Raw genomic sequence first — 72089 nt, 5'->3', positions numbered from 1 at the left:
AACTAACAGTGCACCTTCATGCATTCATAGAACATTGTGTGTAAGATACATCTTCTAGATGCCCTAGGACGCATCTTCAGTGATGTTCCTGGGGTCATGGGGTGTTTTGGGTCTTTCAACATCACACCCTCTCACCCCGGTGACTCAGCCAAGGGTGAAAAAGCCCCGGCTTGCATCCTAGCAGCAGCCACCCACGGATCAGCCCTGTTAATCCATAGCCACCTGATGGCTTTTTCTGTGACTTCACTCATGGATTTAATGGCCTCTCCTGTAATGCCCAGTTGATTGAGGACTTCGCAGAGTGAACGTCCTGCAAAACCTCTATATCAGACCTTTATGGGCTCACAGAGCATTTTCCAGCCTCTGTCTCGGCACTTCCCCACCAGTTCCTGGTATTTTGCATGCTTTTTCTCGTTTGCTTCTTCCATATGCTCTTCCCAAGGGCACTGTGACTTCCTTCATGGTCAGTTGTTTTGTCACTTCAGAGATGATGATCGTGTCTGGCTGGAGTGATGTCATGACAAAATGTTTCAGAAATGTTTCAGTTGTTTATCCAGGTTAACATGCAGCTGCCAGTCGAGGGCCACATAAAGGAGCCCCGACCTCATTGGTTGTGGGCAGGGTTTCTCTTCAGCTTTCACAAAGGAGATCTTCTTTATGGTGTGATGATACTTGCTGGACCATAGAGCAGTGGCTATACTCTCGGCAAGTGCCCTAAGCACCTGGTCTTGGGACCAGCGGTAGCAACCTTCTCCAGGGACCTTCAGGCAGCTGCTGAGGAGATGTTTTATGGATCCTATTCCAAACCACAGAGGACAGGAAGGTATCTCACTGTTACCCCAGACATGTTGGTTGGTTAGGCTAGATAAGGCATCGTAGACAACTTGCACAAGGAACCGGACATGATGGAAGTCTTCCCACATTACGTTAGACCAGGTAATTCTGCACTGCAGTATACTCTCCCACCACTTCCACACTCCCTGCTGTCTGAGCCCCATTGTCCTCTTCATCCGCTCTTCTTCCATGCCTGCTCATACCTCTTCTTTGATAAGAAGGTGTCTCTCCTTGCCCTGGGCCTGTCAACCTGCATCTTTGGGAAGTATCCAATGGTCACTCTACCAGCTGCTATGCTGCCCACCAGCATTTTTTGGTGTGATTCTGACATTTATAAGCTGCAGGTAACTATACTTTAACATCCTAACATGCGTTAACAGTTTTAATATACATTCATAAGAAATGATATGATTATACAGTCATAATGCTTGTTACTAATGTATATCACAGCTGTCATGTCTTGCTCATTGAACACATTGCAGTGTTTTAAGACGTTAAGGTATACTGCTTGTGAATGTCCTATGAATGCATTACAAATGCATTATGACAGTGCACTGAATGTTCTATGAATGCACAATGAATGCATTATGACAGTGCACTGAATGTTCTATGAATGCATAATGAATGAATTATGACGGTACACTGAATGTTCTACGAATGCAGACAGTGCATTCCGAATGTTCTATGAATGCATAATAAAAGCATTATGACAGTGCACTGAATGTTCTATGAATGCATAATGAATGCATTATGACGGTGCACTGAATGTTCTATGAATGCATAATGAATGCATTATGACGGTGCACTGAATGTTCTATGAATGCATAATGAAAGCATTACAAAGATGCACTGAATGTTCTATGATGATGACATAATGAATTCATTATGACGATGCAGTTAATGTAAAACGTCATCGAATGTTCATGGAGAGACAAGAACAGGCCAGGCAAACAATTACTTGGAGCTAGAATAAAATAATTTTTCCATTTTTCTTGTGGGGGGGATAATAAACAAGTGTGTCTTGTTCCAGGTCAAAACTGTAGTTGAGGTTATATAACTAGCAACTTTAATGACCACTAAACACTACGAAGAAGGACAGGTGAAACAAATCAGCGGATTACCATGGTGACCTCTGCCATTAGGCATACTACAGCCCTACCCCCTCCACCCACGCTGTATAGGTAACTTTCCACAGTAGATAGAGGCTGGACAAAAAAAGGTAATATAAGATAGAAATGTGCAAAATGTTCACCTTCCTGAGCTGGTGAGGAAACGTCGCTCACATCGTTGTGAGTCAACCAGAACGATGTAAGACAGGTCCACTTTGCAACACACTCTAATCAAACGTCATTGTGGCGTCCGGCCTAATTTCACTGGAAGGAGAATCTACTCTGGGGCCATCAATATCCACACTGAGACAATAAAATCCCAACTCCTCTCCTCCGTTCTTTAACAAGGCCTCAGCCAAAGAGCTGCATGACTCCTTTAAAAGCCCCCCTGAGAAGGAAAATTGCAGTGTTAATTTCTTGATGTGTAATTTGGGACGCAGCGAATAATACCAATAAATCTTGCATGGTGTCCATAAATTACAGGGAAAGGGCTCTTTTGCCAGCCCTGATCTCTTGCCTAGATATATTATTGAGAGTGTGTGAGTTGGCCCTCTGCATGGCAGAAGCAGCCTTGCTAATTTAGCGCATGTTCCTGGGGTTATTTAGCTCCTTAAATTATTAAGAGGTCACTTAAAGCAAACTTTCTTTTGGAGAATATGTAAGTGGGGGGAGATGGTAGGACAGAGATGAAGGCCTTGCCTGCAGAGATGCAAGAAGGCAGATCAATGCAGATTAAGAGGCTTTATTCATCCTGAAACATGACTGATACACTTACTAAATACACAATAAGTGTCCGTCAGGAGCACAGTGAAATACTGGTTCTCTTGACAGCTTAAAGAGTGTGTAGCATTTTGAGATATAGGCAAACACTTCAGTCATAGTCAGACAATGATTCATTCCATAAACAAAGGACAGATTAACATATTATACATTATTATATATTCCTCATTGCATCATTAAGACTCACAGAGAAACACAGAGTATTTAGATAAAACTAACACAGTATGCAACTTCTCTGTGCTGTGTGCAGTAATTTAATTTTCAATATATATTTCACTTTTTAAATATTTAAAGTATTAAATAGTACTGATTTAACATAAGATTATAGTCTATTGAACCAAGTCGTTATGCTGAAATTTTAAAATAATACTTCATGCCTCATTCACCAAAGTCTCCGGTTTTATCCCTTCGTGCCTTTCGGTTATAAGTCGTGCAGCATTTTTATAAGGATGCTCAGTTAAAAGTTAATCCCTGGATTTGTAGTTTTCTTAATCAATAAATATTGTATCTTGCACAGACTGAGATTTGTACTCTAGATTTTAGCTTTAAAATCATAGCATATAATTTACAGCATTAAAAAAGAGCAAAGAATCTGTGTGACATATATTGTGTGAGATATCACACAACAAAATATACAAATAGCACAAAAATCCCTATAATAGAAGACAAGACAATGGGTAGAGAACATATATAAAACACATTCATTTTATGGTTTTTCTCAGTTGCTTTTGTGCATTTCTCAGATCAGAATTGAAATTCTCAAAACTCTTTTCCCAACCTCCACATCATCAAGTCCCTTGTGTGCATGTTAAATACGATTCTCACTCTTTTGGACAAATTGCAGCTACTCTGGCACATTCAAGTAAATGATTACAATTGTCTGCTGTTTCTTACATTATCAATTGCTTATGTCATGCTGATCAAAATGTATTATACCGGTTCTCTGTTGAATAGTCTTACCCTCCAAAACATCTAGCCATTAGTTCATAGTATAAGTCATTATACAGTATACAAAATGGTTGCACCAGTTGTCATAATCTGTCAAGCATGTTCTCTATACATTTCTATGCATTTCTATGTTTTTTTTATGTAAATGTTTCCTGAATTGATGAATTCCTGTCAGATGAATTTTCACTTTCACCAAGGGGCATGGTTGAAGAATTCGATCGACCAATGATCAACCAGTTCTCTAAAACAGCTCAGAGGTGCATCTCGTGAACCTTCAGCTGGCAAGCATGTAGTGACTGAGCACAACACAGTGTTACAATTTTGGCAATGGAAGAACAACAAGGAAGTGAACAGGACCAACAGCCGGTAAGAAGAAGAGGAGTAAGGCTGCATGGTGGAAGGGTAGTCAAAACAGAGGAAGAGGAGGAAGAGGCACATTCCTGATAAGGACCACAACTGTGGACCATAGCCTCAATCATAGCCTTACAGTGGCTGAGGCTGGAGGAAGGGTACAGCCGAATGTTCAGACCAGGATGTAATGTTCAGACCATGCCCTCAATAATTCAGGAGTTTCATAGGGACAACAGATATGTAATTCAACAATTTGCCCTGTACTGTAACATTGTATATTGTAATACTGTAATGCTTCATAGTACAGTATTCCTCTTGCATTTTACTGTATACTTTGTACAGATACATACTGTACATATACTGTAACACACACTGTGTATACATATATACACACAAACACACACTGTGTATATGTTTACATATGTGTGTGTTTGTATGTTTCAGTACATTAGGTGTATATTTGTACAGTTGAAACTGATATATGCCATGCAGGAAGTATAGCCTGGTGCATTTTCAATCATTGTTATCAATACCTTCGCCATAGTTTACACCAGATAATACTTACTGAGTGCATTGTTACACTGACAAGTGACTAAGCATTTTGACTGTCATGTTTGTAAACAAAGACTTGTGTCACTCGAAGGCACTGACATGTTGTTATGTTTGAGAGGTAAGCTATTGTGTGGTGCTGTTTGTACAATTTGTTTAAAAAAAACTGTTAACAATTGTAAATGATGAATTGAGAAATGTACCAAAGTGTATGACAAAAACTGTAAAACTTGTTATTAATTATTATTAATTATTAATATTTATTATATATATTTATTACACACCCACACACAGAGATTAGGTATTAATTTCTTTGGGCATAACCCTAATCCCAACTAGGACAACCCTAACCCTAATCCTAATCTTAACCCTAACCCTAACCCTTATCTAACCCTAACCTTAGTTATAAGTAACCAAACAAAATACAACACTTAGGTCGTTTTCGATTTTAGGCTTTTTTTTTTTAAAATTTTTATTAAAATTGAGTTTCCCTTTGTGGGAACATTTGGTACCCGCAGTGTAATATATACACACCCACACACACTTGCACACACACTGTATTGGATGGTGTGAGTCCCTTTTTTTAATGCTGCCAAACAGTTTGTTCCTGCTCCTATTAAAAAACATGGAAAAAGATCAATGATTTACTCCGTCAATTCTCTGTCAATAACATTTGAATAAATCATGGTCTCCAGTGATACATAAAATTAAGGGGACCAACGGCTCTTTGTACAAGCCGCCCCTAAAGTATGCCCGGAGTTTCTATCCCTAACGACAATTAGAAATGCAATTAAGTGAAAGTGTCACCAGGTCAATGCCCATCTCTTTTTAAATGCTTGTTCTGTATGCCTTCATAGCTGGATAAATCCGCTTTCTATTTAAATCTTTGCTAATCGTGATGCTAGCATACTGCCAAATGAAAGAGGAAGCTTATTGCCCTTCATCAAATATATCCCGTAGTTGCTTAACAGAACTGGATGCTCTTCCATTGCTTTTCCTTACAGAATTTGTGCATTTTTGGTTTATTTCACTTTCAGTGACATGCATCTCAAACTAAGTGATAATCTTTCCAAAGTTAGAACAACACCTATAGTCTAATTACAGATTTTATTATAAAAGCAAAATATTTTTCACATAAAAAACAAACATTTCACATGGGTTCATAAATGCAAACTTCTACTCTGATTTTTTTGCGTGCCATAATACAATCACGCAGAGTAGAGAAGCAGAATTATTGAGCACTATATGAACCTTTCTTCCTTTGTACATTCAATTATTTATGCATATTAACACTGAACTGAAGATCAGAAGTAAACCACTGCAGGAAAATTATATATTGAAAAAATATATTTAGCTTAATATTTTTTCATCTTCTGTCTCTAAATAAATAAATCAATTAAAAATAAAGGTTGCAAACTTTGCTTTGGTTCAAAAACTTGGATGGTTACTCAGAAGGTTACGCTCCCTTAGACAGATCCTACGAGACCAGCGGGTGTCACTTAAAAGCTGTCCACATCTCCTTTCTGAAATTATGGTCTGCATATCTGAAAGGGTCTGGGATGCACTGAGGTTCAGTTTTTTTCCTCTCAAACAAAGAAAACACTCAAGGAATACAGAGAATATAGAAAAGCCGTGTTTCTACAAAAGTGAGGTTCCTCAGTTAACATTTCATCACAGAATTGCAGGACATTGGTTTGGCTACTATCACTACTAGAGATGATCGCAGTGGAAACTGGTAGAAGTGGAAAGTTCATGTACAGAAAGTACAAATCCAGACCAAGATTATGTGTCAACCAACCAGTTAAGTACTCCATGACTAACTCTTTATACTCAACCGGTTAGTTGAAACAAAGTCTTGGTCTGGTTTTGTACTTTCTGTACATGAACTTTCCACTTCTACCAGTTTCCACTGAGATCATCCCTTGAACTTTCCACCTCTAAGAAATGGGCACAATTGGCAAGAGCTACATTATTATTAAGTTCAGCTTTACTAATTTATGAAAAATAGGGGCTAAGATGATGCAAATATGGAAGAATAAGGGAATGACATCATCAATTAGGGGCAGCTGTGGAGGAAATTGCATTGTCCTTAAGCAGCATTCCCGCACGTCGATTTGATATGCAAGACTAAACAGAGAAAGAGCTTCCATTGCAGATTCCATTGTGAGGCATGAGGAGGTAATCTCACAGAGTACAGTTCATGAGGAGGTAATCTCACAGAGTACAGTTCATGAGGAGGTAATCTCACAGAGTACAGTTCATGAGGAAGGGCTGATGGGTTCCGGTGCTTCTATTATGATTTAAGGTGCGTTTCTCCACCACTATCAGCAAAACAATATATGAGAAGAACGGGTTGAAAACTGTAGCTACTGACAGTATTGAGTTATGAAAGGGACAATAATAATTGTAAGCAACAGCATTAACAACAGCAATATGCAGAATATTTAAGCACTGAGAAATGTATTTTCATATTTGTTTTACTTTCATGACCAAACCGTAGGATGTGTTGCCATCAATTGCCACATTTGTCCTACTGTAAGTACCACTTAAAGGATTGTGAACATCCATAGCCTCTTTCAGCAATTCTACACTGTAAGAGCAGATACACGTTGGAAGTTAAACAGCTAATTTCAGGAAACTCACCAAAGTATTTGCACGGCACAGATTCAGTTCAATTTAAAGTGACTGTAATGGGATGATTTGGGTCTCTCCGGGTTCTTAGAAGGATCCCATTTGAGTAAAAGGTAGGCTTTCTACAAGCAGGACTAGATCCTAACTCCCAACACTGATGGCTGATATTATCATCAGCTGCTATAAGGGGAAAAAAAATCATATGGACTAAATGTAAGAAGCAAATTTGTATGAAAGAGCAAACTTAGAAATGCACTCTCTATTTCGGGCAGGTTTAATAGAGATCTCCTCGCTCCGTGACAAACTTCACTAATGGCTTTTTAATTAATTATCAACCAGCTGACAAGCTGCACGGAGTTAAAGAGTAATGAGGTCCAGCACTACAGCCAGAGGGGTCTCTGTATATTTCACTCACAGCAGCAGGCTCCAGATAGAGTGTCAGCTGGCGATGACAGCAACACCCATCACAGGACTGATGCACACATTACCATTATTCATAGTTCTCGCAAAATGCCCATTTATCTTCTTCCAGCATCAACAAAAGACTGAAGTTCACAGCTGCCAGCAGGAGTTTTGATGACTCTGACACTCCTGAAACCTGCAGACTGGCCTAAAGTGCACCTTTCACCTCACTAACACAGCGGCCCTTAGACAAGAGCTGGATTTCTCTTCCAGAGGGTAAGACTGAGGGAAAAAGTCTTAGACAGCAATATAAATCTGTCCACCTTCCAACCTTGTACCATGAGTGGGGTCTTGAGGGGGCCTACCCTGGACAGCACAAGGCAGAAGGCTGGGGTACATCCTGGATGGGATGCCAGTCTATTATAGGGCACAAGGCTGGGAAACACCCTGGATGGGATGCCACTCTATTATAGGGCCTAAGACTGGGGTACACCCTGGATGGGATGCCAGTCCATCTCAGGGCACAAGGCTGGGAAACACCCTGGATGGGATGCCAGTCCATCACAGGGTACAAGGCTGGGAAACACCCTGGATGGGATGCCAGTCTATTATAGGGCACAAGTCTGGGGTACACCCTGGATGGGATGCCAGTCCATCTCAGGGCATAAGGCTGGAAAACACCCTGGATGAGATGCCAGTCCATCACAGGGCACAAGGCTGGGAAACACCCTGGATGGGATGCCAGTCTATCACAGGGCACAAGGCTGGGAAACACCCTGGATGGGATGCCAGTCCATCACAGGGCACAAGGCTGGGAAACACCCTGGATGGGATGCCAGTCTATTATAGGGCACAAGTCTGGGGTACACCCTGGATGGGATGCCAGTCCATCACAGGGCATAAGGCTGGAAAACACCCTGGATGAGATGCCAGTCCATCACAGGGCACAAGGCTGGGGTACACCCTGGATGAGATGCCAGTCCATCACAGGGCACAAGGCTGGGGTACACCCTGGATGGGATGCCAGTCCATCACAGTTAATAAGGTTTCCATTATTCATTCCTTAAGTTGACCGCATCCTAATTCTTCAAAGTTAAAGTTAAAAACAAGTAAGCAGCTTCACCATTGCTAGTGTGAATCAAGTCAAAGAGCAGAATTCAGCCACACAGCACCTACCCAAGATCTCATTTAATAAATACTGTACTTTTCAGCATTAAACACCAAATTTGAATAGCCTCATTTAGGACATTTGACAGAAAGCTCCACATAAACCCATAAAGCAAGCACTGTGTCTGTAACTGCCTGTTTGTAACAGCAATTAAGCAACGCAATAAACATCAAGAAACTACTTAATTAAAAACTCGGCTATACTGATATCTACAGGACCTTTATGAAATTTATACTGTATAGAGTCAAACCTTATGATGAGTGTAAAGCTACACAACAGTTAGTATTTGATGCTACAGTATTTAACAACACTTAGCTAAAAGCAGAGCTTCCTTTATTACACCCTCTGTAATTGTCGCTATAAAGCGTGACAAACATCTTCCCAAAAGTGACTTAGTCATTCCCTGTAGTCATATTTTACTTGGACAAAACTGGTGCAAAGGCTTAAAAACCCCAAGACAAACATAAAAGCCAAAGTCTTTCAGTGCATTGCGTGGCCCAACAGTGGCGCAATACATCCACCAACACTGTGCATTATTAATAAGCTCAAGGCAGCAGTCTTTTGCATTTGAGGTATGTTGCAAAGCACGTCCCATTCAAAGTAAGAGTGGAGCGGCGTAGCACAGACTCATCGGGCAGGCTGAGCACCAAATCCCCAAATGCACTAATACCATGAAGTCTTTTAGCCAATAATGTCTCACATACTGTAAACGGTTCAAGTGTAAATAGCTAAATTATGCAAGACTCTCTAGATAGGCCATTAACTAAGTTGGTAAATTGTAATTACAGCCTGGCCAGCAGGGAAGCATGAGGAATTATGCTGTGCAAACGCTCATGGAGCCACTGACTGCTCCCATCTTGCAAGATGTTTCTTGAAAAACTCGTTCGTTCCAGTGGTGCAGCTACAGATTTGGGGCCCCATGAAAGCATTAAATATTGGGGCCCTTGGAATGATCCTTTCTCCCCCGCCTTTAAGGTGCACCTGTGTTCACATAGCAGGAAGAAGCAGAATCTCACAGAGAAGCTATTCTCATCATGACCCTGAGGCTGCACATTCGCATTCTGAAGATGGTCATAAATTACGCTGCATTGGAGGAGTTACTGCAGGTGAAGAGTGGAAGGTGGACCGGTTAGTGTGCAGCTCAGCACACCACCAGCATACCTCGTTTTCTTGACGCCCTGGGGTTCATATACACTCCTGCCATTTCAGAACAGCCGAATGTAAAACTGAGTGCTTGGACTGATGGTCTTCTCTTGTCCTTTGCTGGCCCTACAGTGGACGCTGTTGCATTAACAGCACTTTAATCTAACCTCATCCAAGCAAGTCCTCATAAGATACAAATGAAGCCTCTGGCATATACATTCTAATGCTTTATTTAATTCTTTATTTTTTAAGAACAATAAACCAATGTTGTGAGAAGATATGAGGTTATAGATGATACAATGCTGCTACAGTAAAGTGACAATATTGGTTCTGGAGGGAAAAGTAACACGATATGAATGCTTCTTGTCTGCACCATAATGGCAAAAAAAAAAAAAGTGTTTCCTGTTTCTGACCAGAGTGGCAGTGTCCGCCCAGTGCAGCCCCGAACAAGGCCGAGGGAGAAGCAAGGAAGTACATCAGCTGGTCTTGAATTATCGGGGTGGGGGGAGGTGCATTTGGTCCACAGCCGAACTCAGCTGCAGGGACTGTTAGTGGTTTGTTTAATTGTTACTTTCGGTCTCCCTTGGACAGAAAGCAAGGTATTTTCTGTACAGAAACATCAGGCTGAGCAAAGGGGGGTGGCAGGCAGTAGACAGAGTGTTGGACTGTAATCCATTACGGTGACACTCCTGAAGATCAAAAACAATGGGGCTGCCGACTGTGTAATAAACCGCAAGCTTACGCCGCAGTATCGTTTAAACTAAGATTCATTATCCTTGCTGAATCCTGTATAAGACTCAGGCAACGAAAAGTAATCAGAGGACATTTGTAAATGGAAAATTCCACCACCTCAAAATGTCTAAAATTAAGCTGTACTCAAGCTTCAAGCAGACTATTGATAAGATTAAAAAAAATGTAAATACTGAAAAATAAGAACATTTAAAAACACTTGTAACTACAGTGTCTTAAATTGTCCACAATCCATCTCGATGCATTATTTATATGTTTTGCTTTTATATCCAAGGACACACGCATACAAAGATAGTTCACCCACAGTTAAGGTCAGTGTAAACGAAGTCTGCAGTTTGCCTTCTTCGTTTGTTCAGAAAGTTTCCCACTGGCTAAATTGCCAAAAGATATCACTGAAATTTAGCACCAGATAAGCATTCCACGACTTCACAATGATGTAATCGTAGTTACCTGAAAAAATAATACTGACATTTGAAATCATTTGGTAATAAAAAGATACTACGATGTCTGAGATGCTAAAAGCAACCTTTAAAATGATAACTTAAGTCATACCTGGCCTAGGGTAAATTTACAGTGTTATACAGTACTAGACATCGATTACAAAACAGATATAATAAACTAAAATTAGGAGAGAACTTTGACCCTTCGTCCGTCACCTTGGTTTGAGACTTGAGATGATTAAAATACCCTGAAAAGTTAGTTCCACATAAGGCCTTATATAAATCAATTAGTTGAAAGTCTTCCAATAAAATCTACATTATTCAGTGACTCATATGAAGAAAATATCATTGACAGGGATGTGGTTTTGCATTTTAATCTCCAGCATTTCCATGTCGAAAAATGTTGCTTTCTCACATTCTGAAATGGGGACAGCTGGAAAGCGACTGCGGTGGTGTGGTGGTTTGCCGTGAGGAGGGGGGGGGTGTCTAGTTGGAGCTGCCACACGATCGTCTCGGCAGCCTCCGTATGCAGTTCCCGCTCTCCTCCAGGCCAACACTGCAAAGGTTTCTCGTCTACAGCGCCGGGCTGGACCGATGAAGCCTCTTCGAGAAGCCAACCCACCCCCAACCCAATAAGGGACTAGCATGGGTATAATTATTTGTCTTGACGCGGAGGATCTTTAAACTCATAACACAATGCAGAGCGAAGGGAAAGATACTTCAAACATGAATTAGCCAGGCTTGTATTCACCATTTCCCCTGTAGTACAAACTGTGAGTTGATTCCCCTGGTAAAAGAACTGGACTGTCTTCTGTGATATATATATCTTGATAAGCACACCCTAAGGGCATTGCTGGGTAAACGTCAATGAAAATCTCATGCCCTCTGATAAAGCACATTATTAGGTAGGGGTGTGTTGCCTGCAGATGCATTTTAAGGTTACGTTTCCTCTCTCTAGGCAGTAGTAAATGGCACAGAGGTGGGATGGCAACAAGGAACGATACACCCATAGCAGCTGTATATCAGAAACAAGCAACGCGTTATGCTGCTGTCCACCATTTGCCCTTAGTCCAAAGGTCACATCTGAGGTCCCTTATCGGCAGTCTGCAGACAGACACCTACATGTCTTCTGCTATTGTTGGAACTAGCCCACTTTTGATTTAAGGCCACTGAACAAACAGAAAGCAGCACTCGGGGCAGGGGGGGGGGGCAGTTATTCCATTGGGAGAAGCCAGATACTGGCCAGAGTAGATAATGGCAGGGGAGGGAAACATAGGATGGGAGCAGAGCGTCATTAGAGCAGCCCGTCTCCACCGCAGAGGGGCCGCATGGTGTAATATCCGCACCACGGCTAGTTATGCACCAAAGCGTCCGGGCTGCCCTCAGCCTAATGAGAGTCGGGCCCCGGGACAGCGGCCCCGCAGCAGCCGCTGGGAAAGAGGGATGGAGGACTTCCTGTCCACACTGGCGGTGCCCCGTCATTCATCTTCGGCTGTTTTCAGACAAGCATCTGCAAAATAAAGAGAAATAGACACAGAGAGGGAGAGGATAGAAGGAAGAGGTGAGACGAGGTGCGACCACCTCGATACACAGGAGGTTACTCACCGCTTCTGGTTCAAATGTAGGGACGACTGACATTTTATGTGGTCAATTAAAGAAGAAATATCAGCGATCGTACCTGGCTCGGCTTTGCCGAGACAGACAGGAGTTTTATGTTGCCGTAAATCGCTCACTCTATCTGGATAAGGATCGATACATACAGAACTTAAGAGGGGAATTAATGATTGCGAGAAACTTTTTAAATAATTTCAGCAGATGCGTTCTTTGGGGAGCGCTGCTGTCAAGACGTAAAACCACATATTCATTCTGTTAAAGCATTGCCTCTCACATTAGCTGGCGAATCAGTTTGTACCACACAGCGCAGGATACTCACAGCTGTTACAAGTGATTTATGACACGAATGTGCTGGTGATGTCTCTCTGGTATTTAACAAGGAGAAAGGCGGGTTTTGCACATCGAGTGTTTAAGCCAGACATTTCAGAGTGATAGACTGTCGGCCGAACAATCCTTCGCTTCTCCCCTTCACTGGAGGTACTGGAGGAAGCCCTCACATATAACGGCGTCAACTGGTAGAGACAATGTGCTTAAACGTCAAGCTGGAACCTTCAATGCACATACCCAGCTGCAGCTGGCAAAGGTGTCACATCTAAGGTTCAAAGACAGGTAATATTCATAAAAAAAACTATATTTATAGAGCTTCATAACATCCCTGATTTCATTTGTCAGTGTGCAGAAGGTTAGGATCCATGAACCAAGAGGGATCGGGGGCAGCATATACCCCAATACTTAATTTGGCTTCATTCATTCCTCAATAAATAGACTTTTGTATTTAAATTATTGAATTGGGTTCCCCCCAATATCAAACTCTCCAAACGTCATTGCTAATGTCCCTGGGTCACACTGAAAGTGTTTGAAATCCTGATTAATGTTTTTGTTTTTAAAAGCCTCACAGTTTAACCAGTTTAACCATTGCAGAATGCATGTGTGAAAGTGGAGTGAAATAAAATATATCCTTCAATTCCATCAGACTCTTCAAGAACAGAAGAGCATTTTAATCCTGCCTTTCTCCTCCCATTCAATCTAGCTTTGATAAATTAGACATGCTAACTCAAATTAGATGATCCCTTATCATTCCTCATCAAAGCCATTGGCCAGTGACCTTGAAAGCACAACGGTAACACTGTATTTTAGTACATGTTGAATATTAAGCTGGTTTTAAACACATCAACACGTGACCCAAGTAGCAGCTAGTTAACGGTGTTTTTTTGCTCACAAGACAAGGGAGAGTCCTTAATTTGGACACTTCAGAGTCACAGCCTGAGTCGATACTAGCAGGTATTTGAGGAACTCATGCAAAGTACTGTTAATTAGTCAGCTGCTAGCCGCAGCATAACTAGCCACCGTCTTGAAAGTGAACTGCTTTGTGTCATTAAAGGCCATTAAGTGAAGGGAGGCGCAGGGCTGCTCTCCCTCTCTCTCTCTCTCTCTCTCTCTCTCTCCCCAGCAGCTCAAAGCCCCGCGGGCTCCATCCACAGCACCCCCACCAGCCACCATTAAGCAATGTGCCATGGCAAATGCAGGAAGACAAAAATAGTTAAAAGAAAGCCAAAAGCTAAAATAAAACACCTATTTTATATGCAGTTTTACTGCAGGTTTCCCGGGGAAAAACAGACCTTTTGTGAAATCTCATGAAACTATTCAAGAAATAAAATTATGATGCTGATAATGATGATGATGATGATGTTTTATTATTAATAAGAAGAATCTTTACAAATGAACTGTGGAAAGTTATCAAGCAGCTTTTATGACCAGAGTTTTTTTTTTTTCTTTTAATGAAAAACGTTTTTTTGGTATCATTTTCAGAGACTGTGATTTAGGATACTGCATATTTGAAAAGTGACTGGTAAATCATGGGAATTATATCTTGCATGTAATTAATTAAAGGAACATATACAAATACCACTATACTCATTGTCAGCGTATTATCTCCCAAAATCCAATTTGATCCAGAATTCAAATTTGAGTCAAAAATTATAACTCTAAATGGTAAAACAGACAGGAGTAACACGAAAAACTCAGGAGTGAAACACATCTGAGCGATATGGTGGAAGACTGAGAGGTTTGCTCCTGGGTAATTAAAGCTTCTAAAAATCTGTACAGGACCAGCAGGAGCATTAGTAATTGAATCTTATTCGAAAGATCTGCTAATTGGATGATGAGGTTTATGAGATTTGAAACAAGTCAAATGTTACTGACAATGTATGCATGTTCCAATTACTACACTGCCTACCATAGCCGTTAGACGATTTTAACAGCACTGACTGTAGGTATGGGTGACAAATACAGATCAGGTTACATTCCGATGAACCCATTGAAAGTCGAAAATATCATAAACGGAAAATTAAAAGCATATGCTAAATAAATAAGTAACTATACCATACGTTGTTAAACACTGTATGAGATGTTTATGCTCACAATCGCTTCAGAGACTGGAAACGTGGCCGGTGTAGATGCCGTCATCACCTGGCATCGTACGGCATATTGTGAGCCCGGAAACAGATCAAAATTCAAAAAGGTCAAACCATGGTAAAGCAAGGAGCATCTGCATTGCAAATCTAATTTTTTTTTTTTTTTTAAAAAAAGCATCGGTCTGTAGTTAATAAGCGCTGGATCAACAACAATCTGTTCTGGCCTACAGAGGGACCTTTATATAACAAGCCTGATATCAATAATTACTTAGCCTCAGTCTAGCTCTCAACTAAGCATGCATGTTACATCACCCATTAGCCAAAGTCAGAAATTGAAATGGACAGCTTCGCTAACAGGGAATGACACTGTCAGCACACACTATGACAAGCTGTGGTTACAAGTTCCATTAGGCAGTTCTGGTGTAGTGCAACAGAAGAGCTCAAGAGCAGTAGCAAAGGCATCGGGCCGGAGGACCAAGCAGGAACTGTCCAGTGCTGAACACACCAGGCAACATGTAAAATCATCTGACTGCAATGAGTCTATTACTGCATTCTTCTGGGGCTTCCCCTTAAAATGGATTGACTATTAGAAATTGTAACCCCACCCCCCCCACCCCACACACACACACACACACACACACACACACACACACAAAGATCTGTATTTGTATCTTTGTGGGGACCGTCCATCCATTTCTATGGGCAAAACACTAATTCCACAACCTTAACCCCTACCCAGCCCTAACCTTAACCATAAGTAACCAAACATATTACAAGTCTTTTGGCGTTTTTTATCCTTTTCATTGCAGTCACTGATTTTTATAGAATTGATTTTCCCCCTTGTGAAAACAAAAAAAGTCCCATCAAAATAACAGGTTTTTATCACATTGTGCGGACCAAATGTTTGGACATTTTGGGCAAACGTTCATCGTTATATTGAGTTGAATTTTTTTTGATTGAATTATTCCAAGGACCAGCAAGGTATCGCGCCATGCCAGACATTACAAGTCAATAGTCTTTTCTGGTAATTATAAAAAGCCAGATAAATAATTATTTTCATAAAACAGAGGGAAGCATGTTGATAATTCAGAAAAAGACCCATGATGATCATACCATCATAAAAATGACATGGTGAGCTCTCTAACAGGGAACACACTGCAATCCCTGTCTGAGCCCACAGCAGGCACATCGCTGTACTGTCTCAGCTCTGAAACTGAAATGCACCCTTATCCCTGAAATACCTTAGTCCTGCTGTCAATCATTCTCCAATTAATTCGTACGAGGTTACACAATCTGAAATAAAACCAAGGAAAATGGGTCAAATGAACAAATAATATCTTTGAATACAGTCCTCATCCTTTATAATTTTGACCAAGTACAAATGTTAGGTCAATAAATTACCAAAAGTTGCCTCAGGGGACAGGCAAGAAGATCAGTAACAAAAGATAATCTGCTGATGTCTAAAGGCCAATAAGCAATGAAAAGCCCAGCTGATAATGGGAGGAGATGTGGAAAGTCTCCGGATGAAAGACAAAAAGACCTGCCATGTAATTGAAACAGGTGTAAAAAAAATTCAATTAAGTCCCTTTTCCGCTCTAACTACACCACTTCTCCTTGACATATACGATTTCCTAAAACAAGGACCTGGGCAGAAGGACAGCTGCATTAAAATACAGCAGACTTTAATGCACCGTTCAATTAAGGCAACTCCACATTAACACATTCAAAAATATTGAAATACACACTGGACTGAAATGAGTCGACTAGGTTTCGAGTAGAAATGCACATCGATCGCCTCATGTCTGATAAATTTGGCATTGTGGCGAATTAAGATTTTTTTTAAATCAGAAATAGCTATTTCAAGTTCACTGGTCAACCAAAAGAAATGCAGACGCAAAAGACTGTAGGAAACATGGCTGCGGTCTGCAGGAAAAGCCATGCGGTCGAGCAAAAAACATCTCCGGGAATAAAATGGTGCAATACAAAAAGATCCCGTACAGACCATTCATCAAATGCATAAGAACAAAAAAAAAATTGGCAAACTTTCACCTTTGGAGGATATTGGCAAATTATTCAAGTGAACATCGCGCCATAATCTGATTGGCCAGAAGGTGAAAAACAACAGAATCAGATTATACCTGTCCCTGATCCTCCATTAAGTGGACTGACCTCTTCTCTTACTGGCCTTTTGTGTCACATACCAGAGCAGTGCGTATCCAGGAAGTCAAAAGGCAAAGAAATGGACTGGGAGAAAGATAAAAACCGATTTCATGAAAGATTTAACCTTATCATAGGCAACGGTAGAAAAAAAGAGAAGGAAGAAAAATCATATTAACTCATAATTCTTCTCAGCCCTGGGCGATATTAATATTACTTTAATACAATCATCCATAAATAAATGATGGCCCGATAGTTTAATAAGGCACATGCCATCTCCCTTCTATATTAGCATCAGGTCTGACAGGACCATACATCACCACGAGAACTCACACAATGCCAGCGTCACATTTACACAAGCGTTATATAGCCACTTTTTAAATATCGCCTCCATTTATTTGAAATATGAACAGGAAAAAAAAACACCTGTGATAATTGTACCTTTGACCTGGAGATCATATTACATAGATATATTACAGGCTTTTCTTCACAGTGACATACTGAAGATGTGTCTGCCAAACGGGTCACGCCGAAAAGGCAGCATGAAATTCATTAACACACCTATTTTCACAACACGGTGCCCCTCAGACAGTCCATTTGCAGGATGAATTATGTCTCTCCATTACAAGCGCACGATAACCGAACCGAACAGTGGACGTTTCTTAAGGTTCGACGACAGCATCTGATTCTGCTCGAACGTCGAGCCATTAGGCGCGGTAATTGTTTTTGTGTTCGGGGAACTAAGCATTCAGAGGCTGGTGATTAGAGACAAGCTATGGGCAAGTGGCTGGAGAACTCCCTGAAGGAACCAGCTAACTCTGATTTGCTCATATAATATATTGCATCATCAGCGAATCAACTGATTGGCCGTTCTTTCAATGCTTTTCCAGAGGCTACACCATTACAGAAAAGGCAAAAAAGAGTCACCTCCCATTGCAAGCTCGTACCACACTGACAGATGGATGAAATTTCCCCCACGTCGGATACTGTTTAATTGTCAGTAGTGCAAACATGAAAGGGATGGTGTTAGACAGTTCAGTGCCCAGAGTGCTAGCAGGTAGCATGAAAGTGCAGATGAACAAAGCTTCACTGACAATCCAGTGCCCAGCAAAGCAGCCCAACCAGAAGATAAGGGAATCTGCTATCACACTTTCATACAAAACTTCGTATTCTGAGTAGACAGGAACCAAACTTAAATGGAGCACTTTTAATCTATTAACGGTGCTACGTATTTGATACGCCCTTCAAAAGTATAAGGGTAGACTTGTATACCAGGCCTTCATCCACTTTAGAGAAGAGTGGAAAATCTACATCAAATAGTAACAATAAAAACAGCATTTTTTTTAATTAAAAGGCTGCTTTAGATGGAGAGAGCTGGAACCTGAGAACAATTTATTATATTTGACAGGCAAGTTTTTTTTTTTTTTTTATAAAAAAAGCAAAGTTTCACCTTAAGCCATCAAAAGAGAAAATAAAATCCCTTTCATTTGCCAGAACTATCTTCACCACCAGCAAAGCTTGGTTTTATGAGGACAGCAGCCTCCCAGGGACTGTCAGCGGGGCCTAGTCAGCATGCTGATGCCACCGTGACAGAGCGTCACCCTGCCGACAGCTTCGCACCTATGCAGCCCGAGAGACAGCTACACAAATCAAGTGTCAGGTTGGCAAAGCTGCCACTGCCCAGAAAATGAAAATTATGCGGCCTGAACGCAGAAGCGAGTCAAAATCCTCAGTTCCTATTACAGAAGGCTGCATTACTCAGCCGGTCGGGTGTGAACGGCGCCCGCAGAAACACATGCACAAGTTTGAGAAGAGGAGCTTTTGTGGAGAGTAAACAGCAGTCTCACAAAAGCAATAAACGGAGCTCCTTGTGACCGGCGGTGGATGACAACTTTGATCTTCCATCCCCTCGGGGTTGCCAGACTATTCCACCATACAAATGACCAGGCTCCGGGGCTGAGCACACAGCCGGCTTTGATTACTGATCAGAGAGCCTCGGCCTTGTTAAGCTTGGCGGGGAAGACGCTGAACTAAGCACTGCTGTCCCACAGTTGGGTTTCAGGTGGCCAGTTTCTAAAGCCGCTCGGAATTCTTCACCTTCCCCTGCCAAGAGGAGATCCGTAAAGTTGCGACGGTAAACGAAAGTCCGCATAATGCACTGCAGAGGCAGGAAAACTGCTCAAGCTGCGTGAGATGATATAAACCCTGATCAGCACTGTTCTGCTTCACTCCACTGCTTTCTGGGCACAGGTACTTTCACCTGTCTGCACATCGCTGTCGGAATCCATGCAGAAATCAACAACAAACACTGGTTTTCTCATACAGGTGCCATCCAGCTGCCCGGCCTTGGCTTCAGTTTACCACTTGCAGATAACAAGGAAGCAATTTTTGTCTTGTAGAACATTGTAAAACCTCTGCTGGATGATGGACGGGGTTGTTAGTGAGCCCAAAAAAATTAAATGAGGCAGAATCAAATGTTTTTCTTTTGCCGTGGGTGACGACAACCATGTGCAGTTCCCCTGTGAATATCAGCCTTGCTTCATGAAGGTAGCATGCCAGGCCTGTGATGTGGGTGTGGCCTGCAACAAAATGGACATCATCAGAAGAAATCCAGACAGAAAGGATGTGGAGAGGAACCTACATTAATTCCGGAGAGCTGAACTGCTGACACAAGGCAAGAAATAACATATCCTCAGTCAACAGTAGCGCTCTCTGAAGATCGAGGATTACAAACGATTGTCATATTAGGAATGATTTTTTTCTCATTTGTTCCATCACTCTGAAATCTAGCATTCTGAATACATGCCAATAAATCACAGTTAATGGAACAGACAAAAAAAATGCCTTGGTCTTGCATGGGAATATCTCACAAACGGCACACTATAACAATTTTCTAGCCCTTTTGAATTATTAATTTATACGTCTATAGTTACTGAATACCAGATAAATCATTCACTCGTGTTCAGTCCCTCAAAACTGCACAAGAAATATATGATTTGTTTACTATGAACTATAAAAGAATATCAGCAACAGACCACAAGGTACTCCATGAAAACCGGCAATATAATATCCACTTGCAACCAGAGAGTTTCCCCGAAAAAACAGCAGACTGGCTTACACTGAGAATCTGAAATCAGAAAGTGAGGCTGGATTCCATGCAGGGCCCCTCAGAGCAGATCCTGACCCTGTCATTGCGATGAAAAGACCAGAAATGTATAACGTTCCAGGAAGACTAGTGAAGCAACTATATTTAGTTAAAATAACGGAGCTCAGGACTCTTCCGGCCTTCGGGAAAAAAAAGTGAATGAAGAAATAGAATCTTCTGAATGACAAGCAATTGGTGCCCAAAAATGAAGAAGGGGGGGGGGGGTCCTTTTAAACAACAGACTACAGGACAGCAAAAAAAAAAAAAAACAAATCAGGATGAGATGGCAGGTGTGAAGGTCATGTGACGAGAGCGTCAAAGACAAGCATGTAGATAAGCTGGATAGGTGTGGGAGCAGTGGAAGAAGACAAGGAGCCCAGCGCAGACAGCAGCGCTCACCGTGGCAACCACCCAGCCAGCAAAGTCAAGCGAGGATTATTAGAATATAGCACTGCACCGCAGGCCAGAGGAAGCTGCTGCGATTCATCACCCCTGGAAGTGCTATGTAGCGCTACGTCTGGCCAGCTCTGTCCTCGGCTTCTGAAATCTGGATGACAGCTCCTATCAGGCGGTGATGCAAAGGATTGCGTGGCAAGATATCAGGCGGGCGGGTGCATTCCTGGCCATTGCACACTGCCTTGAAACACGACGACAAGTCGATGTCACTTTCAGCACTTTTGGGTTTCTGATCGAGAAATTAACATTAGCACCTCAAAGGACAGTATTCTAAGCAGAATTTGTGGCTACAGTACAGGACACATTGCTGACATTTAGCTGCTCTGCACCTACTGCATGCATACAAAGCATAAGCCAAGAGACCTATGACTGTAACTGCCTTGGACTGTCAGGCTGAAGGTCTTCCAACGTAGTGCTAAATTAGATTGTTAAAAAGGCTCCTTTACCCCAGCCTTGAGGAATCAATTACTATTGATTTTGTTATAAAGTTTCCCCTCGGTACTCTCAGGTGGTGTCAAATAGGGGAATACAAAGCAGATAAACCTACAGGAACATTACGTATATTTCCCCCCCCTATTTTATTGCAAGGCTCGAAATTATCGAACACGGAGAATAAAATCAGAGCGTATTTTCGCGGACAAGGGAAAATTAATACAGCAATAACCCGGCACGTGTAGCTGGCCGTGTAGCGACAAATCCTGGAAAATGCAGGAATAGCTACAGGGTAATCAATGCGGATTTATATGTGACCGCTGTGGTCGCAGATACTGTGCTAGTCACATGCCGGCGTAGAGCGCTGCTGGGAAATGCTAATGCTGCTCACAAGATAAGACGTAACACATCGCATCTGTATTTATCAGTGATTTATTAACTAAAATGCTAATGCCGTTTCACCCCTATAAATAAGGTCCGTGTTTTAGTTCTTCTGGCCCCTCGAAGTCCCCCCCGCCCCCACCCAAACATAATTAGAAAACCTGCATTTTCTGTATTTCTGAGAATTTGATTAATCTAACAATCTAACAGCAAAAATCCTAAAAGAGCATGTTTGCTCAAGCGAGAATTAAATATAATTAAATTCAATAACTGGTGCTGTGAACAGTAATCAAGAAAGGCTAAAAGTTTACCAATTTTGCAAACTTAATCGCACGCACACAGAGGACGTGATCCAAAGCATGCAGACTATAACTAATCTAATATCTTCTCCCACAGAATAAATAAATGGGCATTTGCATGTGTGCAAGAGCCAACTCACTCTATCACTTCTGTTATTCGTCCTGCCAGCAAGCGTACATCACATCGTTATTGTAACAACATGCGCCATGCCGGAGTGCCATCTAGTGGTAGAACGATGTAAAACAAGTTACCAATAAAATCCAGACTGTTACCCAGCGAAGTTACTTCATGATTTTGGATATTTCACTGGAGTTAAATATATAACTAAATAGCTAAAAACTTTCAGTATTATCCCTTTACAAGACATCAATCAATGTAGGAACAAACACTGACACAGACAATATGTCACATTTTTTTTGTAGAGTAGTAAGGGTCAAGCTTATCAATAGCGAAAAGCCGCAACAAGCTGCTTCGATGAAGACTGACACTTCCATTAGGAGCCCCTGGCTAAGCCCAAGTTTGGTAGAACCTAAAAGAGCGGACTGACGGAGTCACTGATGCCATGTGACACATGACCTCTTATTTCTCATGGATAAAAGTACAAGGGATCCTGCCTTGTTTTTCCAAAGCAAACTGCTCTATCTGTTAACGTCCTACCACATGCCGACCAAACCTTCAATCTGCAAAAGGCATCTCAGACCAAAGCAAAAAAATCATTCATTTTCAACCATGCATGTAACAAGTAAGTCGCAAGCAATGCGACACTGTAACAGTAATAAGAAAATAGTAGTATTTACAGAGGGACACACTGACATGGCACAGCGACAAAGGTGAAGACCTTCATATAAAACCCAGAATTCTGTTCACGAACACCAAAGCTAGCAATCGAAACGCGAAAGACAGAAAGGCAGAACGAAAGAAAGAACGAACGAAAGAAAAGACCAAACATCCTCCACACTGTTGTGAATCATCGTGAAAATGTCGCAATACATTTCCCATAATAATCCCCGTGGGCTAGTGCGTAACAAACTGAGGCTTAACCCCGCTTGAATCGCGGTGCCGCATTTCTTTTGAATAAAAATGCAAATTTGTGGAGCCGCGTGCTGCTTCTGGCCTCTGAATGATTAGGTGAATGGAGCCGCCCCAATTATCACAGCAACGGGAGGCTACAGCTGTTGAGAGACGCGCCGAAAGGGAGACGACTGAACACAAAGGATGATTACAGCCCAGAGTGGGCGGTTTGGCACCTTTTCCTGAGGAGCCTCGAGTGCTGCTGGACTGAACGCCGGAGAGAATGAGCGTGAGCAATGAAGGATGAGGCCCCGCGCAGAACAGCACTTAACCCCAAATCCGTCTCCAGCACTTCACGCTAAACACAAACAATCATACTGATATTCAAATAGCTTTATTTCACCTTGGGGGATACAGAAAGGTAGTGTTCTGTAGCTGTTTTCCTGAAGTCACAACTACAAGCAAGTCCCTCTACTTCACTAAAATACAGGGCCCCCTAATTAGGAAGTTCGGACAACTATATTCAACGTGACACTTAATTGGAATTACTAGTAAATTAGTAAATATCTAGCTGTATAATGTAATAGCCTGGCAAAATGTCCTACATTTAAGCCAATAACAACACAGCACATAAATGAAGGCTTACATAGACCTAAGTGAACATTCGAGAAATATGGTACTCACCCATCCATCCATTCATTTTCCAAACCGCTTATCCTACTGGGTCTCGGAGGGTCTGGAGCCTATCTCAGAAGCAATGGGCATGAGGCAGGGAACAACCCAGGATGGGGGGCCAGCCCATCGCAGGGCACACTCACATACCATTCACTCACACATGCACACCTATGGGCAATTTAGCAAGTCCAATCAGCATCAGCATTGTTTGGGAAACCGGAGTACCTGGAGGAAACCCCACGACAACATGGGGAGAACATGGGGAGAACATGCAAACTCCACACACATGTGAACCAGGCGGAGACTTGAACCCGGGTCCCAGAGGTGTGAGGCAACAGTGCTAACCACTGCACCACCATGCCGCCCCCTATGGTACTCACAACAATCCTAATAATACTCATTACATTCATTAAACCCTGTGACAAATATACTGCCTGCTGCTCACATTACATATTTATCCACTGATTTGGGTTATAAGTATTATTAGAACAGTGACCAAGTACGCAGATATAGGACGGACATTAATCCTGCATTGAAACAACTCTGCCGCACATCGTGTTGAAAATGGTCAGATATGTTAGAAAGGCCCAAAGAGAGAAGTGCAAATGCTGCTGTTTGTGCCCTGCTGGTGCCACGTTTGGTACCGCAACAAGAGGCTGGGGCATTAGCTTTTTCAGTTCTGTTCCCATATACCTGGAGCGGGGGCAGGTGAGTCGGGGGGAAAGGCATAGTCTGTACCAAAAGGCAGAATCGTCCAGGCCTTCAATTTAAAAAAATTGCATTTTTTTATTATTATTATTGCTCTGTTGTTGAAAATGTCAATGCTAAAATTACAAACCTTAAAAAAATTGCAAAAATGTAATTCACTCAATATGAAAAAGCAAAACGGGGAAGACAAAAGCTTTCCTTATGAAACCTTATTTTGAGGTGAGGTAAAGAAAACTTTATGGCAAACTTAAATTTAAAATTAACCAGGCACGGTACATTGTTGTGAAATTAGATTCCGAATCTTTATCCCCTTATGGAAAGCGTAGCTGTTTACTGGAGAAGTAAATGGCTGTCAGAAAGCGCCACCCAGTGGATGTAAAGAAAAGTTCTCAAAACTAGCCTTCAAAACGCAGAACCAAAAAAATACACAATAAAAAAAACTTTACAAAAGAAAACCAAAAAAAAAACTGACTTTTTATTACTTAACATCTTGTTGTCGTTTCATTGGTAAACAAATTGATGAACATGTTCCCCTTCAAAAAAATCATTGTTGAAAAAGGTAAATATTTCATATACAAAAGTGCAAACGTACTGAAACACAAATTAAACCGCAATTATGTGTTGTCAGACAGTATAAATTATGTTGCATATGTTAAGTTATTCTCGTTTTTGATTAATGAAAATTCTCATACAATTATTTTACACAGTTTCTGAATGCCTATTTTTTCTGCTGTACAGGCAAATGACATCAAAACAGATTCTACAATACTCTAAAATACTATGGTAGCCAATTTCATAGTGCATACTGAACATAAAGTGCTTTTAAGATGCTTTTAATGTTGTAATGGGCCAAAAAAGATGGGGGAAACAATAGCAAACACTGAAATTCGGAACATAAGCAGAAATATTTCTTTAAATAACCAAACATTGTAAACAAATGTCACATGGAAACAAAAACATACAATAAATGCATGTTGATGAAACAGACAAAATAAAGGTGTGATTCATTCGTTGAGTCCTACGGGAAACTGCGAACACTAGGCCTACTCACAACGTCCCGGATTAAAGCCAAATGTCTGCAGCGTTTCTGCAATCCACATATTAACCGAAAAATTAGGAATCCTCTGAAATGCAGAGCTTTGGGTTTGTTGCATGTTTGTTCACACTGAATCAATATTTGATTCTAAACCAAAGCTGGACCAATATCTTTTCTTTTTTTGGCAGAACTGAAAGCACAAATATTCGGGCACATCTGTAATACGTATTAGCCTTCAAAAAAAAAACCTGCCACAAGAAATGGATGCGGGGGGGAGAAAAAAACTTCTAGTTATGTAAGAGACTTGGAGTAACTTGTTTAATGCAAATTAGCAATACCCACCGTTCACACAAGTTCCAAGAGCAATTCAATAATGTGCAAATAAAACATTTAAGAGGACCATTCATGCTCTCCGTTGCTGGCATTTAAAAAATACAATACAAATATATATGTATATATATAATCCTACATGTTAGCATTTTAACTTCAGTGCAGCCATTACCAACAGTCGCTTGCATAGTTTGGTGCATGCATCAGCAGTATCATGCAAAATTGCTTCCATAAATCTTTAAACTGCATTTCTTTTCTGTATTAGTCAGTGCATTGACAAGCTGTTTGCTCCTCCTAAACATGAAAGCCAACAAAAAGGGGGCACAATAGCTGTAATGGTATTTTCATCCAACTCGACAAAATGGACAATGGCAGAAAGCGCTTGCAAAAGCTGTCCACGGTGCAAAGGCGCACCAGAGTCGGCACGGAGGTGCCGTAACGCAGCGTCCGGTCCGCTACCTTGAGCTGAAGCATGTAGATGCCTTTTGTAGGAAATCGGTCCGATGCAGAAAGCCACTGGCAGCATTGACAGCGAACGCAAAGCGAGAAGTGATCGTGGGTAAAAGGGCAACATTTCACAGTACCGCTCATTCACACACAAAAAAAGTAAATCGATGTTTCAAGCCAATCAGTCTTTGTAAGTGCTGCACTCAAAAAAAAGAACACTGACGAAACTTAATTATGACTAACAATTATATACATCGATCAAAAGACAGAATGCATTGTCTTTTTTTTGGAAATTGGGTTTTTGATTATTAGAAAACTTGAGATATTGTACACCTGTGTGAGAACTATAAACCAGGATTAGCGTTACTGGGATTAAAAGAAAAAGGAAAATAAACGGAAATAAGGCATGGCAGACAAGAGCAGCGCCGGCTGAATGTGAGGAGTCACGCAAAGTTGAAACACGTCCATCCCTCCTGCCTCTCTCAATAATTCCCAAGGGATTCTGGCCATAACTACAGTACTGCCAGGAGGTCATTATAATGGTGCCCAGCTCGCGAACTTTACGCACCCCCACTCGGGCCCTGATAGAAGAAAACAGATTCAGCCGACGGCATCCTGAGTTCCTGCCCTTTCGGCTCCACTGGCAGAATAAAGATCGCTATGAGCTCACGCCTGTCAAAACTTTGAGGGTGGGGGGGTCACGCCTAACATGTCAGAACATATACCGCCCCCCCCGTTATCCTTCCTCAACAGCCAATCGAGAGGATGGATGAGATGGGCTGCCCTGATTAAGCCAATTGCCACTGAGCAACTCACCCGCACGTCGGCAAAAAGCATCACATGCATCAGATATATACATATTACATACATATATATATCTGCATGAACATACAAGAACTGCAAGGAGAGTTTACCCACCTGATTTAGAGTAACAGGAGGTGGGAGATCGTAAAAAAACAAAATCGAGGATTAAAAAAGCATTAATATCTTATTAGTTTTATTACAATCCTTATAAATTCAGTTAAATATAAAGTGTAAGCATAGAATTTCTTTACAGCTGCGGGTATATAAACTGAAAATTTAGCATATATAACCATTATAAACAATACCGCAACAATCTGAAACAGATTAAGGGACAACGTCCTGACAGGTAATCATAAATTAAATTATGTTCTCCCATTCAAACATCCCACACAGTACGTCTGATTAATTAAAGACTGACTGTGTTATTCATAAAAATTCTTTTGGACCTGCAGTCAACAGCAGAACTTTCCGGAAAGGCCGTGTCTCGTCCACACGTATGGATTGCGCGATATGGATATCAGCTAAATGCCACACTAATAAACGGAATAAGGGACTTCCAACAGGCCCAATTAATTGGAATGAAAGGTCATTCTACTGTCAGGAAAATTATTCTCATTTTTCCAGTAAGATAAGTCATGGAGGATGGCTCAAACCCGCCTGTTTATTAACAGCGGTTATCCTGTCGACAATAAAAATATAAAATTCAGTAGCTGCTCAGTGCATACAGTCCCTCATACAATCTGAGCCAATTTCCTTTTATAGACGACGCTATTTTTTATAAAACACTTGGTTTTTAGGCAATACAGTGTTTAGCCAATAATTACAGTTTTGATGAAATTACGTAACGTTTCTAAAGTGCACTGAAAAGCCTCACCAATAACAAAATAAGTCACTGTGAAATATTGCCCTTGAAACAGCACAAGGTTTCACTTTCTCCAGCCTCTGTAAAACCCTCACGATCAACTGATGCAGATGTCACCTGAAATCACCTCTTAAATGCTTTATGTATATTACAGTTACTGTGCCGTTATGCACACATGCCATTCAACACCAACCAGAAGTTAGTACCGGTGAATCTTTAGTATTTAGTTCTGTTTACAATAATATACCCTTTGCACCAGATCTATTATAACCAGATCAATTCTTTTGGTTTGTTTAATTAATAGAAAGGCGCTTTAATAATTTATATGTTATCTCTAGGAAAGAAAAATATACTGTGTATATATTAGGCACAACAAAAAATGTTTTATCACAGGGGAGAAAAAAATTAACCGCAAATCAAAATTTTAGTGAGGTTTCTGTGTTGCTCGTGCTGGAGATTGTGTGCTGGAAGAAAGATTTCTGGAGGATCCTGTCTTATCGGCTGGCTTTCTGCCACTTCCAAGAGACTGAGTCGTCTCGGACATGGAAGACTTCGATTTGCCAGCAGATAGTACAGAGTTTCTGACAGGTGTGCAAGTCTTAAATGACTCCTTGCCCGGCTGGGGCTCTGGCGCCATCTGCTGGCCAGTCTTACCTGACCCCTCTCCCGCCCCTGCTGTACCGTTCTTAATCTCAGGACTCGACTTAGCCGTCCCGTCAGAGACCTTCTTGGCCAGGATGGCGGTCTTGCCGAAATCTGCCGATCGGCGGGTTTCCTTTTGCCGCAGGGCTGACTTGAAGAAGGACAGGCCCTTATCCTCCGACTTACTGTTCCTGCGAAGGTCCCTGGAGGAGACGCTGGAGGATCGGAGGCTGGTAACGGAGGAGCTGCTGCTGGAGCTCCTTACTGTCCTGCCTTCGGGCCGCCTGCCATCAGAGCTGTGCGCCAGGGAGGTGCGGGCGGCGCAGCCAGGCCGGGAGGCCGCCCCACCTAGCTTCTCAGCGGAGGTGCTGGCCCTCGTTAAGTCCTGACTGGCGCTTCTTTCCGCCAGCCTACTCCGCCCAGAGGCCGAGCTTCTCTCAGCGCCCGATGAAATCTTCCTGCGCGTGGGTGAGGGCGAGGCCGACGACTGAGGGGTGGAGGAGAGACGCTGCCTGTGTTGGGATGCGGCTGACAGTACGGCCTCCTGACCATGAGAGGGCTCCTTCTTGGCGGGTGTTCCGGAAGATGCTTTCCCGGTCTTGCTGGAGTTATTCTTGTCTTTGGAGCTGGGTGCCTTGGTGGAGCTCCTGATATGGGGGCTGGAGGAGACCTGGGACGCTGGCGAGTTCTGAGCAGAAGATGCGGTGTGTCGTCTTCTCGAGCTTTTTTCGGACTCCACCGCAGCCTTGCAGGAGCTTCTCTTAGCCGTCGTGCCCTCAGACTTTGGCACGGAGCTGGATCGATGCTTCGGCTCCTTGGAGGCTGCGTGGTCCACAGGTGTGGCCTGATTGTGGATGTCAGGCTCAGCCTTGGAGCTCCTCTTGTCAGACTGAGATGGGGCTTTGCAGTAGGCCTCATCCAGAGACCTCTTCCCGCCGCCGTCGTCACTTATGGTACCGTCCATGACTGCAAGCGGCGCCTTGCCGCTGGAATGTCTCTCGTGCTTACTGTAGCTGCCAAAGCAGGACGTGGAGACCTTGTCATCGCCGGCCTCTCCTATCCTCTCCAATGTAGGGGATGAATGAGAATCTAGAGAAAACCGTGAAGGAGAATTGGACCTCATCTGGAGTTTAGCTGAGAGGGACCAGGATGGTTTGGTCCCATTCTCACTCACTGCCAGGGGGCTGGCAATGGATGATCTAGAAGACAAACTCTGCCGCTGGACACTCCTTACAAAGGGCCGGGTTGAGAATCCCCCTTAAAAGAAAGGACAAGAAGGTTTAAACTAATGCACTGATACGGGACTAGATAGATAGTTGAGATAAGAGGAAGGCATGCTTGTTCTCTTAACTCAGCATGGTAGCAGATCCTTTGTTAGCCAGACATTCTACAGGTTAGAAAGAATGCAGAAAAGGTAAAACAGAAAAAGATAGTTGACAACAAACACTTCACGGTCATCAGTCTTGACTCGTTAAGAGTTAGAATCATAATCTAAATCAGAAGGGTTAATAAGAGGAATAATGTTACTCAAAGCTTTACACCAAAAGACATTTTAATACGGTATAATAAGGAATTATACCACGGCTCCTTTGTCAGCAGTAACATTAAATCGGGCTACAATCCGCCTAGTTATGCAGCTTTCTGGAGATGTTGGGGATATGAATGGGAACGTTTGTTTCTAACCGTCGTCCTCGCTGCGCTCCCCGGCGAATTCCACCGACTCCGACAGCGAGATGAGCGAGGTGCGGCGGGAAGAGGCGGCGGACGCCACGCTGGGCTGCTTACTGCCCGGGAGCCTGTTCACCCAGTGCTCGCACAGGGAGGAGCTGGTGGAGCCTTGGGCCAGTAGGGGGCAGCAGAGGGGACGTGAAGAAAAACACACGAGAATGTCATGGTTCGTTGCTGTGTGATAAAGAGCCAAATAGGGAGGTTCCAAAGCTCAAACAAAGAGGTAGATAAATTTTCTCGGTACGGTTTGCATAATTTCTGCAAATCTAGTAATCCATTCAGGGCCTGTTCTCATCAAAAAAGCCCAAACAATGGAGAAGGTAAAACTCATCATTGTAAGCTTTCTCACTGGAACAAATGGACACGAATATATGATTTCGATAATCAGTCAGCATAGCTTTCTGTCAGATTCAGGGATTAAAAACACGGACACCTTATCCTGCTGTTCAGCTATGAAAACGCAGAGAGCTTGTCTCTCCCAAGACGACGCACACCTGCCACCGAGCTATTAGCTGACCAGGACGGGATGGTGGCCCTCCTTTGGTAGAACAGGATGTAGGCCATCTCCTTACAGACGTCCTCGTCAGGGATAAGCTGGACGTCACTGTCGTCGAAGCAGTACCACTGTCCATCGATGGAGTTCTTACAATATGCTAAAAAATACAAGAAAGCGAAATATTTATGATTTTATTTTCCAGAATCAGTGTTAGAATTAGACAATACAGAGCGGAGAGGTTTTATCCACTTAAGGAAAACCTAGAAAAATACATGAATTACTTAGTGCACACGGTGGTAGGCAGATATATATTTAACACATTTAATCTTACTACTCAATTTTCAGACCCTGTTATACACCACAACACCTACTGTTTGAATGAAAAAAAAAACAGACTTTAAGGCCAATGAGTTTATCCTAACCCAGAAGCATATATACGTCACCTGTATAGTGCCCTCCCTGCATGGTGCCGTGATGGTTACACACTGCATACAGGTCGTAGAGGTAGTCTTCCGGGTCACGGCCATAGGGCCGTCGCCAAGGTGACCAGTGTGAGGGCAGACTCCAGCTGCTCTGGCTCCGTTTAACCATGTGAGGAGCCATGTCCATCCCCACCAGAGGGAACTTCACCATGTTCTGGATCTTCATCCTCCGGTCCCGGTCCTGGAAGGAGATCGACAAACAGTCGTGAAGGATGAGGCAGACCCAAGCGCCAGAAATCTGCACCATCTCAGGCACCTGCAGATTCCACACTTACATTTCAATAGTGACACTTTAAATTGTGCTATCGGCCATCCCTACTTGTGCTCCATCACACACCCAGACATATATACAGGTGAGAGCAAGCTTGGGGGTCGCAGTGCAGGGTCAGCTGGCATGCAGCATCGCTGGAGTAATTGGAGGTTAAGGGCTTTGCTCAAGGGCCCATCGGTGGCATCATTCTGTCAGCCACAGGATTTGAACCAGCGACCTTCCGATCACAGGCACATAGTCCGAACCCATACACCACCCTAATTCACAGTCCCGAAGTCTTTACACTGTTTTGAATAATAAAAAATGAAGCTAAATTCTGGGGCAGAATGACGACCTACTCTGGAAGCAGAAGTCTCATGAATAATCCAGCACCGTCTGACAGTGGGTGCTCCGGTCCCTACCTGACGGAAGCGCTTGAGGTGTAATATGAGAATGTCCGGCAAGGTCCAGAGGCTGAGCTTGATGCTGCCCTGCTGGAGCTGCTTGCAGTGGGGACAGCGCCAGGCGTCGTCGGGGGCGAGCTGTAACACGGACACCAATTCGTCTCCAGCCGCAGAGCACGCACACTGGCACGTGCTAAGAGCACGGCCTAACCGAGGTCAAACCCAAGCTCTCAGCTAACCAGCTTAATGCAATTCGCAATTACTTATGATAACTGCTAAAAAAAGGTTCACTTGATTCAAAGCAGGTCTGAGGTTTTAATACTGAAATGTTGGTTATAGTCTGGTATCTTTTTCGTATGAAAATTTAATTATCACAATTTCCATCAGAATATACAGCGTCTTTGAATGTACAAAAGGACGTTAATCAGTTGCTGATATAACTTTCCCAAGAAATAACTGCCTGCATATCTTGGATTAAACCTGAGGATTAATGAACCTGATTATCTAATAATTTAACAAATCAATTGTGTCTGCTGGAGCTACTGACATTATTTAATACTTTATCAGTGCCCTAAATTCAAAATTGTAAATTATAATTGGATTGAGGCTACCATTTAATGCTTGTTGTACTTCAAAATGAGAAGTTATTTATGAATGAGGTATTTCATTTGAGTTTCAGAGTTTCTGCATGTATTCTGCATGATTCAGGTAACACAAACTAAAAGTACTAACAAGTCTGCAAAGCTGATCAAAAACATACAAATTCCTTAATTAATGGAAAAAAAATGTATGTAGGTGTAAATGTATGACTTCAGGGAAACTGACATGCAACAACAGCGCCCCCTGCTGGCTGCTGGAGTTCGGCGCCTTCTCCAGCCGCCATATGAGTACACAGAGAGGGGACTGGGTACCTGCTCCTCTTTGGTGTACAGCTGGAAGCACTGCGCCAGGGTGCACACTTGGGGGTGGCTGTGCTGCTCCACCTGCAAACGCACGCTCTCCGCATCGGGGATGTACTCGTCCTCCGTGTGACCGAACAGGCTGCAGGGGGGGATGGGGGGGGCGTTAGGCTGGCAGCTTAATGCTTGGCATCGACGTGGGTGAAAATAATAGGCAAACAGCCCCTACACAAAATAATCACACTGGATTCATCACCTCCTAAATTCAGTTTCTCCTGCCCTGCACTAATGTAACCTCAAAAGATTCAATGTAATGTATTTTATTCATATTTAAAAGCAAAATTACCCCCAACTAAATAGCTGTGACTTGTCAGATAAACGTACAACCGCAGAAACAGGAACAAAATAAATAGATTAATTAATTAATATAAAAATCAGGGGATACTTCCAATAAAGGGCTAAAACTCTCGGATCACTGCCACTTACTAATCCTTGGTCTCTTTGTCCCATTCTACGACTATCTTGACGTGTGGGGGCCCCCCTGGGCCACAGGACTTGTAAACCCTGCAGAGAAAAGACAAGGCTGAAATATTGAAGGACAGACCCATGAAAAGAAGCTGGGAAGACTTCAGGAGTCTGGAGAAGAGTTTCTGTTAACATGGCAAACAGCAACTCTGCTTACCATAAAACCACTAATATAAGAGGCCAAGAAAAATATCAATGATGGCACAGTGTAATACGGTAAAGAAGAGAGAGGCAGTGCTGGGGTTTAGTGTCATGTTGACAGCTGGGGCATATGTTTCTGTGGGAAGCTCATGCAGCCCTTTCTAAGCATAGGCACCAGCTCTTGCCACGTCCGTTCAGCACAGTTAATCTCCCTCAGAGTCAAGACACATCAAGTCTCATGCTGGCATTCGATCGTGGAATTTTAAAGCTAGTAGCTTATTACCCGAACAGAAGCCCAGAGACATGGGTACTGGACATATAAATCTGAAGAAACCACATCTGTTTGAGTCAGACCCACAACCCGTTGACTGATTATGGTAACACTACAAATTACATGAGACTCTTGTACATGGCCTGTATAATTTATGGTGTTTTATCGACAGAATTTTTTTCATGGCCATTGCTGTCCTCTAGCCCAAAGGGTGGCAACCTTTGCAAAATTTTTCAGCAAGCAAGTTAAGGTAGAAAAAAAAATGAAGAAAATTTTAAAATTAAGGAAAACGTGCCAAAGCAGTCAATACAGATTAGAATACATCCCACAGTAATTCAGTACTGCATTTTTTTACTGTTTAGTTAAATGAGAAAGCTAGCTTCATAGAAAAAGATAATAAAATCTCAGTAAACAGATACTTTCACTTGCACTCCAACAACTTCCAAAAGCTGGTCACCTAGATATTTGCCTAGATACAGCAAAAACGATGACTACAAAAAAACAACATCTTCACTTTAAACCATTTCAAACCTGGGCTTCATACCTTAATGTTATGATTAAAAAATGGATTCTCATACACGCATCGGCAAAATGATTATAACATCAACCGCCAAAAAATAAAAAAAAGAGATTTAAGCAGAAAGTACAAACATAGCTGCCTCATCATTCATCCATCTTCCATAACCACTTATCCAGGGGGTTGGAGCCTGTCCCAGGCAGCACAGGGAACGAGGCCAGGGACCCCTCCGAAATGCAAGTGCAACAAGGAACAGGCAAACACATACTAAACACGCTAAGGCAGTGTTTCCCAACCCAGTCCTCGGGGACCCCGAACAGTGCACGTTTCTGCTCCCTCCCATCTCCCAGCCAATCAGGAACATCGAATACCTAGTACACGTGCGCTAGGAGCTAAAGAGAGGCAAAAACATGGACTGTTTGGGGTCTCCGAGGACTGGGTTGGGAAACAATGCACTAAGGGGACCTTTTGCAGACACCAGTCCACACGGTCCTGGAACACAGGAGGAAGCGAGAGCACCCAGAGGAAGCCCACAAGATAACAGGAAGTACAGGCAAGGCCTCGCCCACCCCGCATATCACAGGACACAGAACCGGAAGAGTGAGCCCACGGTGTTACCCAGCTGGCAACCACTCTCCACTTCCCCTAGTCACTGTGAGATAAGCTTCTTATCTTGCAGGATAAACAATGTCTGTAAATATGATAAAAAAAACTAGACCAGACTTTTCACACAGCGCCATCCTAAGGTAGATGTGGAGTGATTCCTCCAGCCTGGAAGTACCTGCATAAGAACACAGGACTGGAAGTTCTATAGAAGGAATAAAAACAGCCATTACGCCCTTATACAAATGACAAACATTAATTCACATTTTAATGAGTCGTGGGCATTTCTTGCCATTGAGCAGTTTTTATACTTAAGGAAAACGGAGACGTACTGAACGCAATGTTGAGAAATTTCCCTTATCATGTTTATCTTGCAGTGTCTACTTAAGTAAGATCTCTATATATCAGCTTGCAGCACAGATCACTTTTCCACTGCACTTAAAAGTATCAAATGTAAGGTAGTTTAAGGCAGGGGTCTCCAACTCAGGTGCTGGAGAGCTACTATCCAATAGTTTTCTATCATACCTGGCTTCTGATGAGCCACAAGTACTCTCAGGCAAATACCAGGAACAGGTGCGGCTCATCAGAAGCCAGGTGGGATAGTAAACCTACTTGATAGAAGCTCTCCAGGACCGGAGTTGGAGACCCTGGTCTACGGTGTTAGTTTTCCACTGGCATAAAACCTGGCAGTGGCACTCAATGACATCACGACGTGAGGCTTAAGTGTTTTGTACTGAATTCAAAAAATGGCTGTCATGTATTATAGTTCTAGACTATGTGCGATATTAATACCAACACAGCTGCAATTCTCACATCAAAAGGACCGCGACAGTAAGCTGGTTAGAAATCAGACTTTTTCATACCTTCATACTGTCTGGACATTATAGCACGGGGGGGGGGTTTAATTTCACTAGTAGATTTTTAATTTGTCAATGGAAATAAAGCTTAGCGAGCCCAGCAATTTTAATGGTTGTTCCTTTTCTAGATTCTATAGTATATGTTTAAGTTTAAAGTTCAGCATCATTGCTTTAGCATGAGCTCTGTCTACATTCTCCAAATCATTCAATCATTCTCATCTCTGCTTTTTAAATCACTCCTAGATGGGTTTATTGGGTTTATTTAGAATTCCTTTTTTGCTTTATAAATATCCCAGTATTAATTACAACAAAATCACATTGCGATATTTGATCGATTATTTATTTGTTCGTTTGCTTTTTTGCAGCTCTAGTACCTTACAGCAACACTTTTTTAATTTCATTTCTTGTCATGCCATCCATACTTCTGGTTCTTCCAACCAGGTCACAATTACAACTTGGGTCTCTTCACTTGACCACTCATACATTACTTAAAAAAAAAAAAAACTTAGTTTATCATTGTTTTCAAAGTTCATAATGTTTTTCAAGATGGCATTATTGTGTTTCAGAGGAACCAGTCAACAATCAACACATTTATAAATCTCACCCCAAAGTACCCAAAAAGTACCCCAGGCTCTTTGGTATTTCTGGTACTGGAACTTTTGGTACTTGTACTCAGCTGCAAGTTAGTGGAAAAAGGAGGGACAGTACCTGTTGCAATGGAAAAGCACCCTTAACTACAAAGAAAATGCATTTATTAACATTTTATTTACTTAAGAGATGCTTTTATCCGGGGGCAGCATGGTGGTGCAGTAGTTAGCACTGTTGCCTCACACCTCTGGGACCCGGGTTCGAATCTCCGCCTGGGTTACATGTGTGTGGAGTTTGCATGTTCTCCCCATGTCGTCGTGGGGTTTCCTCCGGGTACTCCGGTTTCCCCTAACAGTCCAAAAACATGCTGAGGCTAACTGGACTTGCTAAATTGCCCGTAGGTGTGCATGTGAGAGTGAATGGTGTGTGAGTGTGCCCTGCGATGGGCTGGCCCCCCATCCTGGGTTGTTCCCTGCCTCGTGCCCATTGCTTCTGGGATAGGCTCCGGACCCCCCACGACCAAGTAGGATAAGCAGTTTGGAAAATGGATAGATAGATGGATGAATGCTTTTATCCCAAACAACATACTTTGAGAAAGCATCCTAAGCCAGTCCCTGGGGAAATTGGGGATAAAGGACCTTGTTCAGCGGCTCAATGCTGTAACCATAAGACCACTCTGAGATCACTCTTCGGGTGACAGGTATAACAACCTAACCCACTGAGCCACACATCGCCATTCAATTGTCATCTGAGCAAATACATCCACAATGAAGCACGTCACATTTGCAGATATGTTTCGCGGTCACCAGCCTGTTGCTTGTGGCGATGACCATCTGAGAGGACTGCAGTCAAGGCCTGCAGATATGAAGCGGTGTGGAGAACATCGTGGAGAGAAAGCTTACCGATCGACCGAGGGGTGACACAGAGGTTGCTCTTCTTGAGGTAAAAGGTACGCGATTCCAGCAACTCCGACCACCCGTAGGCTGAATGGCCCCACCTGCCAAGAACAGAAGACTTCACCCACTATACTCCCACCTTTACACATGTGATTTATCCCATTGTTTGAGCACAAAAACAAAAGATGACAATGAAATGGTAACAAAAAACAGAGTATGACCCAATTAAAGAAGAAGGGAAGTCAGGTGGAAAGAGACTGTTTGTGCAACCCCACCTGTACGTACACCCCTGGCCTGTGGAGATGGCGCATCTTCTCCAGGATCTCCTTCTGAAGAACGTCCCAGGTCACAGTTCGCTCCAAGTACAGCACAAAAGGGTGGCCAAACCTGGAACAGTTCCAAAGCACACAGTGAAGCACACAGTGAAGCACACAGTGAAGCACACAGTGAAGCACACAGAAAGCCACAGGCTCCTGAGTAACTAGGCTCTGCTCACTCATCCTAGTTTTTTTTTCCACTGCAGTATCTAGTTCAGCACCTGGAGATATTTGGATATTTAAAAGAAAACTGAACAATGGGAATCACTGATTTTAATAAATGGTAGGTGACTGGGAATTAAAAAACAAAAATCACATACATCATCTACGCCACTTACTGGTAAATCCTGAACAAATTCAAACCAAAACATACTATAAAACAAACGCCAAAAGTTTATACAAAGGGAACACCTTACCAATAAAAAAAACTGGGTTTTATTAAGATGAAGAAACCATATTTTATTCAGAAGCATATAATTTCACCTGCCCAAGTTTGAACTCTCAAGAGTTAAAATTACTGTATAATCGGCACACATTGCATGTAACCTGAAACAGCTTTAAACATGCAGTCACAACTGCTTCCCAAAGGAGAGCCTATGATGACAGTGAAGAATATTCCACAGGAAAATATCTTATGATTTACAATAAAACCTAAGTCAAACATCCCAGAGAATTTAGCAGTCGTCTGGAACACCCTCCATCCCCGGGGAAAGACATATTAATAATGCATCGGTCTGAATGCATTTATTCATAGATGGGAAGTTATTGCACACACTGGACAATTTAGAGACCGATGCCCCTACCCTGCAAGTCTATCGAAGGACTGTGGAAGGAAACCACAAGAGCCAAAGGAAACCCACAAAAACATGTGGAGAACATGCACAACTCCACACATGCCCAGATGGGGGCAGGAGTGTCTAAGCCACTATGTGTCACCAAATATATAGATCACAGATGGGATCCAAGCATAGCATTAAATAATCAACAACTGTAAAACAGACAGATTGAAATCTGGGGTGATACCTTCGAAAGATACTTAAGCTTCTGGCAAAATACACAAACTATGTAAATAAGCAGTATTTGACATAGGTGTTCTCTGGGAGCACTGCTAGGCATCCGGTTCAGTACCTCCTCCCTTGGTGTCCTGTGCAGGCCCGATTGCACACCAGCAGGATGATCTTGTCGCCTCCTACGTTCTTATTGGTTCCTGAAGCGGGCTTCACTGCTCCTTGCATATAAGAAGACGTCCGGTTGTGGTCTGTTCCATGTTTCAGGTTGTTCTGGTTTAAATTTGCATGGAGACTTCCTAAAATAGCAACCGTGCCTCAGTCATGCATTGTAGCTCGATGTTGTAGGTATATCCGTGAGCCACATAAAAGCCATAATCGATAACCTGAAGTTAATACTGAGGACAAACCGCTTGCAGTTTCACTCTACTGACAAACGAAGTAACATAGACCTTTGTGTTTCTCTCTCCATTTCTATGCCATCAAACGGATTTCATAAGAGACATGGAAATAAATACCTCGTTGGGCACGAATGTTTTCAGGTCTAAATATCTCGGGTGTCTCGAACGCAAAGATGGAGTCGCTTTCCTGAATGATGTCGAGATCTTCGTCATCATCACAGAAGGAGCGATGGAAGCCGTCGTAATACATTTCTGTCAGGACAATCTAGGCAGAGGCAATTAGTGTGCAATTAGGTTCCAATCAGAACATCTACCGACCACAAAGTAACCAACAAGCTGGCAATGAGAACGGCTCCGTTGAGTAAGTATTGATTCGACCTTCAAATGTTAAATGACTACAGGGCTGAGGTTGCAACATGGCTGACAAACAGCTGATTTTATTTAATTGCTGCTATAAGTAGGAAAACAGATGCTTCGCACTCAAAACGCACACCTGATGTGCAGTTTAAAACAAATGTGATCAGGGACAGGAGAGAATAGGAGGTGTCCCTCTCAAGCAATTATTGACAGAAAACCTTCTTGGCTCCCAGGAAAAACCTTACTAGTTTTAATGGGGAGATTTTGCAGATTTTAACAAACAGAGGTATTGAAGAGTGTCTGACAGGACACCAGTACTGAACAAGCTGGTACACACACACACACACACACACACACACACACACACACACACACACACACACACACACACACACACACACACACACACAAACACACACACACACACACACACACACACACACACACACACACACACACACACACACACACACACACACACACACATCCTTATGGTTGAACAACAAGCATTGTTCTAGCGAAATTTCCATCCATGCTTCGCTCAATAAAGGGGCAGCTGATTGGAGCAGAGCAATGCTGAAGTGCTCCTATTTGCCGAAAAGAATCTCCAGAACCGATCTGTCACAGCAGTTGGTGCAAAACTGTTATTTTTTTTTTCAAGCTTGAGTCACCCACCACACCCTATCCCCCCCCCCCCGCTCTTACTTAGAACGAAACAGAGAAAATGTTTTGTTATTACATTTCTTCCCGTTTTCACACCCAAACGAAAAGTGAAACAGACCACGACTTCACAAAATCACCAAATCTCAGTGTACTTAAAATCGCACCATGAAAATTAATTAAATTAATTTTAACTCAACTAACAGATTATGACAAAAACCTATGATAATACCTATCCAACATCCCAAGCTTTAAATAGCATGTTTAAATAGTTGTGTTCATAATCTAAGTTACATAATACGTTTTGGTGCTGTTAACATATATTTTAGTTAAACAACTTCCTTCCATTATAACATACATCAAGTGGCAAAAATCATACTGATCGCCAATTCTGCTGTGTGTACTACTGTCCTACAAGTCTTTACATTTATTTATTATACAAACTCTATTATTCAAAGCAATGTTCAGTTGAGAAAACAGGGCTAGCCAGTGTCTGGAGCTATTGCCGTTAAAGACTTTACCCAAGGACCCGTTGGTGACATCACTCTGCTGACCCGGGGATTTGAACCAGTGACCTTTTGATCACAGACTCGGTGTTCTAACCTGCTGAGTCACACACTGGCCCCTTTGCAAAAGCAGAACCAGAATGTGGATTTACAGAATGTATAAAAAGAGGAGGAATAAGGCATGAGTTTTAATTTCTTTGTGCCATCACATAAATCGGAAATTCAGCTTCTATAAATGCTGGTGAAACGATATCAAGGAGAATAGTGATCCAGCTCACTAGACTCAATGCTGATACAAGCCATAGAGTCAGGTGGGTCACCATGACAACCTCCTGCATTTCCCTATGGATGAATGTTAACAATCCTGTCTCAAATGCCCCGCCCACTCGGTTCAAAATAAAGGGGCCTTTAAATGTCTTATCACCCTGTTGTTATTCCATAATAACACAAGAGTCTCACTCTGTGGTAGTCAGCCACATAAAACACAAGCAGCATATTGTATCTGGCACAATCGGCCCTGTCTTTGTCTTCAGGCAGCTGATAGGACAGCCTTTGGTACACATGGTGCTTTGCGGCCTTCCATACAAGAAGTCGAGGCACTGTGTTCAGTTTCTTGCAACTTAATGACTTTGTTCTGCAAACTGCCTCCAGAACGAATCAGGATTAAGTGGGTTTGTGACATCAAAAACTGCACTATATTACATGCATCACTGAGGCCGACGTCATAGACATTTCGATGCATTGCAACAATCTGATACATTAAAGACACATTGATTCACCCCAATTGCGATGCAGTGCAATTCAACACAATGCAATTTGATGTGATGTGATTGGTACAAAAGAATATGATGCTTTTCAATTCAACATGTTGCAGATACAGTAACAGTTCGGTGAGGGGGAATCAATCTAAATATAAAATTATAGGTCATACTTCTAAATAATAACGGCACAGGGCATCTGCTGATAATTGTATATTAATAAATCCGATTTTATCAATGCAAAGATGTTAGAAATGATGTATCTTGAATTCATCCCAAATCACATCCAGTGCACACTTTTTTAATCAGGGTGATCGCTTCGTGAACTTTTATGCCAGTGAATCTTGCAAACGATAATCTGGATGTTAACGACATTCTGCTCGGTGGTTTTCACCTGATGGTGCCTCATTCGTCTCGCAGTGGTAATTCCTCCTGCCTGCCTATCCCAGTAAGCTGAAACTCTGGTACCACACAGTGGACTGAGAGTAATGGTGATGACGGCAGCACCTGGTCAGAGGGGATCTTCGTCTCCATGGACACAGCATCCCTCAGCCTGGACACGGTGCTCTTCAGGGGCACGGCGACACCAATCCTCATGCAATGGGAGCGCTTCCCCTGGTACACCACAGTGACGTACAGCGGCCTGCGGGGAGAAACGGGCACAGTCTGCCAAACGGAAGGGAACAGCAGGCAAAACTCAGCAGCCACGCCAGCCCCGCGCAGGCAGGCCACGCTGCTCATTCGACTCAAGCTCCATCCCAGTGGGACTACGGAACACGATGCTTATGTCTAAAATGGCACGTCGGCCTTTTGTCCTCCGGTAAAAGCCTGAGGCAGATTCGGAGCCACTTAGAAAAATAACAAGCCATGGTATGCGAGCAGCAATTTCCGTTCTCGCCATTAAGACAGCCGGGGAAATTACATCTGAGGTGTGAAGGCCAGGGTGTCGCATTAGCATGGATGTTTGGTTCACAGTGAAGTTATCTGTGAAACTCCTGCCAGAATTCCACAACACAGAACTCCCAGAATTCATTGCAACTTTCAGCTAATGGCCCATACCATTAAATGCCACAAAGCTGCTTTGATGGAGCTTCATATGAAGACCTCCATAGCAGGATACCAGGCCGTTACGGGTGCAAAGCTCTCAACAACACAAGAAAAGCACTCCCCAAGACAGTGAATAATAGTCACGCTGCACTCAGAAGTGTTAAGCTGCACACACGTAACCACACACAAGTTTCTCTCTGAGCAATAAAAAAAAACATTTTCATGCAGAAACAAGTGAAATGATTCCTTTTTTAAAACATACCAAAATCTTATTGCTGAATTGCAAACCGATTTGATCTTATATGTTTACTCCCGATTCACATGTTGTGCTTTTTATGTTTGAGTTTTTACCCTTAATTCTGAAATAACTGCAATACAAAGTGAAAATGAAACTTTGAAAGCAAAGAAGCATGTGCACACCAAGTTGCAGACTCCAGAAAAAAAGTAATATTTACTTTCATCTCAAATTAACTCACAACACGACAGACACGACCCACATTGGTCATCGTATCGCTACACAAACATCTGTCTGCACCACGTTCTATTCTTCAGGCCAAAACTACTTTAGACCTTTCAGTCTAATACAAGAAAAAAAATCTGTCTCTGAAAGCTCATGCACACAGCGGTATAAAAAGAAGAGTCTTACTGCTCAAACGGGCCGACTTCAAAAATGCCCGTCTCAACTTTGAAACGTGTTTTTGGCATCAAATTCAAATTTGTCATAAAAGAATACATTCTCTCAGTTTCAACAATTAACATGTTGCCTTTGTTCTAGTTTTATAATAATGTGGGTTTATATGATTTGCAAATCATTAGATTCTGTTTTTATTTATATTTTACACTTAATTTACACACACACACACACACACACACACACACACGCACACGCACACGCACACGCACACAGACCTGTACTCATATCTTTGTCGGGATCATTTATTCATTTCTATGAAAAAAAAACCCTAATCTCAACAATGACAACCTTAACCCCCACCCAGCCCTAACCATTAACCAAACAAAATACAAGACTTTTTTAGTTTTTTGATTACAGTCACAGATTTTTACTAAACTGAATTTCTCCTTGCAGAAACTGAAATATTGGTCCCCACAATGTTAAAATAATTTGTTCTATCACATTGTGGGGACCGCACACACACCACCAACAGATTTTTTTGAACCAGGGACTCACAAACAAAAACTGCCCAGAGCTGGGGGCCTCTTCTACCACTAAAACCCAGGACCTGGAAGGGGCTTTAAAATCATTTTCTTAGTACTTGCCTATGTTTGCCTGTGACCAGGATGGAATCCCCCATGAACATTCCGGAGGTCCCCCTTTACTATTTTTCAAATTGACTATATTACCATTTCGCCAACTTACCAAACATCTCTGTGGCTCCACAGATCGCAGGTTGAAAATGACAGCTCTAAAACACATCTTTCAATTACACATTTAAATTCTTAGCAGTGGAACTCAAGTCAATTAATTATTCATGAAACTAATTTTGCATTTTACAATTATACTCATGTCACGCAACATGCCATAAGCAACACAAGCAACCCATTTAATTGTATAAATCGCTTCTCAAGGCCTTAATGACTAATGAATGACAATCAATTCAGGAGCGTAGACGCGAGACCAGTCAATGCTGAAAGTTAACATTGTTTTTTCTTAAACCTCAGAAGTTCTGCCCAAAATAGCTTCACTCTATAACTGGAAGCCTGAGGCCACGGTTGGATGATGAGTAAAGTACCAGGATGAAACTACTAGTAGTCTGATAGACAGAGAGACAGAACAGCTTTGAGAAGCACAAGACCTAAGGATGAAAACATGTGGAGGAGCAAGAACAGCAACAGGGACAGCGCTCGTCAACTCGCATTAAGAAATACAACAGTTACACTAAGATCACTAATAATTATTTTTAGCTCATTCCAGAGCTATATATTTTCTCAAAGGTTGTTTAAAAGCCAGTAAAACTAAAACTAAAAGAAGCAAGAATAGTGAACTGTGATCCGAAAAACAGTCATAAGTCTTTGCTAGTTAGTCAAGTTCAAGAGCCGATCAGAGTCATAAGTGTATGATAGCTTAACTGCTGCAGTACCACTGATGGTGTGAAATAAACTGTGAATTGCAGACATTACAAAGCAGTGAGGAGACAGCGACATGAAGGGCATAGTTCCTGCAGAATACTACATCCAAAGTCACATAAGACAAGGGTCACAGATGGCCAGGTAGTACTTCCTGTAAGAATACTACATCCAAAGTAACATAAGACAAGGGTCACAGATGGACAGGGGGTACTTACTGCAGAATACTACATCCAAAGTCGCATAAGACAAGGGTCACAGATGGCCAGGTAGTACTTCCTGTAAGAATACTACATCCAAGGTCACATAAGACAAGGGTCACAAATGGCCAGGGAGTACTTCCTGTAAGAATACTACATCCAAGGTCACATAAGACAAGGGTCACAAATGGCCAGGTAGTACTTCCTGCAGAATACTACATCCAAGGTCACATAAGACAAGGGTCACAAATGGCCAGGGAGTACTTACTGCAGAATACTACATCTAAAGTCACATAAGACAAGGGTCACAGATGGCCAGGGTGTACTTACTGCAGAATACTACATCCAAAGTCGCATAAGACAAGGGTCACAGATGGCCAGGGAGTACTTCCTGTAAGAATACTACATCCAAAGTCACATAAGACAAGGGTCACAGATGGCCAGGGAGTACTTTCTGTAAGGATACTACATCCAAAGTAACATAAGACAAGGGTCACAGATGGACAGGGGGTACTTCCTTTAAGAATACCACATCTAAGGTCACATAAGACAAGGGTCACAGATGGCCAGGGAGTACTTCCTGCAGAATACTACATCCAAAGTCGCATAAGACAAGGATCATAGATGGCCAGGGAGTACTTCCTGTAAGAATACTACATCCAAAGTCACATAAGACAAGGGTCACAGATGGTCAGGGAGTACTTCCTGCAGAATACTACATCCAAAGTCACATAAGACAAGGGTCACAGATGGCCAGGGAGTACTTCCTGTAAGAATACTACATCCAAAGTCACATAAGACAAGGGTCACAGATGGTCAGGGAGTACTTCCTGCAGAATACTACATCCAAAGTCACATAAGACAAGGGTCACAGATGGCCAGGGAGTACTTCCTGCAGAATACTACATCCAAAGTCGCATAAGACAAGGATCATAGATGGCCAGGGAGTACTTTGCTGTAAGGATACTACATCCAAAATCACATAAGACAAGGGTCACAGATGGCCAGGGTGTACTTCCTGCAGAATACTACATCCAAAGTCGCATAAGACAAGGGTCACAGCTGGCCAGGGAGTACTTTGCTGTAAGGATACTACATCCAAAATCACATAAGACAAGGGTCACAGATGGCCAGGTAGTACTTCCTGTAAGAATACTACATCCAAAGTCGCATAAGACAAGGGTCACAGATGGCCAGGTAGTACTTCCTGCAGAATACTACATCCAAAGTCGCATAAGACAAGGGTCACAGATGGCCAGGTAGTACTTCCTGCAGAATACTACATCCAAAGTCACATAAGACAAGGGTCACAGATGGCCAGGTAGTACTTCCTGCAGAATACTACATCCAAAGTCGCATAAGACAAGGGTCACAGATGGCCAGGTAGTACTTCCTGCAGAACACTACATCCAAAGTCACATAAGACAAGGGTCACAGATAGCCAGGGGAAACACTTCTATTCAAGTTGAAAGAACATACCTGGTATGAGGTAAGGGGATGGGCAGGGAGATACAGAGGAAGGGATCAAAGGTGTTGCTCTGTTTTTGGCAATGAGGGCAGGTGAGCGAAGACCTGGAGGGAAGAATGGAAGAACACACATTAAAGTCAGGACAAGTTTCTGCTGTAAACGCATTCAACTGAACGAGATGGCGAATCATCCCCACCGTACCTGTACTGTGCCTGAAAAAGCTCCTGCACAAAAGAGCCAGTCGCTGCCAGCGATGATCCTTCTGAAGCTGCATCACTGTCCTCCAATGGGGGCTGAAAGAGGGGGAAGGTGTGATGAAGGAAAACCAGTGCATGAAAAGGACTGAGAGTTCCCAACGTAGGCTGGGCTGTGGGTGTGTTAAACACACGCAAGTTGTCCAGACCTACTGTAAGAGCATCATTAACCCTTTCATGCATTAAAAAAAAACCATTCAAAAGTTTTTAGATTGTTTTCCTAAACCACACTAAATTTCATGGGCAGTATTTAACAGACTTTTTCTTAGATGAAACTTGGCCGTCTGACATCCTTGGCCTTCAATTTTCCACAATAGCCTCTTAAATTTATCTAAAACAGCCTTAAATCACCTGTTAACAAGGGTGGACACCACACATGAAAAGGTTAAATCAATTTTATTCCCTCACCATGGTAAACATTTTTGTATGCGATAAAAACTCAAAGGGTCTAGGGACAAACCTAGAGGCCTTAATGCAGGATACATGTTACAAAGAAAAAAAAATAATGGAATAATACACATTATATGTAATAGGACAACAGTCAGCCTCTGAGTGATATATGCATAATGCATTTTGCTCAGGGTCAAACATTCCTGGGCCACGAGCAGATTCATGTCACACGTGGGACAAAAACTTTGGTACTTGACTCTGAGGAGTTTGTCAAGGTTGTAAATCAGAGCAATGTACGGATCACCACTTGTGCTCTTATGGCCAAAGAATCTGCTCAAAATCTCACCCACGACTCCCTCCCAAGTCATAACACCCAGTGAACGCTAGACAAATCACATGTAGCCAGTGCGGCTCTGCTGACCTTGACGGAGGTCCTGCAGCTGGGGTTGACAAGTATGTTGAGGTCCTCATGCACGCGGTCAAGTAGCCAGAGGAGGAACTCCTGTGCGTCATGCTGGGAGTTACCTCTGAACTGCGTAGCACTCTTGGACACGACGTTCTGAAGAAGGCAAAGAGGAACAGGCAGCAGGGATAAAGGTGAAGGTGGGCAGTTAGTAGAGCTGCTAGAGACTATTCAAAAAATCCATGTTCAAAAAGTTCAATATCTATTAAGCTAGCGGTGTGACCTTTAAGAATACATCCTTGTAACCTGCAGATTAATCATACCATTTTTGGGCCCTTGGGCTAGGCCCTAAACCCTAAGAACTACTCCAGAGGTACAGGATAAAGTACTAACCCTCCAACCTTCTCGCTGACCTATATGTGCATGTTTCATAGGACAGCAAGATGGGATATGTGAAAACCAAAGAGTTCCTGTGTACCCGGACCCATACTTAATCATCATTATTATTATCATTAATATTACTACTACTACTAGTAGTTAGCATCATCATCATCATGAGATGCAGAAAGATTACTATACTGTTGAAATGTAATAATAATAATTAGTATTACTATCATCATCAATAATAATAATAATGATAATACTGATAATGAATAATAATAATTATTATTATTATTGTTATTATTATTGTTGTTATTATATTTCTGTATGCTTCAAGGTTCTCCATGTAAATTATGCATTATCTGAAAATGACCTGGATATTACAATGTATGTACTGTCCTCAAATGGAGTCAAACAGTAATCAGGTTTTACATGATGCTCAAACAAGAACACAAATAGTTTCCCTGGAACCGGCAACCCTATGAAGTCACTGCACTCTGAGTAAAGCACACAGAAAACTTCAACGCTTTGAAGTGTCTTGTTGATGGTCAGACAAATACTTGTTTCAAACAGATGCAATTTACCAAGGAATGGAGACAGGAAACCGACAGACATGATTTAGGGAGTTTGCCGATACAGATTATCTCTGCATGACGAATCTTATTGTTACGAGTCCTATCTTTCTTTTTTAGATGCCGGAAGACCTCACATCAGATTAAAGGAGATCGCACATGAGATTAGAGATCTCAGAACAGGTTTGAGAAAGGTCTCTAGACTGACTCACTCATGTGGATAAATATACACGAGAAGGTGGTAGAAGGGTCTATCCAAAGATTACCAGGAAAGTCCTTTTGGCCAATCAGGGCTCACTTCTCTTGAGAAAACACACAGATAAACACCACATCTTTCAGTTCAAACCGCTGAACATTCACCATGCCTGACAGAACAGGGCACCAGTCAAATGCTGAATTACTGAGAATTTTTCACAGCCAGGAAAAAAGAGAAAGAAAAAAAAAATCAAGAAGTAGAAAAGAGAACAAACTTTAAGCAGATTCTGAAAAGGTTTTCTGGGGCTTCAAGATACTAAATAGCACCATGTGGTTTAGGAGGACTGTGGCTGGTTGTGTTTACGGGTGGCAGTGGAACTGGGAGGAAACGTAGCCATGATGGTATAAAATGCTCACAAGAGACTCTATATATCGCATGTTTAACCTGAAGCCCAAGCCCACCAGCAGGGCTTCTGTAAAAATTCATCATAAATTGATGAATGGTAAATATTTACAGGTAACCCCCCTAGTCCTAAGTTCTGAGCTACTTATGCGATTCATTGCAAGTTGATGAAATGTAAATATTAATGGGGGACCAACCCCTCCCCCCTGGTCCTATACTCCAGCTACTAATGTGATCACACATTAGTGGAAGGTGCACCCACAGCTCTGGTGCCTTTATTTGGGTGTCCCTAAGCAAAGAAAGACTGGAAACTTCCTGTTATAAATGATCACTACTAACAATAAAATGAGGACTCTACGTTCCTACAAGGCTTCCCCGCACAATCTAGGTCACAAAACAGTCAGAGTGAAGAGAAGGAGTAAGTCTATTTAGTATAGTGCTAGTAACATATAGTATAGTGCTAGTAATATTTTTGTTAGACTGCAGGGCTCGTTATATATCGTAACTGCAGGTCGACATGACCTGTCATGAGGTTTCTGAATGTCTTGCCACAAAAAAACCCAAGGCTTATCAATCAACAGTGTGAAATGCACAAACTGATAAAAAAGTTTGCGGTTAGAGATAACTTCAAAAAACACTCTTCATTCACGAGTATTTTAAACAAACCATATTGTTAGAAAAAAGGTCACATCGGGGGAGCCAGCTTATGCTCGATGGTCATTAAGTATTATTTTGGTTGTTTATAGGAAGAGGGTGGCATGTCTTGGGGCTCTGCAGACTGTGAGGTTTGCATGCTCTCCCATGCAGGTTTCCTCCTGCAGTCCAAACAACATGCAGATGTCTTTAAATTAAGTTAATCATAGCATGAGTAAGGGCCATGTAATCCTGGATGTACCTCAACCTGGTGCCCTATGCTGCCTGGGATAGGCAACCCTGTGACCCAGCTCCAGTTAAGGGCTTGGAAGATGGATGGATTTATGGAAAGACAGTGAGCCCAGGTATTACAAGACGGTAAAGATTTCTCCCTTGAAGTACCCACTTTTACCCACATGTAACAAGTGTCCACCAGCAATCTTAAATTTTCTGCACGAATGCTTATCAAAAGCAAAGCTAACAAGCACAGAAGCCTGCAGGTAACAGCAAGATGTGAGGTCTCACGCTAGGGAGTAAACAATCTATATTAAATAATCTCGCTGGCAGCCAGAGGAACAAAGAGACAGAAATAGCTACAATGTCAGGAATAGGCTGCGTAGTACAGGACGCAGTTCAATATGTTCCCCAAAATATTTCCTTTGAGCAAGCAAGGCGGGACGCCGGTGAATGTCTACTAGGTGCGACCTGGAAACAACCCCATCCGCATCAGCATCAGCACATATGGGGCTCATACTGAGAATATTCTAACTAAAGTGAAAATAAGGTAAGGTTTTGGCCACTATATTGTGCTACAGCCCATCTACTGTTCCCTGCAGTGTTACCTTTAAACACATAGGGCCCTTGATCAAAAAAGTAATAATGCCGTTTACGTACATAATCGGACCTATTGGCAATGTTCCTTCAGCAGCTAGAAGTTTCAGCTCTAGCTTCGATTCGGTCACAAGTTCACCTTTGCATGTTTTCAGTTCATTAAGACCATCGTTGTGTAGACACTTGAAGAGCCCTGTAAACAGAGCACAACGTTTAGCTTCACCGATTCTGCCATTCCTTCTCCTGCAACAGCCCTCGGAACATCTCTTGTGGCCAACAGTTATACAGAAGTGCAAGCCCTGGTCTACTGCCTGCAGATGCGCTCCACATTCCAGGGGATGGCAATCACTCCTAGGCTGCTCAAGTCCTGGCCAACCAAGAGGAAAGGGGAAAAAAAGAGAAACCAACCACTTTCTGGTAAATGCAGCCATCAGCAAGTACAAACCGCAGAAGAATTTGGACAGGCCTTCATACCACACATCTACGTCTTACTGTTTTTTTTTTGGCTTCTAGCAGCTCTGAAGGGAAACTCTCTAGTTTATCTCCTCTGCCTACAAAGTCTGTTTTGGAGAAATGGTGGCATGAAGTAAATTTGTTTATGTGGCGTTGCCTGTTACTTTGTTTTCTTCCACACACTGACTAGGCCTAGGCTATATCAGTAACAACATCTCTCAGCTGCAATACATGCACTGCACTGATCGGTTAGGAAGACCAGGCTGCTCTTCTTAAGATAGCATTTATTCAATATAATCTTAAGCAACAGCGTCAAATATTAAAGAACATTGGGAATGCCTTCATCTGGCATGCAGAAGTGGGACATTCTCCCACACGCTAAATCAGAGAAATAATGAAGTTCTCTAGAATATCAGAGCACACACAAGGCTGAGTATCCAATTCACCGCTGGAACAGTAGGATCCCAAAACACCACAAAAAAAAAAAAACCGTCAAAGCCAAAAATTAAGACTACTTGGTGGAAGATTTTAAAGCGGGATTAGTTATTGCAGCACATTGTACTTAGATCTGATTATCTGCCAGATGACTCACCCAAAGAAACATGCAGGTCAGGGCAGAAAGTAAGAGGTTTAAGGAACAACAAGATCGGCCTTATTGCAGCAGAACCTTTAGAAAAGCATTACTGTACATGTAGAGTATGTTTCAATATACAGGATGAGAACAGGGCAGGGAAGAGGGTACCTCTGTATAACTTATACTATGCATGTAGGCCTATTCTGTGTGTCCTGATGTTCTTTCTCCATTATTTTGCTTTACTTGGGGTTATTTAGATTTTATGTTAATTTATGCATTTATGTTTTAAAACTTGCCTAAGGGCTAGTGCGAAAGAACTAAGAAAATGGTTTATTGACAGACTTTTTAAGGATCTCAGTTACTTTTTTACTGCATCTCCGAACCCTTGTACACCCAGTGTTTCAGCTGACGGAGTCAGTCTCGCAAAACCACAGCCAAAATACTACGTTGGGTCACCGTCAACGACAACTGGAAATAAGCAGAGTGAACTGAAATTGCACCGGAAAGGAAGACAACATTCCCACAGAAACACAAAAAGGCAAAACAGAAAAACTTACAAAGCAGAGAGATTGCAAGAAGAAGAATTAGGCAGCGAGAGCAGTGGGTTAGCATGACTATATGACAGCCCTGTTGGTTATGCATTCAAATCTAACCGCAGACCTGCGTGTGCAGTGTTTGCACGTTCAACCAGCCTGTCTGGGTTTGCTCCAGCTACTCTGGGTCCCACTCACGTTCCATGGACTGGGTGAATTGGCGACTCTAATTCACCTTTAGTGCAAGTGAATGAATGTACACACACAACAGCCATGTGACTCCCCGACCTGCAGTGCAAAAAACTGCTCAGGTACATCTAAGGAACCTCAGGCGATGTTCAAGCCACTAAATGATACCCTGAAGACAATTCAGTGCAAGAAACCAGTAGGCCCACGTGCACTGCGTGTCGTGACACATCACTCCCATTTCCATGATCAAAATTACCTACCATTTGTGTCACAGTAGCCCTTCTGTTGCTGTGTATCAGACAGGATAGCCTTCATTCACATCCCACATTCACAAGTCCTGGCTGTCCAGTCCCCTGTTGGCTGTTCATGGCTTTTCCCTCCCCAGACCACAGTCAGTAGGTCCTCACCATGGCTGACCATCATCACCCTACTAGACTTGCTGTTTCAGGGACGTTCTGGCCCAGTCATCTGACCATTATGATTCGGCTCCCATTAAAGTTACTCAAAAAAAGTTAAAGTTGCTTTTACTAGATAATCAACATTATTCTCTCTGAGTGGGGGATGGTCATAAAATTTTGGCTCATCGGTATATATGGAGCAGGATTTATTTCAGATTAAAATTAAACCGGAATCAGACTCGACACTTGACAGACCATATATCAATTATACACTAATCAGGAATAATATTAAAACCACCTGCCTAATATTAAGTACGTGTAGATCCCCCTCGTGCCTCCAAAACAGCTCTGACTCATGGAGGCATGGACTCCACAAGACCTCTGAAGGTGTCCTGTGGTATCTGGCACCAAGACGTTAGCAGCGGATCCTGCAAGTCCTGTAAGTTGTGAGGTGAGGCCTCCACGGATCGGACTTGTTTATCCAGCACATCCCACAGATACTCCATCGGATTGAGATCTGGGGAATTTGGGGGCCAAGTCAACACCTTAAACTCTTTTTCATGTTCCTCAACTCATTCCTGAACAACTTCTGCAGTGTGGCAGAGTGCATTATCTTGCTGAATGATGAAGCCTTTGCCATTGGGGAATACTGTTATCATAAAGGGTTCTTTTTTAAAATATTGTTGGTCTACAACAATATTTATGTAGGTGGTACATGTCAAAGTAACATCCACATGAATGCCAAGACCCAGGTTCCCCAGCAGAACATTGGCCAGAGCATCACACTACCTCTGCCAGCTTTCCTTCTTCCCATAGTGCATCCTGGTGCCATCTCTTCCCCAAATAAACGACTGACATGAACCTAGCTGTCCAAATTATATAACAGAAAATATGATTCATCAGACGAAGCCACCTTCTACCATTGCTCCATGGTCCAGTTCTGAAGCTCACGTGTCCATTATAGGTGCTGTCAGAGGAAGAGAGGGGCCGGCATGGACGCTCTGACCCGTCTGTGGTTACACAGCCCCATACACAGCAAGCTAAGATGCACTGTGTGTTCTGACACCTTTCTGTCAGAGCCAGCATGAACTCAGCAATATGTGCTACAGTAGCTCTCCTGTGGAATCAGACCAGACAAGTTAGCCTTCACTCCTTACATGCATCAGTGAGCCTTTGGTAACCATCACCCCATCACCAGCTCACCAGTTGGCCTGTCTTGGATCATTTTTGGTAGGTACTGACTGCGATATTTCGGGAACACCCTACAAGACCTGCCATTTTGGAGATGCTCTGATCCAGTCATCTAGCCATCACAGTTTGGCCCTTGTCAAAGCCACTCAGATCTTTCTGCTTGTCCATTTTTCCTGCTTCCAACACATCAATTTCAAGAACTGACAAGGTGCTACTGTAAGAAGATAATCTGTGTTATTCATGTCACCTGTGAGTCGTGTTAATGTTATGGCTAATATAGTGTATATGCATACCATGCTAAATTTCTAACACATATTGCCGTACATGTCCAAGCGAGGCAAATAGTACATTATAAACATACATCTGTCAAGAAGTCAGCTTGGCTGAGCATCCAATGTGTGACTAATAACAAGTGTAAGTAGCGTTAGAACAGCTGCACAGCACCATTCAAACAGAGCCTAGACATCCGTGATTAATTAGCGACTGAACCAGAGTGGAGAGAAACTCTCCAGTGTTTCATGAACATGATATTACTGTGAGTGTAAGTTATGGCACATAGGTAACCTCGTAGTATACACACACACACACACACACACATACATCCATCTATAAGGGGTTCAGGTGGAGGGACATTCAGCATCAAAGCATGAAAGACAGCATCTAGGCAGAGAGATCAAAGCACATTTCAGCAGAGTAGACACTCTATTTAGGTCTTCTGAGGTGAGGTCACCACGGAGTCACTATAGGAAGCCAATCTGCCGCATGTTAAAGCCAAACACACAGCACTTAATAAGCCAGTAATTCTTACCTACTTACCTTGAACTCTCGGCTGTGTTGAGGTGTGTACTCAAACGTCCATAAAGCCCGAACTAGCCCAGACAGTTGCTCTGTGACCTCCCCTTTTCCTTGAGAGGTCTTTCGTGGCAGAAACACACCATTAGCCTTGGACTTGTCATCCTTGTCTTCCCCACGATATTGCTCCAGAGCCAGGTATTCGGCGAACAGCTCCGTGTTGCTAAGACACTGCAAAATCGCGTTCATAAAACAAGTGTTGCCATGATTCTTGAGGCCAGACACGCCTGGGACCTTGTCCCCAAAGAGAAAACTGCAACTGCCACCATCACTCCTGTCCGAAGGTACGGCCGCCCCGGTCTTAAAGGAGGTGAATCCTCCGTCATCCTTTTCATTTTCCGTGGAATGCTCTTCCGTGCCAAAATGAGACAAGGTAGAGAGGGTCCGAAGGACTCGGTTCATAAAACTGCCCACTGATCGGACAGAGCCCCTCTGAAAGAGCTTCTTGCTGAAAGATTTCTTCTCTTTAGTTGCTGCTTTAGACATAATGGCAGTTCTTGGATGGTACAACGGAGAAACTAGCACACAATCCGGCCAGGTAAAAACTTCACCAGGTCGCCATAATACCCAAATAATAAAGCTTCCAATAAAAATGTCTACCTCAACTTGTCAAAAATAAGTTCCGTCTCGATAATCATGGTTACAAATCTTTTCCAGTCCAGATTTAAAAAAAATAATAATAAAATCCTTAATCAAAAGAAGCCGTGTCCGTGTATTTACATGCTCTGCAGGCTCCACACATCTTTGCAGTCGTCTCGGGACTAATCGCATCGGCCAGTCTGTATCAGGCAGATTGTTTGATAGATGCCTAATAGATCCCGTTAAGTCATTTTGGTGAGCACATTGAACAAGACAAATCGGAAAGATGACAAGACGTAACCAGCTAGCGACAGAGATATATAAATCTGATACACTTCACTGTATAACCTTGCGAGCTTTAGCAGGAGGTTAACGGGCCGTATCGGAAAGTACAGTCCATGCATCCTTTAGACAAACAGTAACACTACGAGACACGACTATAGGACTGACCTGTTCATTTCCACTGGACTCATGTATTATTAAACAAACCGCAGCTCCACCCCTTGATCGGCATTCCTTGCTTTTCCCTATATTAATTGCAAATAAGCATATTTATCCCAAAGCTAATTCCCGGCGCCAGTGTAATTGATCCTATTCTCCTCCCCGGTTAGCGATTCTCCAAAATTGCTGCCAGTGTTTACGCCTCTTTTGCCGAGACGCCAGCTAAAGAAAAGAGACCCTCTCTCAGATCCCACCGCAGACACAAAAGGGCCGTTTCCTGGAGGGGGGAGCTGGATAAACGGGCGCCGTGGAAAACGCATATTTCCTGAGGCATCCGATGCGGTTCGTCGGTGCCGGCCAGGCTGGAAACAGTAAGGTTAATCCCGATCGGTGATCCATTGAAGCGGAGGCCCCGTTTTCCCCATCAGCTGAAATCACTGACACCGCAACAGGGCGGTGGTGGCGTCTGACGTCACGGGCGGGCGACCGGCGTGAAGCCGAGGGGCCGCAGGTACTGGGCCCGCCACCCACGGGGAAGGAGTGAGGGCGTGCGGATCGGGATCACCGGGGACCCCCGACACCGCCGCTCTCCGCCTTCCAAACGCGTGCTGCTCCTCGGTGTAGCTGGAGCAGGGGACGGTGATCTATCCGTGGGCTTTGCGGCGAGCAGCGTGCAGCATTCCGGGAACATGGCTGATGTGTGAATAGGAAAAGATTTACAGTGTTACAATGCTTATGTCTTGTGTATTTTAATGTTATTTGTTACCTGTATTCTTTGTTTAAGTGACATGCCTTCTTCGTTTATTTAACCTGTATTTCTTGTGTATTTACTGATGGTATCCTATTCTGAGTAAAGCGCACGTGGGCGAGAGGGTCACTTTGGTCCTCGCAGAGCAGTACGGCGTCTAAATAAATACTTTCGAAACTTAATTCAGGCATTTGTGTGGCTCCTTTTTTAAGCATTGTAACCTTTTTAAAAGCAGAAGTATTGGGGTTTTCCACTTTTTGTGTATTGTATTGTTTTTTTTATTCATTCGAGGGAAAAAAAGGATAGATTCTGGTGACCACTGTATTTTAGTACACCGCTAATATTTATATTACTTTAATATCTAGGTGAAATTTCCTAATGTTCTGTAATCCTTTTCCAGAATCTTGTTGTGCAAACTGCTTTTGTTCTAATAGACAGAGGTACATCCGTGCTAACAAGGAAATAAAGATTGTTCTCTTGAAACACTGTTACTGAGCTCCTAAACAGGCAGGGTTGGTACTTTATTTCCAATAATTCAGGGTAAATGCAAAGTAATTTCCCTCTTTTTAAGTTTTCAAGGTTCAAAACAGTCACGTCTAAAGGTCCAGTACGAAAACCTATGCACAGCCATTAGCTACATATGCAGGCCTCACTCTGCAACATTACAAACCCCTCCAAACAAAATCTTTCGCACAAAATGTTAAGCTTTCAAAATGCATAAAAAATGAATCTCATCTCCGCAGTACAGTAAAAAAATTAGCGGGGAATTCCTGGAGAAAAATGCACATGTGTTTGTGTACAGGCCTAAGCTAAAATGGAAGGAAATGTATGTGCATACTTGGAGGTGAATCTTCTTGTCTTCTGCTTTTAATGGTGCTTTAACCGCTTACCAGTGCACACAGGGCATCTTGATTACTATTTTTCTTATTGATGTTTTTACATAGTCAGCCTGGATTGTATCGAATGTTTTACATTTATTGCGTAGGATGGATTGATGAATGGATGGAAAGAAGATGATGCAAGACAAAGTGTTTGGGCGCAGAAGAAAAAAACCCAGTAGCACTTATTAGCACTGGTGAATATTTCAGGTACGGAAAGTAAAAATCCAGACCGAGATTTTGTTTCAACTAACCAGTTGAGTACTCTGACTGTGACTATTTGTGCTCAGCTGGTTGGTTGAAACGAAATCTTGGTGTGGATTTTCACTTTCTGGATCTGAAATGTCCTCCTCTGCTGATTAGCACAATGTGGTGGGATCGGTATGGCAAACACAGGAGATAAGCAGGCTTTAGCCACAATCATCTTCTCTGCAACTGCCTCCATATCTCCAACAGTGAGAAACTATCCAATTTCCCCACACAGATTAATAAATTAAAACTATTCCATAAGCACTTTTATTAAGAGTGAAGTCATTGGAAATTAGTATACATTTCAGAAAAAATGGTGATGCCTTGATGATGTGTAAATATGTAAAAGGTCCCACACTGGGTGGGTGAGGACAATCCTTTCATTCCTGTTTGCCAGATCAAAGTGAGGTGGCCATGACAGCAAACAGCAGTACACAGATAAAGGAAAGTGATGCATTTAATGTCACGCAGAATCTTTCAGCGCTGAGCTGAGCCAGGTCTCACACAGGAAACGGTGACAGAAGTAGTTTCAGCCTCAGTTTCTGCTGAGAGCACCGTGTGAAAACATTCCCTGGAGGCAGCAGGGAGCGACAGAATGTGGCGCTTTCTCATTATCATTAATTAATTTAAAAAAAGGTTTGCCCTGCTGCGTGACGAGCCAGGTGCAGACGGAGCACTCGAGCACGCCTGTGTACTGCCGGAAGGCCGGCCTTCAGTACTCCAGGCCCCTCATGGCAGCGACCGTAGCGGCGAGTCTGCGGGACTGCAGCTTGGAGGTCTGCCTGTACTCCTCGGGCTTGGCCTTCAGCAGAGTGGCGATCTGCTGCAGGGTCCGGGAAGGCTGCATTCCCAGGGCGTCCATCACGTTGCTCAGGTAGTCTGCACAACAAGAGCAGCCACAGCTTATGCATGTACCCTGTGTAACTCCCAGTTATTTTCTGTTTAACTCCATCAGTGCTATTAACTCTCTCTCTCTCATACATATATATACATGACAGACAGACAGATAGAATTGTAGGGTAGTGTGTAGCTTGTGCGATTTGGGCACTCTGTCAATGTTGTGGGTTCAAATCCCATAGCCGGAAAATTGATCACATCATTGTTGAGCCCTTAAACTAGGCCCTTATCCTCCACTGCTGCAGGGGAACCTGCTCTGATCCCAAGACAACTTTTTTCTCATCTGTGTATATACAGGTCTCTCTGTATGTGTCATATAGAGCGAGACGTGATATGCAATTTCCCCATTGGGAGAAATAATGTACCACTATTTTATATCCACATCATTTATGTCTGTAATAGACTTCATGCTGCCAGTTTACAAACTCGGACCATCATAATGGGACTAGTGCAAAGGGTGGTGAACACTATACAGTTTTCCTGTGCCAGTTCCCACTCTCATCACTCACACCAGTGTTGTAATTTCACTGGTTTCAGACCTTCCATATTTTCTGAGCTTGCAATATTTTGATTGGTCCGGAAGAAAAATTTAAAAAAGAAATCTAAGGAAGAAAAAAAAAGTCATGTTGTTTTCAATCATATACCTTCACTTTCGATTAACTAAATGCATGCTCAGCGTTCTAAGATTATCTTTATGGTAAGACAAAAAAAAGACAAGATAGTACAAGATAGCAATAAGGCATAAATTCATAATGAAGGTATAAAAATAGAAGTCGAATTCAACCTGAAATCCCCATAATTAGAATCAGTTACGGATTAGTCATATGGGAAGACGCGAAGTTAAAATTAAAATGGGTAACACATTTGATACAGGACGCAGTGTGCCTCATATCTGATGTATAACATTAACGTTTGCAGTTTTTATGTTCGCTGGCAGGACCAAGGTTTGCTCCTGCTGATGTGAAAAATTTTAACACTGGATTAGCAAATTTACCGTATAACATATATATATTAAAAAAAAAAAAACCTCAAGTGGTCTGCTTGAGCTGAGGGCCCTCCAAGCCAGTGGCCCCAGGGTTATGAGTGTGAGACCCGTTTTAGCAAATGCATTTGTCTAAAGCAATGTACAAGCAAGGAAAGGTTTGTGGTCAAAGAGCCAGTGATGGCCAGTGTCTTTTGTAGCGGGTGGGGGTAAGGGCCTTGCTCAGGGGTCAAGCGGTCATGTCATGACTATGGCAGTCATGGGATCTGAACCCACAATCACCCAGAAACAGGCACAGATGTCTAACTTACTGGACTATAAATTTTTTATACCACATTCAGGCCTCTTTTGCAATGCTGAACCGATACGATCACATGAAACTATCTGAACACTAATCTAATTTCATATAGGAAAAAACAATAGAAGCTGCATTACTTTCCACCCAACACCTGCGCCCACCTATATCTGTGGCTAGCTGCTTGGTGGCGTGGGGACTGAGCTCGGGGATCTGCAGGATGGCGTCGCAGTACGTCTGCATTGTCGCCCTGGCAATGGAGCCCAGCCAGTAATCTGCAGTGTTGTCCAACTCTGGCAGCTCATCTCCTATTATGAATCAGAATCAGAAAGATCTTTATTGGCTACATGGCCAATTATGCTGAACACACGAGGAATTGGAGCGTGCTTTGGTGGGTGTGCCCCAAGTATAACAAACAACATACAAGACAATTCAAATGAACTTACGTGAATTTTTACACTTAATTTTAACAGTAGATCGTCAACCTACAGTCAGAAGCAATACAGGTTGGATTAAAAGAGTGGGTGAATGAATGAATTAACTGAACAAACTTAGATGATAAAATCTGGCAAACACAGAGCACACCCAGAAAACCCAAACAGAACTTTTGAAGTGGAAATAGAGAGTAACACCCCAGCACATTATACACGGTGCTTTTGTAAGGGGTAAAACATTCCCTCCATGTATGTGGGTGCCTGACGTTATCAAAAACCAATATGAGGGGCTAAGAAGCCAGACACAAGAAATGCCTGACAATTTGAAACCCGTGGGTTTAATCATGATCTCTCTCCTCTTTCGTAAGACTTTCGGTTCCAAGTTCATAACTATGCACCCCCCCCGGGGCACTCTTCATGTAAAAACCTATCTATCTGCCAGGCACTTTCAGGCAGACAGATGTTTACAAAGTCCTGGCATCGCTTCAGCCCACAGTAACGAGGCCCAGTTCCAAAAGTCAAGGCCAATGTGTTTTTTTAAAAAAAAAAAAAAAAAAACCATCACATCAGTTTCCTGGAAACCGCCTACTTTTTGATGCAACGCACCTGATTAAGACAATTTCTTTTTTTTGCATTTTCCACCGTTTGATATACTATACCTTCTTGTAGTTCCTGTTCCGTAAAGAACAACATCCATTTCACGTAAAAACCCAGCCAAGGGTCGACGTTTGCAGTTTTTATAATTTTATGATAGCAGTTTTTCCAACCGTGACTTGTAGATATATTGCTGTGGATTACTGTGAATTGGCTGCGATAGGGCTGGGGGCTTCACCTTGCTCAGGCGGGAAGGGCAGTTTTCCCGCATGCAGAGCCAGCTCAAGTGCCGGGTCCTCCTGGGTCACAAAAGGCTCCAAGTGCAGGGGCAGGGACATGATGTACTGGCCGATCTACAGGGGAAACACAGACACCGTGTGTGTAACACAGGGGCGGAGACATGATGTAATGCCCAATTTGCAGGGGAAAAACTGACAAATCATATGTGTAGCTCAGGGGTGAAGAGATGATGTACCAGCCGATCTACAGGGGAAACACAGACACCATGTGTGTAGCTCAGGGGCAGAGAGATGATGTACCGGCCGATCTACAGGGGAAACACAGACACTGTGTGTGTAGCTCAGGGGCACAGAGATGATGTACCAGCCGATCTACAGGGGAAACACAGACACTGTGTGTGTAGCTCAGGGGTGAAGAGATGATGTACTGGCCGATCTACAGGGGAAACACAGACACTGTGTGTGTAGCTCAGGGGCAGAGAGATGATGTAATGCCCAATTTGCAGGGGAAAAACTGACAAATCATATGTGTAGCTCAGGGGTGAAGAGATGATGTACCAGCCGATCTACAGGGGAAACACAGACACCATGTGTGTAGCTCAGGGGCAGAGAGATGATGTACCGGCCGATCTACAGGGGAAACACAGACACCATGTGTGTAGCTCAGGGGCAGAGAGATGATGTACCGGCCGATCTACAGGGGAAACACAGACACCATGTGTGTAGCTCAGGGGCAGAGAGATGATGTACCGGCCGATCTACAGGGGAAACACAGACACCATGTGTGTAGCTCAGGGGCAGAGAGATGATGTACCGGCCGATCTACAGGGGAAACACAGACACTGTGTGTGTAGCTCAGGGGTGAAGAGATGATGTACTGGCCGATCTACAGGGGAAACACAGACACTGTGTGTGTAGCTCAGGGGTGAAGAGATGATGTACCGGCCGATCTACAGGGGAAACACAGACACCATGTGTGTAGCTCAGGGGCAGAGAGATGATGTACCGGCCGATCTACAGGGGAAACACAGGCATGCCGTGTGTGTAGCTGGAGATGATGCACTGGCCGGTGAGTGGCAGAACAGACAACCATAAATTTTGGCAACAGATTTTTTCATAACTCAGGCAGATGGGCAACAGGCTTTTACCCTCTGGGGTCCAGGGGTAGGGAACACACTTTCACTGACTGGGACATGGTCACACATTTCATTCAATATCTAACCTAACTCATGGCAAATAAATTGTTTCTTATATATTTGTTTTGGCATTAAACTCATCTTAATCTTAGTGTACCTTGTAAATATGTCTCATTTATGTAACGTTTGTAATCTGACATGAAAGTATAGACATTGCAAAATGCCATTTGGAACACTTACAGAAACATTATAAAATACATAATAAGCAATGCAGGCAGTTTGTTTTGATCCCAGATATCTGATCACCAAAGTTTTGGCTACCTGAGGATGACTAAATGGTGTAGTTGCAACTAAATAAGAAAAACTCATTTCACAATTTCTGGGCTCCTTTCATTGAATATGTAGCAACTTTCATGTGTATGCATGAGCCATTCAGCATGGCCACACCCCCACCCCCCCCATTCCATTAATGTCACTGATGGGGATGTATCTGGATCGCATTTCACCGTTGCGGTGTTCATCTAATTATTTATAATACAAATAGCGATCTTCAGGTGAGGGCAGCACTACACGCCCCTGATGCAGGTAAAACAAAGAAAGGTGACATGGTTTACTTTTTTGCATAATCAACCTAATTTTAAATCTTTAATACTTCCGACGTTTTGAAAAGAAGACAGATTACGGACTTAGTCTGTATTTTTTTCATGTTTCTACAATAAGATTTCAGCGAGCGATGAGAAAGACATGCAGCATCGCCGACGATGCCATCGACTCCAGAGCGTTAAGTGGTGTTTAAGTCCATCCATCCATCCATCCATTTTCCAAACCGCTTATCCTACAGGGTCGGGGGGGGGGTCCGGAGCCTATCCTGGAAGCAACGGGCACGAGGCAGGGAACAACCCAGGATGGGGGGCCAGCCCATCGCAGGGCACACTCACACACCATTCACTCACACATGCACACCTACGGGCAATTTAGCAACTCCAATTAGCCTCAGCATGTTTTTGGACTGTGGGGGGGGGAAACCGGAGTACCCAGAGGAAACCCCACGACGACATGGGGAGAACATGCAATCTCCACACACATGTAACCCAGGCGGAGACTCAAACCCGGGTCCCAGAGGTGTGAGGCAACAGTGCTAACCACTGCACCACCATGCCACCCCTGGTGTTTAAGTCCTCTATACAAAATAAAACTTTGTGATGAAATGTTCAGCAAGGCCATCAATGTCAGCATCGGGCTCATTAATCCTCTTCATTACAGTTCATAGGAGGGACAAGAGAGCCAAAAAATGAAATGGGTTCCAAAAATGGTAACAGAAGCCATTTTCAAACACTCAAGCAGAGCCAGTTTGACCCATTAGCTTAAATGGAGCGGGCGCCCTGCCTTACGTTGGTGATGTACTCCAGCGGGGACAGGCTAAACGTGGGCAGGTCCTCCGTGAGGCTCTCCCCCATGCCGCTGGAGCTCCTGCTCTGTGGACAGACGCATGGTCACCTCTCCGTACCCAATGACAGCGGGCATCCGCCCCACGACAGGCTGGGGCTAGTGAGCCCCCTCCTCCCTCACCTCCACCCTGGAGACCAAGCAGAGCTGGTGTTTGATCTGAAGGAAGACCGAGTCGAACGCCAGCTGGTTGGCCTGCTGGTTGAGGCGGGTCAGTGCCGCCCTGGGTTCGGCCAGCAGACTGGAGTTCCCAGTGCCCTTCTCCTGCAACCATGGCACAAAAAAACACTAGTCACCCCCCCCACAGACATTGTCCTGGCTGCACAATGCCTACGACCTCTGAGCAAGAGAACAAAATCAGGGTCCGAACTGCGACAGCTTATGCGGTGTGTCTGATGAAGCCCTAGTTCCGAAATGTCTGTACTACACCCACGGTGGATCTATTACCAAAAGAAGCTAAGCCATCTGAGTTTGGAGCCCGTTTCCGCTATTCTGATTGTGTTGCACTGTTTACAAACTGATGGTATCCATCATTCTTTCTGTACTAAGTGAAAGGAAAAATGTCTGGAGCCCAAACCAGGAAAAACAGGGCACTCAGCTAGATTCCAGCCAATCACAGGGCACACACTCAGGCACAGCCTCTCACACACCGGGGGCAATTTACAGACAACAATTTGCATAACAGCAGACCTTCGTCTGCAGGAAGAAAACAGAGAACCGGATAGAAAAACTCCAACATATTCCGGTGGAACGAACACACGCACACACACACACACACGCACACACACACACCTGTAATTATATCTTTATGGGGACCGCTCATTCATTTCTATGGGAAAAATGCAAATACTAATTATGACAACCTTAACCTCTACCTAACCCTAACCTGAACCAGAAGTGACCAAACAAAATACAGTTTGAAAATAGAGTTTTTGCATTTTTAGTTTTTTTTTATTACAGTCAGAGATCTTTAGAAAATTTAGTTCCTCATGGGGACCAGGTACCACAAGGTAAGGTATGTCTGGACCAGGCACACACCCCGGAGGAGTGGAGGTGTGAAACCAGAGTGTTACCCTCCGAGCCAGTGTGCAGGACAAACGTACCTTGAGGTTGTACAGCATCTCCATGAGGCTGGCGTACTCGGCCGCATTCCCCTTCAGCAGGTAGTTGTACTCCAGCCACGGGTTCCTGGGTGAGGCCTTCCTCTCAGCAGGCCCAGCCTCCTGTATCCCCGTCAGGCTGCGGGGGCTGTAGGAGTCCGACAGGTACTTCCCCGCGCTTGCGAGGATCCTGTGGGTAGAGCGCAGTGACGCTAACTCGCCACCCTCGACACAGGTGGGGAGGGGGGCGGGTTACAAGGGGACACAGGGGATGACTCACAGCTACCCCTCACATCAAAAATGGGCCAAACCTACAGGATCTGACGCACGTCTGCAAACCCCAAGCAGTCAGGAAAGAAATGATGAGTGGTGAGAACTGTCCAAACCTAACTTTGGGCAAACGCAAAACGAAACATGAAATCAAGGGCCACAAGACTATAGGACAGTTTTTACTCACAGACCATCAGGCTTGTGATCGATTCGCATCTACTGCCCCCCCCGACTTTGCTGATACAATCTATCTGTGACCAGTGAGAGCTGGAAGCACACCCCCCAACACAGACACACACACTCACACAGACAAGACTTGCAGGCTTTGCAACTCGAGTACTTGGGTAATTTCTATTTCATATTTGTATCACATTAATACATGTATATGCGTTTCCTGTACTATATGTTTACATTGCATTCCATTTTGTGATATTGTTTCTTATGTTCGACCTGTGTGGACCGTACCCAGACGGAACATGCAGAGTAAGATTTTCACTGTGTGGTATAACTGACTGTTTCACCGTGCATGTTGACAATAAAGTACTTCATCTTCAAACACTGTTTGCATAGTACATACCAGGACCTCGATCACGTCACTCACTATGGGTGGCAGCCTAACCTTTATGTGCATAGTAGCAGGTAAAAAAAAAAAAAAGGTAATGACACGTCATACAACAAACGGTGATAAGAAGAGAGGCAGGAACCCAGCTGTGACGTGAAAGGCGCCTGACGAATGCAGCAAGTGCGTTTCCGCTACCTGTTTGCTAGCTGCTGCTCATAGGCTCCGCACTGCCTCAGCAACTCGCCGCAAGTCGCAATAATCCTGCGGGTGGAAGGAGAGCAGAGCAGGCTGTCAAACGGACGGAGAGCAGCAGCGCGACGCTTTCTCACCGACTTGGGCTCTGCAGACGGGGAAGGCGTTGTTAACCTCACTGAATTAGCATTCGCCAACTTCCTCTGAATGAGCGAGCTCGTTTTCCTGCAGATATGACATCTATACCACCAACTCCTGCACTTATGAAAGCATGCCGTTACCGCTGACATGCAAATGCAGCATCGCATCTACAATGCAGCAGCATGCTCAGAGACGGTCAGGCGCATCACGATGCATGAAAGGTCACTGTGGATTACGCCTGCAGGAGACCTGCAGGAGACCCTGTCTCCCTCTCACCCCAGTACCTGACGCAATTTTGAAAGGCCGTCCAGTCCTCCTGGAAGACCGCAGCATTCCCACTGTCCTCCAGCTTGCACTTCTTCCGAATGGATTGCAGCGTAATGGAGAAATCAGACACATACCTACAAGGGGGGGGGGGGCAGTTGCAGAGGACACCATGTATCACAGCCGTGTCACAGGCGGTTTCCTGTATATGCGACATACTGCTGTAGGGTGATAAACCAAAAATCATTGAGTAGAAGACATCAAGTCAGAAGTTCATTCTTCCTTTAATTCAGCAGATCTATGACCTGCTCTGCACCCAGGACCTTCAGGAGATAACAGGAGCAACACTGAGCCTCCTCTCTGTGCCCACTGCATCCTGCAGTCATTTACAGCCACTGACATACATGCATATGATCACTGCAGTGTTCAGTATTCAGTGTGGCACAGTAATTTAAAAAATTATGTTGGTCAAAGACTGACTGTGGAACGTCTCATGTCTTTCTTCTCGTATCTGTACGCGATTATCAGTTGTGTGTCACCGAAAGCACCACACCAACACAAATTCCTAGTAAGTATGAACTGCCGTGGCCAATTAACCTCATTCTGATGCTGAAAAGTCAAATATTACTAACAGGTTTTAAGTTTAGCGCTCATTTACAGTGTACGAGCATTAATAAGTATCTTAAGGGTCTTAAAGGCACATTAAAAGGTCTCCTGTGGTCCTGGGAACAGTAGGCACACGGCCCTCACTTGGAGAAGAGAGCCTTCAGCGCCTTGAGCAGGCCGCACACGGCCAGGCCGTCCGTGAGCCTGACACAGCGCTCCACCGCGGAACCGGCCAGGCTGAACAGCTTGCCGACGGAGTGACTCAGCCCCTGAACGCAGTCAATCAGCTCTCCCCGCTCCTGCAAAACAGACCTCCGGTCACATGACGCCGCTCGGATGCACACTGGTAGCCCGCACGCGGCTCGCGTCGAACCACAGGAAGCGCGGCTGCAAGAAGCATAATTAAAAAAAAAAAAAAAAAAACAAACAAAAAACGCTCCAGACACCAAAGCCAAAGTGCCCGGAAGAGGATGATGTCGCTCGCTCACCAAGGGCACGGCGCTGATCTGAATGAGGAGATTCGCTTCCTCCAGCTGGGCGTACTGCAGCTGGAAGGCCTTGAAGGGGTCGTACAAGGCGGTGACCAGCTCACTCACTTTCAAGGGGTTGCTCTCACCTGCACGCCAGCGCGAGAGACCGAGAGACGTTAAGCATGCAAAAAAAGAAGCCCCCCCCCCCCCCCCCCCCATCCCACCGCAACCTAGGATTCTACCCTTGGCGGGCCTGAGCCACATTCAATCTGAAGAAATATGGAATGCCAATTTTTCAGGCAGGCTGAGAAAGAAAACTGGGTAGCTAATGGTGCCCAAGATGTAAAACGGCCTATGGTGACATCCGACCTGGTTTCAGGTACAGTACCAAAACTCACCAAGGTGGGGCAGCATGGCAGACTCCAGGTTCCTTCCGAAGGTGGCCGCAGTCTGGTAGAGCTCCAGTAGGGTTTCCAGCTTGTCCTCGTGGGGGGTCTGGTCCATGGCCGTGCTGAGGCAGACGGGGATGGAGGGGACCATGGCCCCCAGCGTCTGGACCAGCAACACCGTCACCACCTCATAGGGGTTCTTGAACACCTATCCGAAACGGGAGGCAAGCGTTACCGTGACAACGGCGGGAGAAAAGTCACACGGAAGAGGTTTCTGGTGGAAAGACAGCACACCTGAGTGCTCCACTGAAGCTGCGTGTGCCAGGCAGACAGCAGTGTGTCGTAGAACTCAGACAGCTGCTTGTTGAGGCGGAGCTCGCTCTGGCAAAGGTCCTGCCACACGCTCACCAGCTGCACCTGCGGGGACAAAACGCCTACTTGGGCGGGCACAAGGAGGGCACACGGCGGGCATAGCGGAAACCCCGTGACTGAAACACTGACCTTGTGACATTTGTAGTAATAAGCCAGGAGTTGAGGCATCCTATCAATCTCGGTGAAAACTTTCACAAACAGCTTGGCTTGTTCTGTGATGAACAGAAAGGCATCAGCAATCAAAGCGTGGGTTTTTAACGCCAGAGAGTGGCGTCCTGAAGCTCGGACGGGAAGCCCTCACCGACTGACTGTGAGCTGAACGTTGCCACGATCTGGGGGCTGGCTAAGGCCTCCAGTCTGTTCTTCAGCGCCTCCAAATGGACACACTTCTCCGAGTAGTCGGGCGTGTCCACCAGCATTGCCAAGCTGCTCTGCATGCTGGTCAGCTTGGAGGAGATCACAGCCAGGTCCTGAAGAGGAAGCCGTACGTTCAATCGCACCTGCTACCACGATGCCACCTCTGTTCGTTTATTTACTTATTTGTTTCGTTATGTTTCAAACGTAGCTGTTCATTTCTATTTATACAATCCTTCCCACCCGCATTGTCTTGCCAGACAAATAACCCCCACCCCCCACTATGGGGATCAATAAAGTCCTACCTTGATCCTAATCTTCATATTAATAAAATGACCAAATACAGTGTTTTGGCAAAATAATTTCAAAAATAGAACAGGGACAAGTTTGAATTCTAAGAGAAAGATGGGAGAAAAGAAAAAAAAAAACTGTGAAAATTTTATGAAGTCCATTATTAATCAGCTCAAAACACCATAACCCCAAAAAGGTTTTTTTGTTTCTCATAATATCAGCCACAGCTTAAATCCCCCACCCTACTTGGTGGGGACCTAATGCTCGGATCACAGCTGCCAGATGACTAAAATCACACCAGAAATCCACATTGCCACCTTCACTTCTCAAGAGCACCTTGTATCCTTGAAATTACATTATACGCTAAATGAAATTCCAAGGCATCTTTCACCATAGAAAATGGGTATAATCTGCGGCCTAGTATGGATCTTACATACGGACAGCATATTTAAGGTGGACTCAACACCTGAGCTCACATTAGAATTTAGAAAGAAGGGGTCAGTTTTAAGAAGTGCCCTTAAATCGGCCACCTGTGTCTTGAAGGTCTCTTCGATGTCTGCGCTGAGAGTACTCCACTTGTCAGCTTCCTGTAGAGCCTCAGCAGCCAGCTGCATGCGAGATTTCACCTGATCTATCTCCACCAGAACCTTAGAAAGGGGAACGGGGGGGTGCGTTACCACCTCGAGGGTAATCTTTATTATGTCAGTTATTATACAGCAAGGTTTCCCAATCCAGTCCTCGGGGACCCACAGAGAGTCCTACTGGGAGCTGGGAAGCAAAAATGTGGACTGTCTGGCAGGGAGCAAAAACATGGACTAACTGAGTCCCTGAGGACCGGTTTGGGAAACAGTTATGGACAGAAAGCAAAGCTGACATTACACATGCATCTGATTATTCACCAGTATAAGTTCATTAATGACAAACACATTCAGCTGATTTATACAACATTTTAAAGACTGAACACATAACTATCAAATCAGTGTCGTAAATAATCTTTTATCTCTATGTTGAGCAAGTGCCCGCAGCTCAGACATCAGCAAAACAGCACAGCTGTAAAGACGAAAGAAGTAAGGCAAATAAAGGACCATTTCAGTGGAAGAATCTTAACCACAACTTCCTTTGCTGGAACACAAGCCATTTAACCAAACCCACACAATGGAGGCATATATCATAACTGAAATTCTGCAGAACATAAAACAAAAAAATTAAATGCTGGCGGAACATATGGTTCTCACAGAAATCTTATACTAAATTATTCAAAAACTTATTACAATTTAATGTGTGTACCAATGTATTACTTCTGTGTTGCAGATTAAACACTGGCCATGATTAATATTTCTTACACTGAATTATCCAGTGAAGACCAGCTCTATATTGATAACTATCATGGTGTCATAAAATTAGCAGATTATGTGTTTTAGAGATTAAAATAAGAGGCAGAACCTAGTTCCAGAAGTATATACAGACGCTCCTCTACTAACGAATGAGATACATTTCGAATGGCCGTTCGTAACTTGAAATGTTCGTAAGTTGTATTCAACATCATTTTAATGTTATAAGCAAGTACGGAGAAGTAGGATGCAGGGAGTACGCACGCTACGCTGCTGCGCGGCGGGAGAAGCAGCCAGAAGTTGTACTAGGTGGAATTGGCGCACAGAAAAAAAATTGTTGCGGACAGGAAACGGGAGCCCAAAGAACGCATTTTGGACTTACAGTCCTCTTCGTTCTTATGTCTGAAAGTTCGTAAGTCTGTACCTGTCTCAAAAAATATTAAAAGAAAAGCACTGTAGCTATCTAAAACGTTAAAAACAAATGTTAAAAAATGAAAGTCATGCTGTTTTCCCAGTACCTGCATGGACTGCACAGTATCCTGTTCAAATTTTCTGATGTCTTCCTTAACCATCACCATCTGCTCCTTAAGAAAGGAGGCTTCCTGCTTCAGAGACTCCACATCCCGCAGCACCCTTGGCATATTCTGGAGAGCTTGATTGCTGCTCTCTGAGCATCAGTCCCCAAACACACGTCAAACAGACAGTGAATCACAGACATGACACATTATAGAGGCAAAAATCCACTTTCTAAACATACACACAAAGCAATGCCTTCATCTCCTTTCTTTTATTGTGGGAAAATAAATATAAATGAGATATAACTTTCTGTAGAATTCAAACATGTGATCAGATCAGCTGTATTTTAGGTACTTCCTACAAGGCTCTGAAAATGACTTCAAAGAAACGCCCCCATAGAGGCACTGATAGTTTAATGCCTTTAAATTATATTTTTTTAGATTAAAATACGTTTATCCATTCATCTTCCAAGCAAGCTTCCAGATATAAGTTTGCAAGCAGCCTGGAGCCTATTCCCAGCAGCACAGAACATAAGGCAGGTGAACACCTTGGATGGGATGCCAGTCAAACACAGAGTGTGTGTGTGCACGCACACACACACGCACGCACGCACGCACGCACACACACACACACACACACACACACACACACACACAAAAGCAGAACAACACATTTTCTTGTGTGTACCTTCAATGGAATTATTAACCTCTTGAATGAAAAGCTGAAGCTTCATAACGAGTGTGGCAGCGTGACCGTCTGCCTTGCCAGGAGCATCTTTCTGGACCATCTTAAAGGCCCCATTGACCCAGTCTTTCACGTCAAAGTCATCATCCAAGAATTTAGAAAAGTCCATCGTTCTTCCTCTTTGATGATTCACCTCAGTTGAACACTGAAGTCATCATTCCTTATACGCGTTATCTTGGGAGTGGAAAAGAAAAAGCTTTACTTATCACCTGCAAACTCACAGCACTTTCCTTAATTCTAAAATGATACAATGATGCCCACGCATGGAAACTGCCAGGTGACTATGTGGAACAAATTTCCGTGAATAGTCCATGTCACTTGCGACCTTTTTACGACGATCAGTAACGAGCTGCCTAGTCAGTCACCATTACTGAACTGGTCCAACAGGTACGATTTTCATGAAACGCACCTTTGCCTGTTTTAGCAGTAGCAAGATCCAGTTGTACAGGATGTTCGCAATTCAAGTGATACTGCACTTGTTCTCCATTAGCTGAAATGAATATGCAAACTCAAGAGAACAAAATGAGATTTCGATCATACCTACGGTGTCTAACAGGCTGATGTACAGTGCTTTTTTACCTAGCAATATATTTATCCTACCTCTGTATCAGTACAGTCCATAGCACCATATTTGACATTTACTTCCGCGACACGTAGATGAGGGCGGGAAATATGACCGGAGTGAAACCGCGCAGTGAAAAAATAGGTTCCTATAAGGGCAAACGTATGTAAAGTCAATGTGTCTTATAAATTGATCGTTTTGTGTTTGTTTATTAATATATAATATTTTTAAAATGACGTTTTTCGTTTATCGTGTAGTTTTTTAGCGGTTCCAGTTTAGTGGTAAGTTACGTCGCTACATTGCTTGCTGTTGCAAATAATACGTTCCGTGCTTAATTTTGTTAAACAAGTAGTTGTGATGTTTTCACTATTGTGAGTTACAGCGATAAAGAAAACTGACATGTACGAAATATGTAGTATAGATTTAAAAATCGTCCATACTTACATGATCTTGCATATTTTTGCAATTATTTGCTGGACGATTATTAGTCCTTAATGTTTATGGGCTGCGTCAGAGGTTTGTGTCTGCATTCCATTTCCTGAAACCCACAGAGGGTTTTTAAATGGGGCAAAATTAAGCATTTTTCCTCCTAGATATTTGGAGGGTTCCTGACAAAGTTAATATTAGAGTCACATTTCCAATTCATTTTTATGTAACTTCCCCCGCTATCCCAATGAAATTAACAAGAATTTACACAGGACAGCAACATCCATTAAGAAAATTAAATTACATTCAGTATGGTGTGAGCAGGCCTTGTAACTTGCACTTAGATT

The 72089-nt window shown here is 43.3% G+C and overlaps 2 protein-coding genes and 1 long non-coding RNA gene across 12 annotated transcripts; 1 reads left to right on the top strand and 2 right to left on the bottom strand.

Annotated features, from left to right (window-relative positions):
• Positions 1 to 24451: 24451 nt before the first annotated feature.
• LOC125741943 (ubiquitin carboxyl-terminal hydrolase 31-like) lies at positions 24452 to 55713 on the bottom strand. 3 transcript variants are annotated; one of them, XM_049013496.1, is made up of 17 exons: positions 54199 to 55713; positions 47048 to 47185; positions 46184 to 46275; positions 45994 to 46086; positions 41690 to 41825; positions 39019 to 39166; positions 38622 to 38799; positions 37452 to 37563; positions 37183 to 37277; positions 33265 to 33342; positions 32791 to 32920; positions 31898 to 32017; positions 31187 to 31406; positions 30742 to 30900; positions 30203 to 30355; positions 29871 to 29906; positions 24452 to 29776 (listed from the first exon to the last, which is right to left on the bottom strand). In XM_049013496.1, exons 1-17 carry the CDS (start codon positions 54718 to 54720, stop codon positions 28302 to 28304), a joined length of 3885 nt encoding a protein of 1294 aa, XP_048869453.1. In that variant the 5' UTR covers positions 54721 to 55713; the 3' UTR covers positions 24452 to 28301. The 3 variants fall into 3 exon arrangements, with proteins under 3 accessions (XP_048869453.1, XP_048869455.1, XP_048869454.1); XM_049013498.1 differs by having other exon boundaries at positions 38622 to 38721; XM_049013497.1 differs by lacking the exon at positions 29871 to 29906.
• LOC125741962 (uncharacterized) lies at positions 55517 to 56184 on the top strand. The gene is made up of 2 exons (XR_007397946.1): positions 55517 to 55625; positions 55707 to 56184. It is a non-coding gene; the product is annotated as an uncharacterized LOC125741962 (long non-coding RNA).
• A 1193-nt stretch (positions 56185 to 57377) lies between these two features.
• cog7 (component of oligomeric golgi complex 7) lies at positions 57378 to 71779 on the bottom strand. Of its 8 annotated transcripts, none has more exons than XM_049013503.1 (19): positions 71761 to 71779; positions 71164 to 71244; positions 70698 to 70928; positions 70013 to 70161; positions 68694 to 68810; positions 67820 to 67988; positions 67648 to 67730; positions 67441 to 67563; positions 67156 to 67354; positions 66776 to 66903; positions 66432 to 66586; positions 65702 to 65818; positions 65280 to 65345; positions 64256 to 64442; positions 63276 to 63416; positions 63098 to 63181; positions 60570 to 60684; positions 59468 to 59611; positions 57378 to 58008 (listed from the first exon to the last, which is right to left on the bottom strand). In XM_049013503.1, the coding sequence occupies exons 3-19, from the start codon at positions 70861 to 70863 to the stop codon at positions 57842 to 57844; spliced, it is 2310 nt and encodes a 769-aa protein (XP_048869460.1). In that variant the 5' UTR covers positions 70864 to 70928; positions 71164 to 71244; positions 71761 to 71779; the 3' UTR covers positions 57378 to 57841. The 8 variants fall into 8 exon arrangements, with proteins under 8 accessions (XP_048869460.1, XP_048869457.1, XP_048869459.1 ...); XM_049013500.1 differs by lacking the exon at positions 71761 to 71779 and adding an exon at positions 71355 to 71435 and having other exon boundaries at positions 71164 to 71262; XM_049013502.1 differs by lacking the exon at positions 71761 to 71779 and adding an exon at positions 71355 to 71415.
• Between the last annotated feature and the right edge of the window lie 310 nt (positions 71780 to 72089).

This window comes from Brienomyrus brachyistius, chromosome 5 (genome assembly GCF_023856365.1).
Source record: "Brienomyrus brachyistius isolate T26 chromosome 5, BBRACH_0.4, whole genome shotgun sequence".
Taxonomy (NCBI): Eukaryota; Metazoa; Chordata; class Actinopteri; order Osteoglossiformes; family Mormyridae; genus Brienomyrus; species Brienomyrus brachyistius.
This window is presented reverse-complemented; position numbering and strand designations above follow the sequence as displayed.

Excerpts from the sequence above, each read along its gene's own strand:
- cog7 (XM_049013503.1), bottom strand. The coding sequence starts at position 70,863 with ATGGACTTTTCTAAATTCTTGGATGATGACTTTGACGTGAAAGACTGG. Across the intron at positions 66,587-66,775 it reads AGATCAGCGCCGTGCCCTTG|GAGCGGGGAGAGCTGATTGA; the intron begins GTGAGCGAGCGA and ends TCTGTTTTGCAG. Across the intron at positions 60,685-63,097 it reads CGCTGGAGTACATCACCAAC|ATCGGCCAGTACATCATGTC; the intron begins GTAAGGCAGGGC and ends TTTCCCCTGTAG.
- LOC125741943 (XM_049013496.1), bottom strand. The coding sequence starts at position 54,720 with ATGTCTAAAGCAGCAACTAAAGAGAAGAAATCTTTCAGCAAGAAGCTC. Across the intron at positions 32,921-33,264 it reads GACAAAGAGACCAAGGATTA|CCTGTTCGGTCACACGGAGG; the intron begins GTAAGTGGCAGT and ends CCCCCCCTGCAG. Across the intron at positions 29,907-30,202 it reads GGAGCGCAGCGAGGACGACG|AATGTCTGGCTAACAAAGGA; the intron begins GTTAGAAACAAA and ends TCTAACCTGTAG.